Here is a 71,124-nt window from a genome sequence, read left to right as displayed (position 1 = left end):
CTACTGACAGTGACCAACATGAGACACTTGGACTAATTCAATCATACATTACAACAGGTGGCAGGTGAAAAATAAAACACTTATATTCTCATGGTGCTATTAGTGGGATTTGTAACAACCTGTAACAAGTACCGTAGAACAAATCTCCAGCTTCAATATGCTGCCTCCTATTAGCAAAGAGTAACATTTTATTACTCACACTAGAAAGTCACAGCTGGAAATTTATAGCATAAAAATTGGCAGCAACATTGGAAACAGCTAAACTTTGAATCAACCAAGTTACGTTGGATGGTTACGTCTGATGATCTCACAGGGCACACAAAAAAGCCAGAGTACAGTGTGCAAGACCCACAAGGCCAGTCCGGCCCAGTTTTGGATGTACACGGTTAAATAGAAATTGTATCGGGAAAAAAAATTATGACCAAAACTCATTATGTTTTACGCATTCAAACTTTCCCCAAGTTGATTGACACATTTTGATAATAAGCAATGATGCGATTCAATGAAACAAAACAAATGGTTGTCTAAACGGCTCACCTGGCTCAGAGTCAGAATTCCCAGTCGGAGACTGGCAGAAACTTGAGGGCATGAATACATTGTTCTTGGGAACTGCAAAGTAGCAGATAGGGGTTGCAGCTCAGCATACAAATCAATGTTTACGCCAGAAAAAAAAAAGAGGCAAAGACAGTCTAAGTGATCTGCTTAGTTCTTACCAGAATGTGGGGGTGGAAATGAGGAGGTCCTTTCTCTTTTCACAGGGGGGCAATAACTTCCCTCTTCTTTATCTGAATCTGAAAAGTTTCAGACTTAATTATTAATAATCATAAAAAAATAAAAAATAAAAAAAAGACAACCACACGAGGGTAAAAGAAACTGAGTTCAGACGTTGGATTTACCCTCTCCATCTTCTGCACTGGAGCCTTCGGCAGATCGCTGCAAGAAAGCAAAAGAAGTCTGAGATACAAGTAGGAGCCAATTAAACAAACTATACAATTAAAATAATTCTCCACACAATAAATGTTGAAACTAATTTAAATACAATATCGAAAATCTGGTTCCATCTTTGATATAGCCAAATAAAAAAAATTGAGAAAATTAAGAATTGAAAAACAACTGAGCTTACCTTCTGTGCCTTATCTTTTTGAAAAACAAACACAGGTGGCGCAATGGCAGGCTTGTCTGTTAAGAGAAGATGTAGGATAGTGATCTCATCACAAAATCAACCACAGCATTCAGGCAAAGCAAAAACACAAGGCCTACCTCAGCCACATCATCATAACATCTCAATTGGTATGAATATATGAAACCAACAATATATTATCAGTTTCTAATATAAACAACCCTCCGTCATCTATGAAACAATCACATTTTAGCAGATCCAAAACTCTGAATAATCATAATAAAACCTGTTCTAAAGAGCCAGTTCTTACTTGTACTAATTTAGATGCACAAGTAGGGCTGGGCGATATATCGAATATACTCGATATATCGCAGCTTGTAGTCTGTGCGGTGTTGAAAATGACCATACCGTTAAACTCGCGGACTTTTTTTTTTTTTTTTTTTTGATTTTTTTTTTTTTTAAATATCTTAGTGGCATTATGCACAAAAGGTGCACTTAAATTTAGTGTTGTTTTGAAATGTCATCTTAATGACAACATGCACAAAAGGGCACTATTTGTTTTAAAATATTGTAGTGGCATTATGTACAAAAAGTGCACTTTAATTTTGTGTTTTGAAATGCCATGTGAGTTGCATCCTGCACTAATGTCTTGTTTTGAAATGTCTCTGACAATTTTGCACAGAACGTGCACTTTCTGTTGACAATTTTATGTTTGAGCCACTCACTGTTTAATAAATACAGTTATGTCAACTTTGACTTAGTTGTGATATCCCCTTTTATGCCAAGTTTAAAATTGGCATATATTAATGCAGTATGATCAAGAATGTTTTAATGTAGACATATAGAATCATCATACTGGTGTGATTTTGTGCATCAAAGTGTTAATTCAAGGGTAATGCAAAATATCGAGATATATATCGTGTATCGTGACATGGCCTAAAAATATCGCGGTATTTATAAAAGGCCATATCGCCCAGCCCTATGCACAAGTAAAAAAAAGGCCAAGAGTAATAAAAAACTAAACAAGTGTTAACTAAAAGGCATTTGGCAAAATGTGACCAGAGCCGCCGCCCTCCTGTCCTCGCCGCCGAATGCTCGGTGCTCGACCCTCCTTGCCGTGTCAGTGGCGCTCCCCCCCTACTCCCTGAACTCGCCACCGTCGTCGACCCCCTTCGCTGGCGGTCGGGTCTCGGCAGCTTCTTTTTAGTTCTTTAGAAGTTTTCAACTTCTTGCTTGGCGGCGCCATGATCGGTGCTGTGTCCAAATAGACCGTTCTCGCTCATTTCATATTCACTGTTATCTTAACACTCGGAAGAGTTTAAGTGGTGGCTAAGTTGAAAGACCGTTCGAATATTCTGAGGAAAGGTGGTGTGGCCGTATGATTTTTACTTCACCAAGCGGAAGTGCGTCTCGTACTTGCTGCTTTGATATTCACTGTTATCTTAACGCTCGGAAGAGTTTAAGTGGTGGCTAAGATGAAAGACCGTTCAAATTTTCTGAGGAAAGGAGGCGTGGCCGTATGATTTTTACGTCACCTCGCGGAAGTGCGTCTCGTTCTAGCTGCTTTCATATTCCCTGTTATTTAAGTGGTGGCTAAGATGAAAGACCGTTCGAATTTTCTGAGGAAAGGAGGCGTGGCCGTAGGATTTTTACGTCACCTAGCGGAAGTGCGTCTGATTGTCACATTTGTTTTGACAGTTGCACTTCCTCTAGGCATACGTGTGAAGTATCCCGTCTTGGCCGGGAAACTCCAGTATTTTACCCATCTTTCCCACCATCTTCCAGTATTAGCATTTCTCTGTAAATATCCCGTATTTTAATATAATAATAATTAAAAGATGCCTTACTAAACTGAACGCGTCACTGGTCTCGCAAGAACTGCCACCTGAAATGGCCTGAGTGGCAGTTCTCGCGAGACTAATAACTGAGATTTTAACGTCTACCACGGGGGAAGGAACAACAAGTCATCATGAAACATCAGCCAATCACAAGCGTCACAAATATAAACTGCTTTCAAAAAGTGTTGGGATACTGGAGCTTAGTTGGGTGGGTGGGACAGCTCGTAGTGGGCGCCAGAAAATTTATAAAAAAAACTTACTTTCAAATCCAAAACTTGACAGGTATGCCTCTAGGTGACGTAATAACCTGACAGCAGCGAAGGTTAGTGACGTTTGCTGTGGTGAAAACCACAAATTTCCAAAAATGGACTAAAAGCACATTTATAACACTTTCCACTGATATAATCTCAAAAAATACAGGTTTGAAAGTAAATCAAAGAAAAAGAAGCTAAGAGGAACAAAAGTGAAACTAAAAGAAAGACACATTGAGAATGGTTGCTCACACTCACCTTTCACTCAGAAATATGAATTATGTTGAATAAAACATAATGTGGCTAAAAATGACTCATCGATTTTCTACTTTGTATGATTGAGAGAGATCCTTAATCATAGTATTTGTTGATTTTGTTTTTACTTTTGATTTTAAATGTTTTATTGATTTTTAAGCTGTTGAATGTGTTTTCTGTTTCACTTTTTGATCATGTAAAGCAGATTTAACTGCCTTGTGTATGAAATGTGCTACAAAAATACATTTGCCATGCTTTCTGCTCACTGAATTAAATTAGCCAAGCGACAACATAATTTGATAAGCATTTGCCAATCTAAAGTGTTGATCACTTGTTGCTTTTAGGAGAGTAAAGATCACTCCCTTACAATTCATTTATATAGCATTAATTGCCAATCTTCACTTAATTTAAAGCCTTTAATTAAATAAACATCCTAATCATGACGATTTATTTTATTGATAAACACTTACTGGCCACATTATTAGTTACTCCAAGTTCAAACCAACTTTACAGTTATTCATAGACCTGCTTAACATTCTGAACCATTGATGATTTGAAGTTTAGTTGCATTGCAAAAAGTTGCCATCACACTATGGATGCATTGTAGTTTTAAAAAAAAGACTAGAAATGGTCTGTGATCTTCAAACAACACATGATTCAGTCAAAAGACACACACACGATGTTTCCGTCAAATTCCCACCCAACAGTGTGAATGTTGAAGTACAAATCCCATTTCATTAAACCACGCAGTGTTTTTCAAACCTTTGATTGTTCCTATCTGAAAGTGGGATGCCTGCCATAGTGATGTTAGCCACCAAAACTCGTGCAGCAAGGTAAACTACACTGTAAGGTCAGATGTTATTTTTCCCCCATTCAAGTTATTTTTGTCTACCGTGTCAAACCAGTCCAACCAATTCTCTCTGACATATGGGATTTATGGTGAACAAAATACTGCAGACTGTATGGCCCTAAAAAAAATCCACGTTAACAGAATCACGGACGGAATCCACCAATAAAAACAAAATCTATCCACCAATAAAAACAAAAAGGGTAAGATAATAAGGAAGGCTAGCAGTAACGTAAAAAGGTAGGAATTAGGAAATGTTTAAGTTTTCAACATGCAACACTTTATTTTTCCTAATTTATGCAATTCTTTCATTTTCATTACATTTAATAGTAAAAGACCATCTTTCTATTTTACTAGCTTCCTACCCAAAACTTTTAACTGATCGTACAACATGTAACATTTGTAAAAGGCAACAATTATGTCATATTTTACAAAAATCCACCTTGCGTTTATATATTATATATATATCATACCGCAACCTATACACTGAATCTGCAGCACTTGAAAACATTGATCACAATGTTTGTGATCAACATTTAAAGATGGCAATACAATAGTAAAAACGTTATCATGTGCAGCAGTATTTAACTCTACTAAGTACTAACTACATCTCATATGTATTTCTTTTTGTGAGTTTCAATCCTGGAAAATAAATCAGATTTTAGATGGAGCTCATTAGTAACTAGAGCTCCTGAGGGCACCTCACATGGTCCAAGCGGGCTACCTGGTGAACACCACCATGTTGGTGACCCCTGATCTAGATGTATATCATATATCACCATTTTGCAAAAAAATATGGGTCCATATTGCCATAGGCCTAGTATTAATCTACTGGTATTACCATTAGGATGCTATAAATTCATGTCCAAATGTCTACTTCTACTATTTGTCAGCTATTTATTTCTCAACAAGTGAGTAGAAACTTGACAAAAACAGTGGGAAAAAAAAAGTTTATTTTGAATTTTTCATTCTTGATTTTAGCCTAAGGTTATTTGTGATTGTGTCATTAAAATAAAACGCTGCCTTCAATATTATTTCACCTTTTATATTACTAAAAGGAATGTGTCAAGCAGAGGAAAGAAAATAGTGACATCACCTGGGGCTGCTTACAGTATCTAAGAAGTGTAATCCTATCACATTAGCAGAAAAGGGTAGTCCACACAACAGACTGGCTTGGGCCTATTACATGGAGCAGGTATATAGCATCGTTGCAGGCTTCGTTATTATGGAAATGCATGGGATTACAATAATCGACAGCACTGACAAGTCCCCATGGCTAACATAGAGCACGCTAGGAAACGGGAGAATGTTGTTTGGCCTATATATATATGACACCGGTGTGTGCTGCTTGCAGCAACGGAAGCTTTGCCAATGTGTGCAATAATATAACCACACCGACACTTCTATTGGTTATAGTAGAAGCCCAGAGTGTTCTCTGGTTTGAGTGCATCAACCAACACTTGGACGAGCTGACCCTGTCCAGCACATAGTCAGACCCGCCGGTTGTTTTCCCATCATCACCCAGGCGCTTACACTTAGCCCGCTATTCCACAAGAAATGTTTATTAGCTGTCAAGCGGCGCATGACGACTTTTAATCATGTTTACACGAAGGCTAACGTCACACAGAGGAGAAAACACAAGAATGGGATAGCATACACTTTAGCATTTGTCGGTAGCGTTCTCCTCCGCGCCTAAATGGTCAACACCGCTAAAAGGACCCCGGCGCTGCTTAATTACACACAAACTGAGATATTATGAATATAAATCGACCTTAACATTTACTATGTCACCGGTCCTGTGTGTAATACTCCATGACATGTGATAATTAAAGCATAAATGCTGTGATAACGTGGCTTCGACACCCCCTACTGTATTTTAGCTCACTGCGGATGACAGAACACTCAGCCTAATAATAGCTCTATGCTAACAGGGGGTAAGCCGGTTGTTGGCCAGCGGCTAGTCGAGGGCGTTCCGAAGTATTCCAGGCATTATCCTCATCCCGGCGATAGCACTGTTAGCTTGTTTGCTAACGCTGGACACTTGTAAACCCGTTAGACTCTTAGTACACCAGAGAATGCCACTAACCCAGTAGCGAGTAACTTCATTTGCCGTTAGCGGATACGCAGGCAGAAGGCAGCTGCTGATAAAACACGTCAAAGCGGTGGCATTGTTTTTCCCACACTGCCACTTACTCACCTTCGTTTGCCAAGTCCGCCATTTTACTTCGACGCTCACACACCCACAACCCACCGCGCAGGAAGAGTCCCAGCCGGAGTTTGTTTGGTTCACATATTACAACATATTATCTCATACTTTATCCCACTGCGCTCATATAAACCACCAAACAATATCATATATATGTATAGTTTATCATTAACAATTGTAGTTTAGGCAAAAAGTGAATGAGGTGACAAAATACGTATGTTTCTGTCACCAGAGATAAACAGAAAGTCTATCTATTCAAATCAATTCAAAACATCTTTATTGGCATTGAAAACTATTTTGCGTTGCAAAAGCAAGTGTGACATTGAACAATGTACACACAAAAATAATAAATATACATTAAAAAAAAATAAAAATAGCTACAAGTGTGTTGTGCAAAACAATAAACCAGAACACAAATTGAGTTTTACTGATATTAAAATGTACGATTACGCTATAAATGTTATAAAAGGGGAAAATGTTTTGTACAGGGTTTTATATGCATTGGGCTATACAAGTACATATACATGTACACAAACACTTACATACATACATGAATGGACAGACTATTAATACATACATATATCTAGTGATACTATAGGGTCTAGGAGTTTGACGATATATCGCAATATTTTTTTCGCACAATCGACTATCGATATGCTCACGCTAAGTATAAATTTTTATTTTATTTTGTTGTTTTTAAAACAAATTCTGCTTTTTCACATAAATGTGCAGGTAGGTCGTCACAGAAATGTTGTCATTTTTTTGTTGAAGAAACCAATATATTGTTTACTGGAATATTGCACTATAATGGTGTCACTGGTAAGAAAGACCCTATTTTTTGTTTACATAAAGCACTATTGGAGATACTTTTTCGTTTACATTGGTATGTTGACACTTATTTATAGAAATGTTGCACTAAAATAGTGTCACTGTTCATAGAATTCTTTTTCAATTTATTGTCTTTCAGAGATATAAAATAAAAATTTTATTTTTACTTAATCTTTTTTTTTTTCATAGATTATCGTAGATTGATTTCTAACCAATATATCGATAATCACAGTTTTGTCATATTGTGAGATAATTGTTATCGTGAGCTTTGTATCGCGTATTGTATCGTGAGGTACCCGGAGGTTACCACACCTAATAGGGTCTGTCTATCTATCTATCTATCTATCTATCTATCTATCTATCTATCTATCTATGACTATTACGCTCAGTGTAATATTAAAACCAATAAATATATCTGATTTATATGATCAAAAACCCTTCCCAGGGCTATAATAAAGTTCTACTACTATTTTATAGTTTTTTTTTGTTACTGGAAGTTGTTAAATAAAGGGATAGGAGTCTGTAACTATTTATTTATTTATGATTTAAAGGAGTTTTGATTAAGACATTGTGTTTTGTGGCTTTCAAACCTCTCTTCATGTGCTTTATGTGCATTTCTCACCTGGAAGACACATGACGCAATAAGCAGGTGAGACTTTGGGAAAGATTAAGTTGTGCATATTAGGTCTTGCATCCACATGGATACTATTTATACTTTATTTCCTTACGTCATAGTATTAGACACACATCATTTTCAGATGTTGCCTTGCAGCAGCTGCTCTGTGTGGCACCTAAATGTTGGCCTGTTATTTCTTTTTTTTTGGTTTTTTGTTTGTGCATTTGGTTAAGATTTCATGCTTTTAATCCTTCATTGATTGGATGAGTTAAAACAAGAAAGAGAAACTGTCACTTAAGTCTTGCTGTGACATGAAGTAGCTTTGTCTGAACAAACTGAATAAAACCAAGTATGACAAACACACTGAATGCATTTTCTAATTCAACAAACATTTGCAAAAGGATTTCTCAGTGATTTAGATTGTTTACACCAGCTTTTAAATCATCGGTTCCTTTTATGGGCAGCAGAGTAACATTACTGTAAATCAAACATGAAAGTCTTCTGGTCTGATCGTGCACTGTTGATTGGTTCCTTGAGCTGTAAACAACAAAACCACAAGCCTGATTCAACCCAGCAGAGCCACTTGTTTTGGGGGATTTAGGGGTGTGAGTCAGATGTAAACACAAATTTTAATTCTTTTTGTTCCTTTTCTAATGGCCTAATGTGTGGAAATACTGTGGGAAAGTAGACATAATGCTCTGATCCTATGCAGGTGACATTACAGGCCACCAGAGGGCAAACTATGTCTGTATACACCAGCAGATCCTTCTCTGATCGTGTGTTTGAGGTACAGCAACAATCCTATTTTACCTCACTGCTTGAATCTGATACAGAATAATGTATTCTTGTTTATTCAAAGACAGAAATAATGTTTTTAATTACTTAAAAATCAAAACAATTGACATATTGCAATATGCAATTTTTTTGCATTCACATTCAAGTAATTCAAGCTATTTTTAGTAAACACAAATTAGATGTAGGTATATATGTATAAAAAGTATAGAAAAAAAATTATTTTAAGATATTGATACTTTAATGAGAGATCCCTCCGAATAAAGCAAATATTACAATATAATAGAAAAAATATAATTTAAACACAAATTACCAACTTTATTAATGAAACAAATGTCAAGATATTATATTCAGGGACTAAAGATGGAAATTAGGTCTCGCTATATTCTTGCACATTTACATGTTTGATTTTATTATTGTGTACTGTACCTTTTATTTTTTTTTAAAAAAAAAGGAAATAAATCCAATAAAAATAATATTTACCTATTATTATTTTAAATCAAATTATACACGTTTTTGGTTTATTTAAAAGTCAATTTGAATAAACATATTCCCTCTGCTTTATCCTGTACAGGATTATTCTATATCTTGAATTCAGTTAAGTTAAAAAAAAACAAAAAACTACTGCACCAAACTCTGCAGGAAAAAAACAAGCAAATAACAATTGCATGCACATAATCTGCTATTCAGACGTTAATATAAAAAAAAAAAACATTTGTTTTGCAGAATACACACATGTATTAAACTAAATCATACCCCTGAACATTAAAAAGAGCACATCATCAAAGCTGTTGTTTTCTCACTGCTTGAAGTTTAAAAGCGTGCTGGGTAAGACACTTTCACAAGGGTTTGTTATGAACAATGTCAACCCAAAGTTATCTCAAAGAATCACATTTCCCTTCAGGCTCGACCCAAACAAGCCTCGGCATGTGTTGTTGTCCGCCACAGAAAGCCTTCATCTGTCAACCTGTCTTGTGCTTCAAAATACTTTCACTTCTTTACTTTAAAAGCACAAAAGTGCATTTATGCTGTATGTTTGGGTAAATACAGGCCGCTTTATTGTTTATTCAATATATTGGTGGACATAGAAAGTAATTTTAGATGCGAATACACTCTCTAATCATAAAAGGGGATTCAGGTTTTTGTTTCTTGCCACTATATTTGGACTGGAATGCTTTGTATGTGCTATGTTTTCAAACATGACCCATTTACTTGATTTATTGGGACATGCCATGATGACTGTGTTGGTTTTGGTGCAATATGATGAATACGTTTAAAATCCAAGTTATTTTAAATGCAACCACTCAAAGTGTGAATGGGCTTTCCCCAGTTAACCTGGTTTCTTCCAACAATCCTAAAACATCAATGTCACGTCTCTAAATTTACTGCAGGAGTAAATGTGTGTGTGTGTGTGTGTGTGTGCCAGTGATATAGGGATCGGCTCCAGCAACGTCCAAAAAAATGAAGAAGATGAATTGATTAATGAATAGATGGAAAAGAACTTCCAATATGTTCACTCCAGCCCCCCTTGGTTAAATGAATAAAACTTTCCATGCCTTTAAGTTGCATTCAAACACGTTTTATGCAGATATTTGGCAGGACGCTTTCACACGTGGTCTGGTTGTAACTAAAGCTGATGTGATTTGTTAGACGCTTCCACGTTGTCACCCAAACAATGGCGCACATCAAACAAGAAGCCATTGGTAACAACAATCTCTACAAAATTGAATTTGGTGGAATTTCCTTGAAGCATGAATTATATGCAACAGGCGTCTCTTTTATTGGTGTTGGAGAAGAGATTTCATGGTGGGCTTTGATTTGTTCATTTATTTCTAAATGGTTGCAACATTTCATGTGGTGTAATAAACGTCACATTAAGCGCCATATGCACATTTAATAGTGCACTTTACATTATTGCAGTGGAAATTAAATCACATGATGGACAACCACTGTTAAGCTTCTTTTAGTTTAAGAGTTCAGTGTGAGTGCAAAGCAGCCATGCAAGGAAATTTGAAAACAGATTCTTATTAAATGAGCAAATCAGGTGATTTTCACACGTAACCAGAGTTTAAGGCCATGTTTACACGACAACGTTTTGCTTCTTTTTCCGTTTTTGTTTCCAAAAACTTCCACATTCACACAACAACATTTTCAAAATGATCTCCATTTACATTAGACTGTGGGAAACAGCAAAGACGAGTATACATGCCAGGCCAATAGATGGCGACGGGATTTTGCAATGAACCAAAAATAAGTGCCTGAGCGCATACACCTCCTCCAAACACAAGTAGGAGCTCTAACTCTTAAGTCAAGGAAATTGAAAGAAATTTCAAAAACTTCCATTTTGCAGCTCGTTTCCAAAATGTTACATTTTCAAGCACCAAAATGCCAATGCTGTGTGAATGGACAGCCTAAACAAAACTTATACATTTTCACTTGAAAACATTGTTGTGTAAACAGGACCTTGGTCAGACATTAGAGAGAGTTATATGATCATGACCCTAAAGCTTTGAATCTAATTAAGGAACTTGAATTAGCCAATAAATTACTGCAACTCAACGTTAAAGTAGCATAAAGATGAACGGTGATACATCACTTTTATTGTCATATATACACAGGCACATAGTCAAAACTAGTTCTTTGCATTTAAGCCATCCCTATGGAGGGACTTGCTCAACCTCCCACACAGTGATGGCTCACAGTGGATTTGACACAAATTAAGCATTGCATTAGTTCAGGCAGGTGCGGCAGTCAAGCTAGTCCAGCCCCTTCATCCGTCAGTAGCTGTTAACAACTGACAGCATCAATCCCCTAATCAGTTGATCATCCAGGTGATCATGTTCTATGCTTCCCATTGGTTAGAGTTGGTCTCAACGCTGTATTTAAACCACGGCAACATGCCTACTTCTGCACGCTTTGTTTGCAAAAGCCTCGCAATCCCCCCCCCCCACCCCAGCTCCTCCTCTTCTGTCTAATAAAGCACTGTCTTTTGTTGCCATCTAAACATCTGTGGTTCTGTTCCAGGGGAGCCTGCTGACCGCTCTCTCTGCTTATGCCTCTTCATGTAGCTCATAGAAAAGCGAATGGGAGCTCCCTTCGCTTCGGGCTTTCCACGCAGCTGCTGGAAATGGCAGGGGTCCTAGAACAGAGCCTTACCGCCAAATCTAAAATGCATGCTAAATAAAGCTAATTGATTAAAGTGTGAACTGAACTGTGGAAATACGATGGCCAGGAATCTAACCCAGGTTAACTGCTTGGAAGGCAGCTATGCTCACCACTATTCCAACATTGCTACCAATAACATTTAGTAGCCTGAAGTGATGTGCAACACTTTAGATGATCGGTCTAAAGTTGAATAATAAAACTTTGTCACTAATTTATGTCAGAATTGTCTTATGTCATTTACATTCAGTTTTAGCCTCAAACACAAACAATACCCCTTCTATATGTGGGCATCACTATTTTAGCGATTTCAGACAATCAGCGTTCGCATATTATGTTTTCGACCCATGTATTTTCTGTCCCATATATCTATGATGAAGCAGCATTTCAATCTGACTTTTTAGCACTAAACTATGTGTGGTGCAGTTCCTTGGATATAACACTTGATATTTCACATTTCTGTCTTTTCTACCTTGTACATATATGTCTTTATTACTTTTTAAATTGATATAATTATTGTTATTATACTTTTATTTGTTTGGTTTTGTTCTTTGTTTCAAGTTTGTTTGTTTTTCTTTGTGGCATCCAGTGTGGACAGCAAAGTAGGAATTTACCAAATGACAAGGAATCTAATTCTGAAAATACTGGTCTGCACAGGATTTGGATGCCACTGTTGACCATCTTACTACAGATCCACTGATACCTTCCAGCTGAACAAGGAAGACACCTTAGAACAGGTAAGTCTTTACAAAAATCCGAACAATCTATGCTTTTAACCAAATAAAACCAGTTGGAGTCACTTCCTAGCATAATTGCTACGAAACAGTTTGTCAAACATGTCGACCTCCACAGCCAACTCGTTTAAAGTGTTTTTTTTTTTTTTTTATTGCAAATGCAGCTTAAATATATAATCCTTTTTTTGGTTGAGTTGTCTTACTTTCTTAGGTGTTTTGATTGACCACAAGCAGGGCTGGAAACCATACGCAATATATGCAATATGTGTTAAAAAATTTAAAACAGTGAATAATTAACAAAATAAACAATTTACTACCAAAAAAAAAAGCTCGACATACACTTTACTGCTCAATGATCCTGCCATACCTATCTTATTGCACTGAATTGTATTGAATGGACATGTTGCCCCTTCTCAAACAAAATGGATACTTGCAGTATATTATTTGTGTTGTTTGTTTTTCTCTGTATAGTGATTAGAACATATGTATTCAATGTTTTGCTTTTAATGTTTTGATGTTGCTTCTGTCGTGGAGTTTGAGACAAAAAATGAAGAATTAAAATACTTAATGTTTTCTAATTCATATTTACTTGTTAACTTGTGATTCTGTTCCTGATTTGAAGGAAACATACATCAGATTATTGTCATGTCAGCGCAACAACATTGTAAAAAAAAAAAAAAGAACAGAATATTTTTTACTGTATTTAAATTAATTTGAGATAAATACCAAATAGATAATGGTTGTTTACCAAGGTGATGAATAGTTACAAAGCAGCTGATCAGAACTCAATGCCGTTGTTTATTCAGACGTAGCTCAGTGAATGAATAATGATAGTAGTTATTGTTTCTTTGGGTCTTTATTTTTTCCTTGTCTTCTCTCCTTTAACTGCACATAGTGGATCATCTCCGGCATCACAACACAATACATTTTAAAGTGAATAGGCAGCAGTGGCCTCAGTAACCAGCCATCTGTCTAACGGAGCATCTTTGAGACAAAGTGGAACAAGACATCAAATTTATGTTTTCTTTTCTGAACGTAGTACGAGAAAGATGCACCTTTTAAAGTGTATATGACCATAAATAAAATGTTCAGTAAAAGGTCCTTCTGTTTCCTTGCGTTAGCTTTCGATTCATCATTTGGCTTCGCTGCCGTTCAGCGGCAGGCAGTTGCAACACGTCTCATTGTGTGAGACAGTTTTGTCACGATGATTGCTTCCACTTTCTTTTTCCATTTGCCAAAGTAACGCTGCACAGACACACTGATAAATGACTTTGGTGAAGATGTCATATTTCATAAGCCTTCCAAATGACAGCAGCGGTAAAGAGATGAAACAACACATCAACTGAAAGAGCCAGATGAAGACAACACATCATTGGCTGCTGGACTCAGTTCAAGTTGGCAGTGGACCATCAGCTTCTGACAAATATTTAATGCCATGAATCCATCATGGCAGTTTGAATGTTTTATCACTACCTGAAATCGTAAACACTACAGCCATTTTTTAATCTCTTAAGCAGCAAGTTACTAATGTTTTTTGCCAATCATTATTTTGTTGATTTGTACAAAATTCCGTCCCAGCAAGTGTAGAAGAAGGTAACAATCACAGCAAGGTCAGAACTAAACAATTAAAGTACTGCAATAAAAAAAAAAAAATAATCTACTTTAGCCGACAGCCTAGGTTCCCAAAGTGGGGTGTGCTAATTGTCATAGGGGGTGTGTGAAAAAGAATTAAAAACAGCGTGACCACATATCAAACTAGAATATAAATAGACCAGCAGTCAGGAGCCTCAAATTACATATTGTCATCAAATATGGCGAGAGCTACATTGCTTTGCGCTAGACAAACGTGCTTATGATGACCTTTGTCACCACATACATATGTGAAAGTGAATTTTCAGCTTTGACAAAAGCATGAAAGCAAAATACCAAACAAGACTTTGCGTGAAGAAGGATTTAAGAGTCAGACTCTCTCAAATTTAGCCAAACATCTTCTCAACCTCACCCTTCTCATTAAAGTTGTAGCAAGTCGAATTTCACAGTTTCCGGGTGATGAATATGTTTGCTAGATTTATTTTTCTCACTGAAAATGCCAGGAGGCTAATTAATTTAATAAAGCAAGCAATAATTCTGAATAAGTTTGCTTATTGTGTGCTTACAGATTATTTTATCTTTTATGACATACAGCTGCTGTTGCAGGAAGACTAGTCTGGCACTGAGGAACTTCTCCGTTTTCTATGTCAAAAACACTTGAGCAACTGTGCTTCTGTAGTGGCTGGGTTTAACTGTGAAAACATGTATTCAAGCATGCAAAAGGCCAACACTCAAATCTAGGTAAAAGTCAATACACCTCATTAGCATTCCTCATCAGAAAAGTTAAAATTCAGATACAAATTTCACTGTGGGGCTACATTTTTTTATGACATCACATTTTTATGTTTTTTGGTGTACAGGAGTAGGGGGTACATGGGTTTAGGTTGAATGTCTGAATGGTGTACAGGACTGTGAAAAGTTTGGGAACCACTTGTTTACAGCATTTGTGGAAAAGGAGGACAAATCTGCTGAAGTCAGAAGTTATAATATTAAAAATGCATTGGATTTATTATAGCGCTTTATCATAGACACTCAAAGCACTTTACACTTAGTGGTGGTAAGCTACTAATGTAGCCACAGCTGCCCTTGGGCAGACTGACAGTACACCATCAGCCCCTCCAACCACCACCAACACTCATTCACACACTACATTCATACTAGGCAATGTGGGTGAAGTGTCTTGCCCAAGGACACAATGACAGATACCACTGGAGGAATTGTACTCCCACTGTGGCACCTGGAATTCTCAGTAGTCTCCCATCCAACTACTAACCAGGCCCAGACCTGCTTAGCTAACGAGATCGGATAATGACAGGCTGGTATGGCCGCTGTATTTGCACAGTTATGTGTTTTAAGGTCAAGTCTGCAGCAGGCAAACAAAACATAAAAAGCAGGTAAGTGACATGCTTAGTGGGATTAAGCAACACTATCAGTGGTCTGCTCATACAAGTCATAAGTATCTGACACAGAGCAGTGTGCTGGGCTTAAGGAGTCAATAGGCTTCCAGACACACAGGAACGTTTGTATTCATAGCTTCTCCACTGTCAGAACATGATATGATTTAAGGGCAAATGTGATGGGGATTCAGTCATCACAACTGATGGGCATTTCATTTTTTTTTTTCCTGCTGAGCCATCACAATACAGACAAATTAATTACCCATTTTTACTTTAGGCTAAATGTGAAGTGTGATAATAGAGAGATCTAATTTAATTTAGCCGTCTGAATGATTTATTGTCCACTATGGTAACGTGTCCTAATGTGACTGTACCATTAAAACAAGGTATACAAATAATTAAACCAGAATACATTTCAACCACTGATGATAGACTTGTGCATTTCTTTTGTTTTTGCCACTCGAGAGGTCAGAGCTTGGTTTCTGTTGTGTAAGATTATCCCGAGTTCTCATGGCAGTACAATCTGTGCTCGTTGGGTTGCCAAACCAAACACTTTCACTTTGCTAAAGCACATTCTCTTCCTGAAAAAAAAAAAAAGTAAGAAGAACTTTTATTTGATGAATCCTTAATGCTACATGAAAAAACATGGGCTTGCTATCAATTATAATACTGGATTTGGGTTTGGACACCTGAACAAACTCAATTGTTTGGTTGTTTGTATGGGTGAATAACAATAATAATAAAGTAACCTACCAAAGAACATCACGCAAAAAAAGAAACAGGACGAGATGGCTTGTCCTCGTTCCGAACCACCATGAAAAGTAATCTGAAAACTGCGGGGGGCACAAAAACACTCAACAACAACCTAATGCTATATAAACACAACCACAAGTACACAGTAAGTCAGCTGTGTGGGCACGGTCCGTCGTAAATTCCGCCCCATGACACAAACACTGGCTATAAATTTCCTGGGTTTCTGATCGCCTTCTCCTCTCCATGTTTGCATTTTTTGAGCTGCGTAGAGGTTGATTTGCGTCACCTGGCTTTGACCCGTCTGGCTGCCTCTCATTGGTCAGAGGGTCTCAGCTCACAGTCACAGGCTGGTGCAGGGATTCTGTGCAGTGCAACGGATCCGGGCGGTGGACAGTTTACATTATAAGCAAGAGAAAAACAGATATTTTCCTTATGCTCTCACTGCCCCTGGGCCCTTTAGAGGTCACGGGCCCCTGGGCAATTGCCCAGTTGCTCATATGGTGAATCCGGGCTTGATGCTACTAAATGTACTTCAGTAAAAAAGTAAAAAGTAAAACAAATGTCCCTTCAATTATAAGACAAGGATTTTAAACCAGCAAATTCCATATCTTTTCTTTTTAAGAACTTATAGAATACTGGTACAATCTGTTACCTTTTAAACACCTGGAGAATTTAGCCCTATATCTTCAAATATGTAGATAAAATGTGTCAAAAAAAAAAAAAAAAAAAAATGCAAATGCTCAATAACACCCAGAAAAGCTTTGAGTTTAACATTTATTTTGAAAAACTTGGAAATGTTAACTATAAAACTAAAGGGATCTGCCTAACAGAAAAAAGATCAAACTACCAATTTTTTTTTTTTTTTCCATTTAGCCTCAAAAGCATCACGTTTTTTGGTTTCTGGAATGGAGAGTAGTGGCGTGTTTAGTTTGAATGACCAGGTCTTAAAAGTAACGAGCTCGTTTTTAAGATGTAAGGAGTAGAAAGTTGAGATATGTTTTAAAAAGTAAGGAGTAAAAGTAAAAAGTTGCCAAAAAAATAAAAAAAAATACTTAAGTAAAGTACAGATACCAGAAAAAATGACTTAAGTATCTTGTCACCTCTGCTATCTGTATCCTTTGACATGGAGCATCAGTTTTTGGAGGATGTAAAATGTCAAATGCCCTTATTTAATGACAAAGTAATTGATTGCTTGATCCACAGGAAATAAACGTTGTCAATGAAAATCACATTTTGAATTAAAAAAAAAATTATTGTCTGTGCTAATGCAATGCAAAAGACTCAGTTCATGCTGCATTTGTTTCTTAAGTACAGCCACTTGTGATTTTTTTTCTGTTTTCCTTTTTAATACTGATCAGTTTTGATAATACTTATTTTTGCGTGACAGGATTTTATCGCCGGACCTTTTGGAGGAAGTTTGATATGAACTTGCTTCATACCTTCAGTCAACAGCATTCATAAAGGACTTTGGAGTTCACATATGTACTTTAACTGCCAGAGTGACTGACTTATAACAACTTCAGAGAACACAGAAGTAATCAAATCTGAGAGAGAAAAAAAAGTTGTATTCAAACTACTCCAACAATCAACGTAAACTTGAATAGGTAAGTTAGATTTATAGGGCTACACGCACGGAGGCTTCCTCTGCTCAGGCCGATAGATATATCATTTTAGAGCTTCTAAAGGAAGTTGTAATGTTGCAATGTCGAGTAAAAAAGAAAGATAAGAAAAAAGAAACGAAAGAGGATCTGAGGTACAAAGGTGAGTTGCGTTTGAGGAAATACGATACCACCCACTAAATGCCTCTGAGTGCTTTATAAAAGCAGCTCGCCTGCACAGGTAGATAGACGGTGGATAAGACATTAACGACAGCGCTGAATATAAAGGTGAGAGAAATTGTAGTTTGTTTGAAGATTTTGCCTTTTCGGTTTTTTTCTTAATATGCGTTCGAACCTAATTTGTCAATGAAGGATATTGAATACAACACAAAGCGACCTCGGTATAATCTAAGATTTAAACAGGTTGGTGAAAGGGTTTTTTAAAAAATGCATATACACCGAAATAAATGAAACATCTTGGGACTCACAAGTTAATTTTGAATTTTAAATAATTTAAGTTTTAAAATACAAACTTGTTCTTAAATGCTCTTCATGCAATCAAACCCCTATGTTTATGTAAATAAGGAGTTGGAAAGAAATACTGCATTTAATTAAGATTATGCACATGCAAAGACTAGCAAGTAGCTCAAAATATGTGGGTGAGAGAAAGAGAAATGTTGTTTTTAATTGAAAGTTTTAATCTTAAGCTGCATGCAAATTGTGATGAATGAATGGGTCTGATACCAAATTGAATCCATAATTTCAGTTTTCCATTTTCAGAGTAATCATGTCCTCCAACACATTCATCATCCTGCTGATCCTTTCGGGCATTTGTCTGGTACTGACACAAGGTAAAAGAGCACTTAGGGCCACATTTACTGTGTGTAAAACAAAGAGCACACAGACACAGTGTGGGACAAAGATGACTGGTTTATTGACTGATCACTTATGTGTGTTTAATGTAACCCCACCCTGTGCTCCTTACTTCCTTCATCATTACACATTCCCTGCTTGCCTCATTTGCTATGACTGATGGGTGAAAATAAATGGACTTTGACTATGTGTGTAGCGTGTTGCCTACTGACACAGATTTTCTCCTCCTCTCTCAGTCTCCTATGACAACTGCTGTTTGAAATATGTGAAAAGGTTAAAGCCGAGCACCCTGAGACATGCAGTGAGCTACAGACTGCAGGAGATCGATGGAGGCTGCAACATCCCTGCTGTAATGTAAGGTTGCATGAACGGAACTGAAAAAAAAAAAACACACATTTAGTATTGCTCTCTTTTAATTGCATTGTTTATCCTTCAGCTTAATTATGAAGAGGGGACGCAAGTTCTGCACAAATCCCAATGAGAAGTGGGTGAATGAACTGATGAAGAAGATGGACAGAAAGGCCATCAGAAATGAGAAAAAAGAGGCCAGGAAGGTATATTCATACATTGTGCTTTGAAATCATTAATTTATTATGAAATAAATGTCTAATAGTATTTTTTGTTCTTCACAGAGCGTTCCTCAACCTCAGCAAAAAAAGGGCTGACGGCACCTAACTCCTCATATTCAACCATATTCACCTTTCTGTTCTCTGCTATTCGATCAAGTATTATATTGTAATGTGTGCACAGACAATGATTTTGCCTTCCTTCTGCAAAATACAAAAATCAAACAACGAATGTAGATTTTAAGTTTAGCACACTGACCACGATGAAGTGGAAAGGAAAAGGCCTGTGCCAACCATCATGCCTTTTGTACCAATATTTGTATCATTAAGCATCTAAAAGCCAGTTATTTCATGTTTATATTGAATAGTTATTCTTTTTTTTTTTTTTACAGTTTCATTTTCTATCTTTTCATACAATATGCATGACTTAAATCTGATTTTGTGAAAAAGCAATAAAGAAAAAAAAAACTCTTATTGGCTTTTAAAATGTTTTCTTTTTTTTTTTATTTCTCATGTATGTGGAAATTACTGTGTGCGCTTTTAAACAAACTGCTATTAGCTTTAGTTGCTTAATTTCACTAATCATACAGTTTCTCATACATTTGTACAACAGTAAAGAGGATTTCTCAAAACAATTTGTACAAATAGCGAAACCTCAAGGTCTGTCGCTAATAATATAAAAAAAAAAAAAAACATTCATCTCTCAAATGTAAATATGTTTGTCCTTGTGTCATTTGTGTACAGATAAGACAGTGAAAATGCTTAGTCATGTTGTCAATACAACAGTGAATTCTAGTCTGGAGAGATGTGTTGGATGTAAATTGTAAGTCACACCTGCGTTTATGTGGGAGATTGTAAGAGAATGGAGAAGGTTCACGTTCACACTTTTACGGTTTCTACTTGTTGGAGATTTAAGGATTAACTGGAGCCACACACACCACACAGGGAAAAAAAAGAGTTCTGGTATTTATTTTCTTTGACATGAGTTTGGTAAGAACTTGTTGGGTGCTGTTGATGAGTGCAGAAACAAATTACAATCTTATTCAAACAAATTGAAATCTTAATGCATGTTATAAGTTAAATGTAGATGATTCAAATAATGTTTAGTGAAGTCAAATGAACCAGATCAAAACATCTTTACAAACAACTTATTCAAGAATCAATCAATCAAAAAAAAAAAAAAAAATAGAATCCTCACTAAATAAACTTTACTTACAATGAAGCATTTCAGAAGACACATGGCACACACCACCAAACAATTCCAGCTGCAGGGAAAGAGGAATTCCCACTCTTTCAGGGCTGTATTTATAGTGGAATAATGATTGGTTGACCCAAGGAAGAAGGAAAAGCACTGGCTGCTCACTGCAGTCGCTCCACCATGTGGAGCGGAGGGGAAATGAAGTTTGTAGTTTTTAAATTGTACTGTAATTTGAAAAAAAAGGACCTCTCATCACTTCCACCACGCAGCCTTACTCCTCTTCTTCTCTCTGTCTGATAATCCTGTCTATTTCCTTGTCTTTTTATTGTCAGATATGGTCACGTGTTGTGTGTTGGTTGATCCAACACTTCACATATTTCCATTTGTTCGATTATTTCAATTATTGAAATGTATAGAAATATGCTTGACAGAATAATTGTGACAACATGTTCAACCATTTTGCATGTAAAGATGTATATGATAAACTAATGTCTAAATGTTGTGGGGGTGAGACTATTCAACAGAGACCCTCGGAATACATTTTCATCAATATGACATAAGCCAGTGGTTCCCAAACTGGAGGGTGCACCCCCTAGGAGGGGCGTGATGTCACGACGAGGAGGCTAGAGTGGCCTTGCTGAAATATGAGCATGAAGAATAGACATTTTTTTCTTCGTTGCACTTTATTAAGAAAGAGCTTTATTACTATTAATATGTGAAGCACTGACGTAAGCGACTGATATTGTATGAAACAGCAGAGAATTGTACACAATCATTTAAATGGCTTTTGTGCACAAACGACACGATGATGTGAACGTTGAACATCTGAGAAATGTACCAAAGCGACTGTTGAAAAAGTGTGATGACGGACTTCAAATGGAATTCTCCTCAATTTTTGTTGAACAGCAGATGACACTAGATCACTATGTGTCTAATAGAGGATTTCTCATTAATCATGTGATCTATTTGTTAAGTAAGGAGTGCCTGTTTCTAGAAGCATAGACAGGCACAGGTAAGACTTTGTGAGTAGAATCAGTGTGATTTACAGCCGTGTCTGATTTGACAGAGCGGCGGCTCTTTTCGTTGATCTACGTGTCTAACCCTTACATTTCCACAGGCACTTTATGTGAAGTGCTGAGGCTTGCAGCTGATAAAATCTCACAGCAACTCATACTGTTTATTTGTAAGATTGGTGACTTCCAGACTTCAGTGATGCCGAAATCATTGTAAGCAAAATGTATCTTAAATGAGGAATGCCTGCAGAAAGGTTGGGGGTTAAACAAACAATCAAGAGTTTAGAACAGGTTTTAGGCATGAAATATTGCTGTGTAAGAGTTTCAATGCAGCAATTTTGCTTAAAGGTATTAGTGATGGATAAACTGACAAATACATGGTAATTATCAAGCATTGAGATTAATGACGTACAGTACATCTGCTATTGCAGGCAGTGGAAGTGCATATTTAGGAGCTGTCCTTCTCAACTAATTTGGCATTTATTTATTTATTTATTTTCAAACTCATTTTTTTTTAATTCATTCTATTCAATTGTAGAATACTGTAGATATGATGTTGAAGGTTAAAATGTATGTAACCAATCTGTTAATAATAAATGGGTCAGTTTTTCTCATCCCTACTGTTGCTGACTATTGTTCTCTGTTTGAGTGACATCACTTGATCAAGCCTTTTCTAACATTCCACACTACAAAGTAGGTAATTCTTATTTAAAAAAAAAAAGAAAAAAAAAAGCATGTTTGATTCATGCTGAAATCAGATCAATATCAGTATCAGCCAATATGCAAGGCTGCAATATCGGTATCATATCATAAATGGAAAAGTTGTATCGGGACATCCCTATTATTTATTGTATTGCACTTCCTTCATACTTTTAATTTTTATCTATGGACCATTCGTGTGTCTGAAATAATTAAACTCTTGAAATTATTTAGGACAGAATAGATTGTGCTTGGCTTGTATAAAAAGGAAAACACCTTTTCTCGAAAAAAAAGGACATTAATCTTTTTTTTCACATTTTTTCCAAAGAAAATTACCCACCTCTGATTCTGGATCCACCAGTTTTAGAGTACAGTTTTTTTTTATTATAAGATATTCAATGTGATTTACAACCAAAGAAACAGTTTTCCATATTTTTAATAATAAAGCAAAGATAGGCAGTAATAATGACAGTATCAGTTGCCAGAGTAAACAGAAAAAACTGAATTAATCCCAAATGTCACATGGATTTTGAATGAAAGAACTGCTACAGATGAACTTGACAGCATGCTCCCTCTGCCCGCTTCATCACCCCAAGGTATATGGGAATGGATAATACATCATAGTTTCTATGAATATTTAAAGCAGTTGTGAAACACGGTGTATAACAAAGTCAGTTGAGAATGACATGTTGTTGTGTGACAAGAACTCTCGCAATTCATAGTAATGTCAAGACTTGTCACGACCGGTATATCATTCTGCTTTAAGCAGTGATTGAAATATACACCAAACATCAACATATACTAAATATTCATATAAATAAATTACACCCTAGGTTCCCAAAGTGGGGTACGCAAATTGTCAAAGGGGGTACGTAAAAAAAAAAATTGAAACAGCGTGACAACATTGGAATCTAGAATATAAATAGAGCAGCGGCCAGGAGCCTCCATGCATTGCCACAAATTACACATTTGCCTCTGTAAGACTAACCTCCAAAAAGACCTACATTGCTTTGCGCTAGCCAAACATGCTTAATGCCCTTTGCCACCACATCCTTTTATAAAAGTGGATTTTCAGCTTTGAAAAACAATGAAAACAAAATATAAAACAAGACTTTTTAAGACTCGGACTTTCTCAAACTCAGCCAAACATTGCAGAGTTCTGTGCATTTCAACGTCAGCCTTGTGGTTAAAGTTGTAGTGAGTTGTATTTCACAGTTTCAGGGTGATGAATATGTTGTATTACTACAATATGTTCAATCAACAAATTCTTTTTTGAAACAGATTTGTTTGTCACTGGAAATGCCATTAGGCTAATTATATATAAAATATATATAGTGATAATTCTGAAGAGCATGTTTTCTTGTGTGCTTACAGATTATTATTATTATTATTATTATTATTATTTTTACTCAACAGGATAGGGAAAATTCAGAGACAAAATTCACTGTAGGGATGCATTGTATCTGATGTTACATTATTATGTTTTTAAGCGTGCAGGTGGTACATGGCTTCAGGTTAAAGGGGTACGGGACTATGAAAAGTTAGGGAACCACTGCATTACACCATTTTCTCCCACATTCATTCTAGATTATTTTATTTTTATTTTTACAATTTATTTACTGCAGTTTTCCAAGGTTCTAAAAAAAGGAAATAATTATATTTATATATTTTATTTGCCTTAAAGAGCAAGAAATGGGCTAACTTGTTTGTGAACTAAATCACATGATGATGCAGACCGCTGTGTGGCGTGTGTTCAGCAGTCCGTCAGAGCGTGTCCTCCATCCAGGCCCGTTCTGGGTTTCCTCCCCATTGCTGTTGTTGCTGTGTATGTAAGCAACAGCCTCCACAGAGCTTCTCTTTTGGATTCTATGTAGCAGAATCCTGTAGGCACCAGTAACTGGGCTTCTAATGTCCAAGTTCTTGTTGAGAAGATGGACCTCTGTGATTCCAAGATCCTCCAGTACGGACTTAACAGTTACATCATCTGAGTTAAGGAGGTAGCTGGGTTCAGCCAGATGAGAGGGTACAGACTTACAGGTTGGGTAGGCCTTTGGGTAAGATATGCCTCTCATCCAGTCGCTAGCCCTGATTTGTGACAAGGTGAGACGATCCACTGGAACTGGCCTCAGAAGGCCCCGAATGATCTCCTGGCATGATTGAGATACATATGTGGGGATTGCATAGGAGCCTTGCAGGATGCAACACTTCAGCCTGCTTGTGTTAGCGGCGTTAAACGGCATTGTGGCAGTGACCATAAAATAAAGCAGGACACCCAATGCCCAAATGTCTGCATACTGCCCAACGAAGCCCTTATCCCTGAACAGCTCAGGGGCTGCATAAGGTGGAGAACCACAGAACGTGTGAAGAACATCACTCGGGCAGCTTGATGAACTAAAACCAAAGTCACCCACTTTGATGCAGTAGGTGTTGTAGTAGAAGATGTTCTCAGCCTTCAGGTCCCTGTGGACGATGTTGTTGTCATGCTGGAACAAGACGAGAATTGATGTGAAGAGTTCAGAACAATTATGAATAGTGCATGGTAATTTGTTGAATAAAAATTAATCACTTTTTTCCACTTGATAGAGATTAGGGATCACTCAGAGAACGCAAACATCTGGATCAGTAATTGAGGAACCAACCTGACATAACTGAGTCAAATTTCATGAAGATTGGTCAATGCAAACCAAGATATGAACTTTCAAAATTCTGCCAATAATGAGAATTAGTGGTTTTTCATATATTTTTTTAAACTAAGCCCAGAATCAAATTTGTTTCAAAATTAAATGGAATCTTCCACGGTGTAATGTCAACTTTAGTTGACACGTTGTCCAAATCCATCAAGTAGTTTTGACATCATTATCCTGTGCTAACAAACAAACAAATGATTCATTGGTGAAAATATTGGCTCCTTGGTGGAAGTAATAAATCACGTTCCTGCTCAAACATGGGCTGTGTTCGAAATCACATACTAACGTACTACTCATACTAAGTTTGATTTCATAATGAGTATGTAGTGCGTTCACATTAGACAGAATGAAAAGACTGAGTACGTGAGAAATACCCGGATGTATACTGTATCGGTTTGATGCATTGTGAGCGGAATGTAAAATCGTCCTGGGACCGGCTTCAAGCTAAAAGTCAAACATCCCCTTTTCAAAACAAAAGCACCTCTCCTTGTCTTCCATTAGGTTTTAACGCTTTTGTAAATAGGACTCTTGTTTTGAAGGCAACCAGAAGTTTTGTCAGCAGCACAATGGCAGGTCTCCGAAAACCTCTGAAACGTAGGCAAGAAATGTGTTTTCCGCGAGTTTTATGGATCAAATGACCACATGTTGATATTCTGCTCGGTCACTTTCTCGCTTAGGTTTATTTTCAGAACTTTCAAAGGTGGCAAATTAAGACATTTAGCCTCAGTGTGCTTTCGGGTTTTGTCATTATAAGTTTGAAATGCATTTTGGGAAACTTGGAAGTATACTTTAGTGGGAACGGTCATCATTGGTCATCATCCTAATCATACTTGAGTCTTATAGTATATAGTAGACAGTATATAGTGGTAGTACGGAGTCGGAGTGCGCCATTTCCAACACATCAATGGTCTAAAAAAAAATACATCAACAATTCTAAACTTTGGTGAAAATTAATTTTGCAATAAATAGTAGAGTTCAGTGACTAACATCACTGCATATACTGGGACCAAATAATTAAAAAAAAAGAAGAGCAGAACAAAAAGTCAGAAGTGACCATCAGAAATAATCCCTGCTGCAGATATGACAAATCATCATATACTGTATGTTAAAATATAATCTGTTAACACATTTTACCAAGTTTTTTTTTTTTTACATGGAGACAAAAAAAAATGTTGCCTATTAATGAAAGTAATCATGAGCAAATGACCTTGTTTTATTTTGCACGTGCATTAACACGCAGTAGATCAACATCCCCCATTGTTTGACATGTTGTTTGCACATATTTGTACACATGCATGGCAGACAGTTATTATATTAGTTATTATCTGCTGCAGACAGACAGATGGAGCGTGAACTCACCATGTATCGAACAGCAGACAGAACCTGTGCAAACACAAGCCTGCTCTCCAGCGCTGACAGTCGCCCTCTGGTGGTGACACGGGTGAACAGCTCTCCTCCACTCGCATATTCCATCACCAGGTAAATCCTCTTGAAGGTTTCCACCACTTCATACAAGCGCACTATGTTTGGGTGGGCCAGCTTCTCCATGCAGGAGGCCTCAGAAAGGCTTTGGGATTTCCTGCCATCATGGGTCTTGTCTAGGATTTTAACAGCCACTCTTTCTGTCAGGGAAAAACAAACATTAAAAAAAAACATGACCATTTTTTAATTAACTTGATGATTATCATTTTATATTTTGCTGTTTAATACATTCAAGTATTAGATAATGAGCATCCCTGTCTCCTAAAATGAAAACAGTGGCGGCGAAAAGCACATGGATGGATTAGCAGGGCCTGATAATGGGATTAGTCATGTCTTCTGACTTATGGAATGACCCAGACTGGACACATGTTGCATGGTGCAAAATGCTGACTAGGCTGTCTCCTGTAGACTGATGACTGTACATTCAACTTACTGACTGAGAGTATGGCAAGCCCTTTTAACATTTAATAAGATATCTGAAATTCAATTGTTACATGTAAAAATGTAATTGCAGATATCTGCAATTACATTTTGACATGTGGCAATTCTAATTCATCTGCAATTCAATTTGAATGGAAGTCAATGGCACATTGTTACATGTAAAAATGTAATTGCAGATATCTGTAATTCAGTTGAAATATATTTGTTACGTGTGAAAATGGCTTTACAGATATCTTGAATTAACATTTCAACATGTCAAAATTAATTTCCACTAGTGAAAACTAAATTGCTACATGTCCGCCAGACTTATTAAATGTTAAAAGGGCTTGCCATACTGAGAGCGTTGTGTGAGCATGCAACACTTCCTGTACAGTATGTGCAAAGGAAACCACAGCACAGTGAGCCATTTTTAGTGATTTCTACTTTTGCACAAGGCATTGAAGCATTTTCTGTCCATTTATTCTGAAACAGGTTTTGGCAGAAATACTAGTGTCTCATAATAGCAGATGGTAGCATTAGTGGATTCATCCCTGGTTTTCTACATGCAAGTTGCCTGTTCTCCTGTAACATGAATACAATTTTTCCAGCTGCTACTACTTTCTTCCCACATTCTAAAAACACTCATGTCAGACTCTTGGGAGACTGTTAATTGAAAGTATAGGAGCTTATGTGTTTAAGACTGTCTGGTAGACATGTGATGGGAGTGCATGCCCTGAGTTCAGCTCTGAGTAAGCTTTAGCATGCTCCAGCACAAACCTGTTCAAACCACAAGTGTGTGTGTGTGGATGGAGGTGATACTGTTGTCTTATTGTCTAATGCAGGGATGTCAAACTCATTTTAGTTCAGGGGCTAAATACAGACCAGCTTGATCTCAAGTAGGCTTCATATTATAGGCGTGAGCATGTGAAGTTTCAATATTTTTGTGCCCTAGTTTGCTCTTCCAGGTATAATTGATATGTAAAGTATGTAAGGCACGACAATATCCAAGCAAAAAGACAAAAACCAAGATTTTTACTTTTGTGACCCCATTTTTATTTAATTTGGGGAAAAAAAATGTGTAATAATTTTAGGAAAATTGCAAGAATTTGTAAAAAAAAAAAAAATTAAAAAAAAAATTGGGAGTTCTTTCAACATATTGAGAAAATGACTGTCATCATGTGATATAAGCATGGAAAAACTGTGTGAGCCCTGGCAAATTTTTGTTTTGATTTTTGATTTTTATTTGTGAATTTGAATGGTAATTTGCTTTCTCCAGTGTGGCAAATTTGATGCCCCGTAGAGCCGGATTTGGCCCCTGGGCCTCGAGTTTGACACGTGGTCAAATGTGTAAATTTGGGTTATGCTAGACATTTGATAAAAAGTTAAATGAAAACTTAGTTCACTTTTCTAATAAGCGTTTGGGGTTTTGTAATAGATTCTTGAACTACACTAGCATGTGACTCACCTAAATTAGCAAAATTCCATCAAATGTTTAATCTAAGAAACTACAATGGGAACCTTTAAAAACACTCATTCAGAAAAAGTATTAGGCAAAATGAACAGATAACTTTACCATTGGGTCATTCTATGCCACTTCACCAAATTTCAGTTGCATAAAGAAAAAAATGTTTTATATCCCAAGAAAAATGAATTTTATATAAATTAAAACAGAGATCAGATTTTATTATTATTATTATTATTATTATTATTATTATTACATTCCCCCATGCAGTTATGGGCCAATGAAAATAGTATTAAAAAAGTGTTTGTTCAGATTTCAATAGACTATTACCCAAGAACCAATGCATAAATCTGATTAATCATTAGTGATGTGAACAGCCTATGTACATAACTCAAAGCTGATCAAATTACAGGGAGCTGAGGCAAATGCTAAGTTGTTTATTGAGAGGCCAAACATGTTCCAGTCTGAAACCCAGACAAACTTTTTAGCAAATTTGAGGGGCTGGCATGTCCACCAGATATGATGTATAGCAGATATGTTTGTATATTCTGAAAGAGTAGGTGGAGGTTTATTACTATGCCAAATTTCAGTTTCCCATGTGAAGTAGTTTTTGAGATATTGGACGCTGAAAATGGAAGAAAAACAAGGATGCAAGAAAATCGACATACCCCCTAACTAAATTGAACATATCTTAAAAAGAATTAATCCAATCACACCAATAATTTACAGTGTGACTTTTTTTAGAGCGAAGTGTGTGGGCCATTTGTTGAAATGACATAGAATTACCCCATTGCAAAAAAAATCGAAGCTCTGGAAACAGTGTTAACGGAGATAGAAGATCCAGTAACTATACCTTTGGTCAAGTCATGTATCCCCAGCCTGACCTGGGCAAAGTTGCCCTTGCCGATCTGTCCTCTGAGCTCATAAAGCCCCACCCGTCGCCCAAGTGTCAGCTCGGTCATCACCTTCTCTGAGTGAGTCAGATCATACATGGCCTTCTGGAAAACAGAGCATGGCACCGCCTCATCAGCTCCTCGGACCTCATCCTTCGTCCCAGTTTTTATGCCCGTATTCACACCGAAGGCCAGAGAATTTTCATCTTGATGTGCGGATGTCCTCAAATGAGCCCCTGCAACATTAAAGTGTGGATCAAACATTCAGTCATCACTGTTTTGCATGATTTTCACAATCAAGAGAGGTGCACCCAGATATTATTTGTAAAATACAAGTTCTGTGCACTCACATGTTTTTCTTTTTACGATCCTCTTATTCTTCTCTGTGTTGATGCCGTTGTTTCTGTTCTTCAAATACATCATTCCTGGTCCTTGTTTTCCTGCTGTTTCAGAGGAATTATAAAATAAATAGGTCTAAAGTGAAAAGATAAAGACACAAATGCCAAGAAATCCACAGGTATCATTAAATATATACTTACTTTTCTTGTCCAGATGCTGGAGTCCAACGCTCACCTCCTCTGTGGGCAAAGATTTCAGCCTCAGTGTTTAATCCAGAACTCTCATTTAATCCATCACTGCTGGACTCCTCCCATGCAGACTCAGACAGACTACAGATTTAGCTGCTGAGGCTTCTTTGACACCCAGACATGAAGGCACCTGAAAGAGGTCTTCTGAGATTAGATTGGTTTTACAACACCTACTGTATCATTACCATGGAGCTTTACTGGGTCAAGGGTAAATCACAGGTGGCTGCGGTCATAAAATTGGGCAGACATAGATGGTTACAAGTCAAGTTCTTCTATTGCCAGGCGATGCATTTATTAAAGAAAATTATATCTATTGTCAAAAGGGAGGAAATTTCACTTTCTTGTTCAAAACCAAACGACTTTGGAAAGGGAAATAGTTACAAAATGCATTTTATCCTTGAATTAAACGCTTAAAAAAAAAAAAAAGAATTATCCATAATTGGGTGTAAAAGTGTAACCAACAACTTTCTGAATTGGCAGTGTATGATAAAAAATGAATCTCCTTCAAAATAAAATCACAAAATTATTTTATTTTTACACCTTGGTAAATTCCACTGTCTCTCCCACTTTGGGGTCCCGACCTGCAAGTTGAGAAGCCCTGTTGTGGCCTTCGTGATGTGTAAGCACTTTGTTCATGTGGCGAGTGACTCCATATAATCCGATGATAAACCACTCGGCACGTGCAACGCTGAAATCCTCTCAGTGGGAAAGATGAGGTGTGCAGGAGATAATTACATTCAGTGCCTTTATCAAGTCTATTTAGAACCAACACTGCTGCAACATTATATGCTGGATGGTAAAGACTAGAGAGAGACTTTAATAGTATCACAAAATACTAGCGTTGTACTACAGATCACACTATCCGAGACCAGAATACACCAAGACCAAGACCATAAAAATCTATTTTAAAAACCATGACAAGATTGAACAGTTAAAGAGCATTATCTATCTCATGTTGACAGACAAAAACAACTCTCAGCAACTCTTTTAAAACATAACAAGCAAAACTCAAATCTTGACAAATTTGTTCAACTCAGTAGTTGCAAAAAATAAATCCTTCCTTCTCGTATGTGTTTAAAAGTCCAGAATTATTTAAAAAAAAATCTAAAATCAGGTGTTTATCTGTCAGGCAAATGAGGCCTAAGGTAAGTGTTGAGGCGTATTTCTCACTAGATATAAAACGACCTGATGTCTGACTTTTTGTTGGTGTCTGAAACTTAAGACAGTGAGGTAACGCTAAACGTTTTCATTTAATTTACATCAATTAATAGAATCCCTCACTTTATTATCACATTAATAAAGTTGAACAATGGCAGATCAGTGCTGATCTCAACTGGTCTTGACAGAAAATCCAGAGTCCGGTCTTGTCTCGACCTTCAAAATATGGTCTTGCGACCGAGACCGGTATTGAGTACTACAACACTACTAGATGCTGCATGATAGGGCTGAACCAATTTTAAGTGGGAAATTATTCAGCCTGTTGCTTCAAAGACTGAGATCACAATTGAAACAAGTACTTGAAAGAAAAGTATGTGGTTTTAAAGAGACAAATGTTGGCCTTTTTAGATAATGTAAGATTTCACAATTAACCTTTTTAAATAACTGCATTAATCGACATTATTCTACCTTAAAATCCTGTGCAATAACAAATCATCAGTAGAGTGAAACCAGCATGTCTGACAAACATATATGAAAGAGTTGAAATGGTTATAAAGCGCTGAAAAGTCTGGGTAGTCGACTCCATCGAGGTGTCACTGAGGCAGCTCCTGGGACGATGACCCGGGATCACATCAACACATCAAAGAAGGTCTCAACACGTTGCAGTAAAACTTTATAACAAAGTGACACAGTTTAAAAGTTGTGTTTTTATTTAGAAGTTTAACCCCGTCCTTCACCAAAAGCTACCTAAAGACATGCAGTTCCATTACTGATAAATGCGATTCATTTCAAAATTACAAATAAAACGTCTACTTGTGACACTTCTGAAGCAAAGATTTGAAAGTCAGTCATGAGGACTTTTACCATTTGGTACGATGCTGAGCAAACCCCGAGGTGTGACCTTTCGGCCCCCATGGTGATCCTGTTTATGTGTTTAGGCCAGGTCTTGTTTTAACCCAGAGGTGCTAAACACCTTCCCACTGAGATAAAAGATGATTGATGCCTTTGAGTGAGCGACGCTTTAATGGCTAAAGACTATTTAAAGCCTTCATTAGTGCGAGCTCAGGCCCGGCCGGCACAACTGAAGCCACAGGGTTCTCTGGTAGGAGAAACAAAAGGAACGACCAGCTCGGCTTTGAAGTCTGTCCGCGTCTGAAAGGTTTTAAACATGGAAATTTGATTAGGCCACACTTTTTGGATGCCACACCACTCTGAGGACGTGTTTTTGGTGACATTTACTTGGAGGTTGAACCTATATAAGTACGTGAGGCAAGGCGGATCAGCAGGACACAAGGAAAGTGGCAGCTGAGCAAAAGGCTAAGATGGATGTTCTCCAGCCTTTCCTTCTTTTCCTCTACTTAACCTGTAAGTTCTGATGCCTTTTTCTGTTCCACTAAAGTAAGACAATCACTCATTTAGTCATGTGTAATTTGGAAACTTTTGCAGAAAACCTGTTCACAGGAATTTTTGTATTTGACAGTTCTAAATGTTTGGAAAAATGTTCTGTTCATAATTCTGTCCTTGTGACTGACAGTAAAATATCACTAACAGCCAGGCCTGTAGAAATAATGGTGCACTTTGATGTTTTTTGGGTAATTTCTAAAGTGTTGCAGCAGTGATTTAAGTTATTTTTTTTTTTTTTGCTGTTTCTGGTTTTTCCCAGTGACAGGAGTGCTGGGAAAACACATTGATCACAGAAATCTGTTTGCACAGAGGGCATGCTGCAAGAGACAGAGCCACTTTGTATACATTGGGCAAGGTAAGGCGACACACTGATGTTTTTTAGTTCAAAATTAAATTATTCAGAATTAAAGTGCTCTGCTTTGTGTGTACATTTAAATAGTAATTCCGAATTGAAGTTTCAATGGAAAACAGGTTTATTCTGCTTTATTCATTTCATACACACATCAGTGAAACGTGGATGAAAAAGTGTCTTAGCTCACGTTTAGCTTCAGTGTCTGATATCAAACTATTCTACTTTAGTCAAATGAAGTCTGTTAATGTGACCAAACAGTTGACACGTGTTTTGTTTTTTTGTTTCTTAAAGATATATCTGGGAGTCCTGTTAGCATAGATGTTGGAAAGTGTCGGTCACAATGTGGAAGGACGTCAACAAAGCCATCGCATGAAACAAGTCCGCAGGAATACTCCAGACACTCATCCATGTTGGAATTTCTCAGAAGTAAAAAACTAGGTGTAAGTAAACAAGTCTTGCCACAAGGGGGTGCTATAACTGTCTCACTATCTTGTTATCCATTCATGAACTCTTAGTCTTTTTATAGTTTGAAAGTTGCAGTCTGGTTAAATGTTTTTCAGCAAAAACCAATTTCTCTGCAAAACTTTATCCTAAAAATTGTCTTTTTTTCTCAACATGAAACCATTTTCTTCTAAAAAGATCAGGGCGTACAGACCCGCGTCCCCAGAGAGCCCTGAGCCGCTGGAGCAGATGCCCTCCTGTGGCACGGCCGAGGTGTGCCAGCCCACTGGGATGCGACTGGACCGGGTGCTTCTGTATGAGGGACCCCGAGAGGTTGAGATCATCCAGGAGTGCCACTGCGAGATCAAGTTAACACAGTGCATCCGTGTCCCTGCGCTCAAGACATATTACTCTGAAACACCCTACGAGTCGGTCCTAGATGTGGGGGGATGCTCCTGGTCCAAGGGATCTCCAGGTTTGTTTGTGACAAACACCAGAATCTAAAAGAAAGAGAACTCACACTGCTACAAAAAAAAATCACTGCATATAACTTGTTTGTTTTCTTCATCAACCCCTTGTATATAGACGGCTTCTCGTGTCTGCCCACCAAGTTTGACTCAGCTTTGGTGCATACCCCCAACAAAGTGGATCTCATTCAAACCGTGGTGGCCTGTGATCTGAAGGAAAGCTGCTACAGAGCTTCTCATATGGACTATTACTATGAAATAGTCCACCATGCAGACGGAGTCAAGGAGGAGCAGCTCAAAGTAAGCCTCCCTGTCTTCTTTCATGTAGATGTATTTTATCACTGCTGCACTTACAATCAACATTCCCTTTCACATCATCAACCTCGTCAACCGGGTTTCACACTCTCGTGTAGATGAGCTGGAAGGAAATGGGGCTACACTACAGTATAGGTGCCAGCCAGCCACAGAGACTGGTGTTAATGGAAATACACTCCCTGGCTAGCACCACATATTCTTAGAAAAAGACATGAGGAAGGTTGTTTTTAACCCTCCTATTATGCTCAAATATTACTATGTCATTACAATCTGACCCCAGGGATATTTGCTTCCAGTAAACGATTTTCAGAAATTTGCGGACCAAGTTTTTGTGTTTTTGTTGAGTACATACATTGACAATGAAACCTTGACCTGTTCTGTAGTGCCACCATCAGGCCAAACCTTTCATTTAGAAATGATTTGTCTTTTCATTCAAATCTAGAAAAGCTTGGGGTCAAATAGACCCCAGAGGATCACCAATGATATGCATTCAGCACAATATCATCATGATCATTTTATACCTAATCAATTGTACCCATGAAATGATGAAAAGCCATGAAATATGAAGCAAAAAATAAGAATGATAAATGATACAATAAACATTGGACAGGGTCAAATTGACTCCAAGGATAATAATAGGAGGGTTAAATGCAGCAGCTTTACATTCGACATGAACAATTCAATTCAACTTTATTTATATAGCGTAATAATTACAACAATTAGTTCATAGTAAGAAAGAAAGAACCCAACAAGGGAAAGGGTTTTGACTTGGGGGGATTAAACAGCACAATTTCCCAATTCAATTTGATTCCAATTATTAAAGTCTCAATTTAATTCCAATCTTATTGACGATTTTTGATCAATGCTGATTAATGATCTTCCATTTAATATCAATCAGCTGCTGAACTGTTTGTCTTATCTTTTAATCACGGCACCCTTAAAATTGTATAGTATAATTAAAATATCCATAATAAGAGGGCTCGCCTTGTATTACAATTTAAGAAAAAATTAAAGATCCGTTCATTTAAGAATGGATTCATAATTTTCAATAAATTGCTGTGAGTCTATTATTGGTTTGTTTCAAAGAGATCTCACAAAAACTCCTTGTGAAACTCCTATGAAGTGATTAAATCAGTGGTTCCTAAGCAACCTCTAATACTTTTGTTTTTGATCATGTTTGTTATACTGTTGCAAATACAAAGTGATTAGTAAGTTGTGCCAGCTCATATATATATATATACACTTTGTTCTATACTTTAACTTTGTCAAATATAAATCTTATACTGTTACAAATAGAGAGTGATCAGTAAGTTGTGCCAGCTCATATATATATATATATATATATGACGTTGGATTGTTCACCCACTAATAGGGAACGTGAGCTGGGTTTAGACCGTCGTGTTGTTGCAATAGTAATCCTATATATATATATATATATATATATATATATATATATATATATATATATATATATATATATATATACTGCAATAATATAGAATAAAGTTGTTTTTTAGTTTTTGTCTTGTTTTAATGTGAAAAAGAGTAATAATGAAACATTTCTAAAATGTGTTTTTAGTCATAATTTTTTTTTTTCATTTTGATTAATTACTAGACATCTCAAGCGACCCCATTTAAACTCCAGACCACCCCACATGGGCTCCCAACCCCAAGGTTGAAAAACCCTGGATTAAATCATTGGATTAAAGACTAAAATGTTGTGTAACTTGGAAGCCTACCACGCAATTTATTAGTTAACTCTTTAAAACTAATTTCATGACCAACAAAGTTTACTTTGGATCAATCACAACACTATAACCACATTTTTTTATTGCGTTAACTTTAACCCCAGATCACTTTAATCCAATAGTTAGTTGGAAACGTTTATTTGGTGTATATGGTTGTGTCTGTAGTGTCTTCACACCAAAGGTGAGAGAGGAGAGGACACACAAATGGCCCCTGCAGGTGTCAAAAGAAAGCACTGCAACAGCAGCAGCTGCTCTGAACTCCACCAGGGTAAATGTTTGTGAGCAGCAGAGTTCTGATCACTCTTTCTCTGTCTTGCTAATTTTCCCCTTCAGGAAATAGATGTGGGCAGATGTTTGGGGGGCTGCACCACAGGAAACCGCTGTCTTCTCAGGTGGGTACGAACACACACACACACACACACACACACACACACACACACACACACACACACACACACACACACACACACACACACACACACACACACACACACACACACACACACACACACACTCCTTCCCATGACAATTATCTGTCACTTTCACACCTTCTGCTCACAGCACATTGGCTTTTGACACCAAATGCTCTCTGTGTATTGTCACCATTATTTATAAAACTAGTGCAGACTGAAGACTTTGCAGTAAAAAAAAAAAAAAAGCTCTTTAATCTTTACCTGATTTAAAAAAAATTTTTAAAAAAACAAAACATCAAATCTTGTAGGTTAGGTAGCGAGGACCAAAACAATGCAAGATAAGCACATTTTTTAATGTAATTTCATCTATATCAGGAGTCACCAACATGGGGCCCGCGGGCATCAGGTAGCCCGCACGGACAGTGTGAGGTGCCCTCAGGAGCTCTAGTCACCAATGGGCTCCATCTAAAATCTGATTTACTTGCCAGGTTTCAAACTCACACAGATGAATAAAAATGACAGATGTAGTCAGAACTTTAGTTGGGTTAAATACTGCTGGACTTGATAAGTATTTGTATCAAATTAACCATCTTTAAATGTTTATTTTTTTACTTAAAAAAAAAAAAAAAAAAATGTGTTCAATTGTTGCAAATATCTTGTTAAAGATGCTGTTAAATTGGTAACAATGTTGTTTCAAATAAACAAAAAAGAGGATTTTTATAAGATCTTACAAACTTGTTGAATTGTTACATGTTTTACAATTGATTAAAATATTGTTAGTGGCTATTAAAATAGGAACATGATGGTCCCTTATGAAACGTATTGAAACAATTGCATACATTTAGAAAAAGAAAGTGTTGCGTGTTACACTTAGATATTTCTTGGTGTCCCTTCATTATCTTGTCCTCTGATTAAAATCAACTCTTAAAATCTCAGTAAATCAAAGTGGTCGCCCTTCGGATTACTCAGCACTTTTGATGTAGCTCGCAGTTTCGGAAAGGTTGGTGACCCCTGATCTAAAGTATGTCAATATTGGTAAAAAGCTGCTTGATAAGTCATGTTATGCATGCACATGGTACTTTAGCTGCTGCATACAGTCGTTTTATGCACAAAGATGTGATGTGCAATGACAATATAGATGCATTTTATCCATTACTCATTGATTTTTCCCTATACATCTTTTTTTGTTTTGTGGAATTGTGGGCAATCTGCCTTTAAAACATCCATAAATTCCATGTTAAAACTACAAAAATGAGCCGTACGTATCATGAGAAAAGCTGACCATTATGCTCAAACAAATCCACTTATTCTAGGATTTGTTAAACTATAAAATAATGCTTCTTGACTCAGTACAATGGTTATTTTCAATTCAGGAGAGTGTATAATCTTAGAGGTGTTTGTAAATGCACGGTACAAAAAGCTGAAATGATTGAATTATGCTCATTTAGATTTAAAAACACGTAACACTTTTTCTTGGTTTTCAAGAAAGTAGTTTGTAAATCTTTGTGTGAGACTGAATATTTGTTGTTTCTAGACTTTTAAAAGCAGTTTGCATCAGTCTGTACCTTTTCATTAATTACTCAAAAAATGCCTATTGATTCTGTTCGACATCATGTTTATAGTATGAAAAATATTTGATGTCGTGCTGTGAATAACTAAAACTAACTAAATAGAATATTATTAATATTTACTAGTATTCAAGTAAGTAGTAGTTGTTGTTATTCTAACATAATAAATGTGTATCTGTTTTCATAACTACAGTAAATAAAAATAACCTTTTTGATCATTCGTTTTCCAGAAAATGCATCCATATATCCAAAGGGAATTTTGTCCTTTCACCACCTTTAAAATAGTGCATGCATAAAACCCTGTTGTTTTTTTTTTTAATTTTTTATTAAAATGATTAAAAAAACGTCCTCTTTGATGTTATTTTAACAGCAAATCCATGACAAAATCTCAATGGATACAATCCCAAATTCAACACTTAAAAACCCTTCCCCTCCCCATAAGTCAAATTTTAAATAAGTTTTTGTTATAAAATATTTATCAATTATTTATATTATACCCATGAGACTGAGATTGAGTCCATTTTTCTATTAAGGGGTTGGGATTTTGCCCTGCATGTGACCCATAACACCAGTATTTAATATTAACTGCCTGATGTCTTTTAAAGTATAATTACTCACTATATGTCAGATCACTTTTGTCAATAGACATGTTATAACACAAACGTCTCACGGCTAACACACAGACACGTTAAAACACAATAAAAATGTTTTGTAACCATTAGGGATGTCCCGATACAACTTTTTCACTTCCGATACGATGCCGATATTGCAGCCTTGAGTATTAGCCAACACCGATATCGATCCTATACAATATTAGCACGAATCATACATAATTTTATTACTTATCTTGTTGTGTGGAATGTTAGAAAAGGCTTGATTATTAAAAAAAAACAATGGATTACATATAATTAACCTTTTAGAATAAGAATAATCTATGATTGAATAAAATTAATGAATTAATTAAATAGAGGATATTGAAAAAATAAATCCAAAAAAACAATATATATCAGAGATTTTAGATGCAGTCCGATAAAATCCGATATTGGACATGTATTCGATATCAACATCGGATCGGGACACCCCTAGAAACTATATGATTGCACAGTAAAATTCTATTTTGAAGATCCACCAGGTGCACATAGGATGACTTTGTGTTCCTCTTCCAGGAGTCCAGCAGATCCAAAGGTCTGCCACTTGTGGATGGAGCATCAGTCCAGCACTTGTGTTCCTCAGGACTATGACAGTCACCGCTTCCTCAGCCAGCACGAGCAGATTCGCACCGTGCACACAATCACTTCCTGCGTTTGCAGAAACTCTGCCCTGTTGCCCTGAGAACAAGAACCAGGACTGTAACACGCTGTGAACTGGGACCCACTTTCTACTCCTCAGTGAAATTGTATTTAATGTAATATATGTTAAACTGCTACATTTGTAAATAAATTTAAAAAAAAAAACAAACAACAAACGACGAGGAGACGACTGAAATATCACAGACATACACACATTCACTAACAAACTTCAATGTGTTTTCTCTTTCCGACACAAATCTTAAGAAGAAGCTGCACAGAAAAATGAACCATTGTCACAATCTTATTATGTGAGGGAAGTGAGTTTAATAAAGCCAGAGATGAATGAAAACCTTGAGCATGGCCGATAAACAGCAGATGCACAAGTGGCTGATTGCTGCCTGATTTGTTGCCAATGTGTGAATTAGGACTTAACCGTAAGTGCTTTGCCATCAAAAGGAAAGAAGTTTGCCAACAGGTTGTCATGTGGATGCAGTGGCTTTGATCTGTTCAACAGTGAATGTGACACAAAAGTGGTTAAAGATCAAAGCTGATCAAACAGGCCTGATGTGCAAAGGTTTTTTTTCCCCTATCGAAAATATCTACATACACACACACATATATATATACATATATATATATATACTGTATATACTGTTGTGTTATTTGTAATCTGAAAAAAATGAAATCTGACATTTTTCTGCTTCTGATTAAGATATATTGTAGTAGTTTTAGGGTCCTCGGCCAGTGTTATATAATTATTATTAGAAATCTAGTATTAGTAATATCAAAAATGATTAAAGCAGAATAAAATACAAAAACAATAATAACAAAAATAAAAGTAGGCTTAACTGCATACAAGTATAACTAAGAATATTAAATTGTATTGTTTAACAATTTAACTTACAATAAAATACGGAGCCCCAGACATTACATGGTAATAAATAAATAAATAAATAAAAAATTGTGGCAACAAAATAGCTCTGATATGCACACGAAACACTAATTTGGGGCCTCAAAATACTACTTAAAATAAGTGTAACATGCACATGAAAGTCATACCTCTGCAGGTAAAGCAACCTCGTTCTCAATAGCGTTTATGCTCCTTTAGACAATAATGGTTCCATGCAATGCCAGGTTTTTCAGAATGTCTTTATAGCTCATTCTAAAATTAAATCATAAAATAAAAATAAATCACACTGCATTAGAAAAGGTTTACTCGATTGGCTTAGCAAGTTGTCCAGGAATAATATTTCTCTTATTAATTACTATTTCATGTGCATGTTAGACTTATTTTGTATGCACGAATTAGCATTTTGTGAACATGAATTGGTGTTTTTTTTTTTTTTTTTTTTTTTTTTTAACCATGTCATGTCTGGGGCTCTGTAATAAATACATTTTATATTTGTGATAAAATTAGAAAACATATAGATTTTTATAAAGACAAATACTTTAGCAATATTAAACAATTGCAGCAAAGGAAATCATGTATTCTTTCTATTAGACACTTTAATGGAACTTTAAATATATATTTATATACATTTTCATACATTTACACCCCTGCTACTACATTTGCATTTTGTCCTTTTTGTTGTTCCATTTTCTCATAATTTCTTTTCTTTTTTCTTTTTTTAAATACACAATATTATCTTGATATGAATCAGAATCAGTCCTATTTGATGTGAGTTTAAATAGATTTATAATACATTAATAACTCAGATAAGATGACTTTCTGAAACACAAGTTCTGAAAATACAAAAAAAATAAATAAATAAATTAACTCGGTGTAAAATGTAAATAAATAGAAATTAAGATTTGGTTACTTTTTTTAAATTTTCAAACTAAACCTAAATGCAGCTGTGTAAATCTCCCAAAGCGTAAATGGCAACACTTTCTTTGTGTCGCCAAACTGTGTTTCCTCTCGACAAACTGAGTGCATTTATCTTTAATTAATTGTTTCATTCTAAAGCTGTGAATCTCCCACTGGGAATGCAGATTATTACTAGGAACGCATGCAGATTCCCAGTCCTATTCCACATAAAGCCACAAACACGATGAAGATTCACTCTTTTTTTTTTTTTTTAACGAACTAATGTCTTTTCTTCAGATGTGTCATTACCAGATGTGTGGACAAAGGCCTTGCATGATGTCTAACAATGAAGTTCACACCTTGTTAACATCACCATTAGTCTTCCTTTGACTTTAGGTGATTGTTGATTTACATTTGCAACCAAACACAAGCTTTACTGCTGTTTGCTCCGGGTCTGGGCTCCAGGGGGGATATTTAATATAAAGAGTCCACCTTCCAGGTCTCCACTCACTCACTCACTCACTCCTTCCCTCCGCACTTCGTCCATCTTCCTCCTCGGGTTGTTTTTCATCAGTTATGTCGCTGTTCCTGCTCAGCCTGGCGGTGTTATTGTGCTGCTCCAGCGCACGGCCTTCTTCACACAACCGCACAGAGAACCAGATACCGGGCGAGGGCCGACCTGGTCAAGTGCGATCCGCCGCCATCAAGCGGCTCCTGGAGGTGTTCGGAATGGAGGATCCCCCCTCCATACACGGACACATGCAGCCGCCCCAGTACATGCTGGACCTGTACCACACCGTGGCTGATGTCAACGGAGTGACCAAGGAGCCAGATCTGCTGGAAGGGAACACGGTGCGAAGCTTCTTCGACAAACGTAAGGAAACGTACAGAGATAATTCATGTTTGGCGCCACAGAAACAGCAGCGTCGTCATATGTGTGCTCTTATTTTGAAAACAACAACTTCCGGTGCCACCATAATGAAATTTAAAAACGGGCGGTTTTTTTTGTTTCTGTCTGAAATATACCTTGAATTTCAATTTCAGTTTTTCAATTTAAAAACGAAAATCAAATAGCCACTTGTTTTTTCTGTTTTGGGATTTACTTTTCTGGACGGAAAATTCAATGACCAAAACATACTATTTCATTCAAGATATTTAAACAAATGTATTTTTCCGCCACATTAAAAAAAAAAAAAAAAATGAATGAAAAGAAGTAAAACTTCTCCGTAAAAAATAATTTCATTTAAAAAAAAATAAATAAAAAAAAAAGGAAATTGCAAAGCAGTCATTGATTGACACAACCAGGCTTGGGGTCAATTACATTTATAAATTACAATTACGCCTTCAATTATCCACGTTCAATTACAACTCAATTACCATTATGTTGACCGGCATTTTATCCAATTATATTTAAAATAAAAATGTTTCCCCTGAAAGTCAATTACAATTATGTTCTCAATTACTAAAGTTAAGTAACAATTAATGCCGTTTACTGAGCCTTTAATGAAACTCATTAAACATAACCTTCCTCTTGTGTTAGCTTTCTTTTAGCATCTCTTATAATAACAGGTCAGTTTTGACCCATGTCCTAAATCATCTGTAAAATACACTACAAATATTATCTATCATGTCATTTCTTCCCCATCATGTGGTTACCTTCTTAGGCTTCCTTATCCATGAAAATATTGGTTGTAATGTTTTTGGTGTGGGTGTCTGAGCCTTTTTTGTGTCAGTATACCCCTTGATTTTTAAATGATATGATATGAAATGATCTTCAAGAGAACTAACAGTAAAACTTGATATGAAACATATTTTAATAGTTGTTAACTTCATATGTGTTAGCCATAGAACATAGTTCCCCAGTTCTGCGTTTAATTTAATTGTAATTTTTACATGTTGTTTTTATAGAATGTTAAAACCAATTACAATTAGAATGTCAATTTTGATCACAACAGCAACATCATTTTTTATTCATGACTACAATTAGAATTATGCCATAATTGTAATTAATTACCAATTACAATATTACATTTATAGGTGACCCCATTCCTGGATACGACTCATTTGAAACCACAATACAGTTACTCTTCTGTTTCTTATTCTTTAATTTTCAACTTTAAAGTCCAAGTAGAACATGACATGATGTGCTGATGATGATGACTCATGATGACTTTTGTTTTTGCAGTGCGCAGTGATCGAGTGGAGTTCAGGTTCAATCTTTCAACAGTTTCCAGAAGTGAGAAGATCCTCATCGCAGAGCTTCATCTGTTCAAGCTTCGCCCCCAGTCGTCTCTCATCCTCAACAGACACCACTTCTGCCAGGTGAAGCACTGTTACCATGTTCACTATGAAAACACCATCTTATCTTTATCTCATCCTATAACATATATAATCAGATTAATTTGATTTTCTAGTATAGTATCTTTATATCATATATAGGGTGATTTTTTTTTAATTTTTTTTTTAAATAAATTTGTTATTTGATTTTATATTTTGTGTGTGTTGTTTAACTTACTTTTTATGTTACATCTAACTTATGTTGTCTGATCTTATCTGAGTTTAGATTATAATATCTGATCTTATATCATATATAGGCTAATTATTTGTGGGAAAAAATCATTAAGATAATTTTATGTTTTTTGTGTGTGTTTTTGAACTTTAAGCCATCTTGTTTTTTATTTTACATTTAACGTACGATGTTTGATCTTATATTGTCTGATTGTATATTATCTGATCTTAAATTGGATTTAAAAAAAGTCTTATATAAAGAAGGAGAAATGTGTAAAAATAGAATATTTTATATATATATATATATATATATACAGTATGTACGACACGTGGAAGAAAAAAGAAATGAAGCCAAGAAGGCCTAAACCTAATGATTTTATTATCCAATATTGGAATCGTAAAGTGATATGTAATTACAGAACTCTCTCCTGGTCAGACTGACCTAAGCAGGCCAGATACCATCGTACACTGAGAGCATTCAACAAGGTCTCTGCCTGAGGAGGCTCCTCTGTGTTATGACTACCGCTATCAGCAACATACACAACCCTTAGAGGACAGGACAGAACAGCAGCAGATCCACTGAGGCACACACGCTAAAAGCTTGTGAATCAGAGACTAGTCGGTTCCCCCAAAACCCTTTGACCACAAAAACATCTGCATCTGACCAGTAACCCTAAAGCTTGACTCATTCATCCAAACCACCACATAAAGGAGTTCTGGAACAGCTCTGTATGATAGGAAATATTGTACAAATGAGAATCAAAGAACAGCAAAAACTAACAATTTTTTTTTTTTTTTTTTTTTTTTTTTTTTTCAAACAGGTCAGCGTCTACCAGCTGCTTGACGGCGGTAAAACCAACAGCACCCCGGTGCACAAGCTGCTGTCTTCCCGTCTGGTCCCAGTCCACTCCAGTGGCTGGGAAGTGTTCAAAATTACCAAAGCAGTGAGTAATATTTTCTCTTTGGAAGCTTTTATTATCTCACTGGATAATGTATGTGTGTGTGTGTGTGTGAAGAGTTTTAACCATGCTCCAACATCCTGTTGCAGGTCAGCTCCTGGATGGTGGATGAAGGCAATAATATAGGCCTTCAGGTGGTCATACAGACCCTGGGTGGGATCGCCATGGATAAGAAACTGGTTCGCTTTGCTTCAGGACGCAACCACCATCACACTAAACAGCCCATGATGGTCGTGTTCACTGATGATGGTCGACGTCCTGCAAGTCAGAAGAGCTCAGGTAAGAGAATCATCAAACACGGGACATTATGTTAAATCGTCTTTTGTGCCAAAAGATGGTAGTCACATGAGGTTTACCAACTGAGAATAGAGCTGCGTCTCAGCTATGGGAAGGATGTACATTTTGGGACGCATTTGAATCAGGGGGTGTTTTGGCCTTTTTAACCGAGTAGACACCCTCATCAAAGGTGGTCAGCTACAGGGTGATCATGTGGTGTAGTTGTTGTAATGCTCAGGTATTCATAAGTGTACAAATAGTGATAATAATCTATAGACCTGGGGCCTGTACTTCAACCTTTCAGTACAAGAACCCTTTATATATAAGATTAACATACTTTAATAATCTATTTCCTGTTACAAATGGTTATTTGTTTTCTAAAAAAAAAAATCAGTGTATTCACAAAATATTTAGGGGGAAAAGTATATCAAGGATATAGACTACTACTAATTAACATGACTGACATAACTGATCTTTATGGTAAGAAGATGGGGATATTTGTGAGACCGTTTTGTTTTTCTAATTTTCCTTTAGTTTTTTTTCTGTTTATTTAATTTATTTAAACAACTTGAAATAAGTCAATAATAAAATAAATTATAGATAGTGCTGAAAAAACTGAACAACAACACAGATAATCATATACCTTGTTTGAAAAGGTGCAAGATTAAGTTATTAACTAGTTATTATCTAGTTCTGCCATTCCATTGTTGTTTTTTTAAATTTCTTAATTTAATCTGCCTGTGCTGACATTATTATTTGTAGATGGTTATTTACTACAGGATGGTTGTTTCGTGAGAATACATTTTAACACACAGTGGAACATCTGATGTATACTTTTGTTCAGAATTACATTTTGTAAGTCAAGTATGGCTCTAAATTACAAGTGTCAAACTCAAGGCGTGGGGGCCAAATCCGGCCCTTCAGAGCATCTGATTGACATAGATCAGAATCAGAATGCTTTATTTGCCAGGTAGAGTTCAGAACAATACAAGGAATTTGACTTGGTAGTTGCAGCGAAAGAATACACATCAACACACCGGAGCAACCATTTGCGGCGCCCACATACGTATTTAGGTGCAAAAGGGATAAACAACAGGAGGAGAGGTGAGGGGAAAAACTGCCAGTTTGAGACTGGTTTCCCTAGACAGAGAAGGCAGTGTAAAACCAGGAAAAAAAACGCCTCCGCAAACATAAATTCAAGCAGGGCACAGTCAAAGAACACGAGACAAGGCACGTGGGTAGGGTTGGGTAGGAGGTGGGCTGGGGGAGTGGGTCGGGTGGGAAGAAGAACATGATTCCATCCATTTGGGGACATGGGCGTGCTGCCGATGGGTGCTGCAACCACCCCTCCATGTAGCACGGATGGGAGGGGGGGTGGGAAGATGGCCGACGAAGGCATTTGAAATTCAAGACCTGTAGCTGCGCAACTGACAACAGCCAGATAACGTGTAAAGTACCAAATAATTCAGTTGTTGAAAGAACTCAAAATGTTTCCAAAATGCTGCAATTTTCCCTCAAATTATTCCACAAAATCTCCCCAAATTAAATAAAACTTGGTCAAAAAATCAAATGACATTTAGGTATCTGCCACTTATTGCTGAGGTAGTTGATGCCTTCCATTCTTTATGTCTAATTTATAACTGGAAGTGAAAACTCGTGCACATTAACGTTGAAATTATTTGTTTTCACGCCTTAAACCTGCGGCCCACTTGTGATCAAACTGGTTCGCATTTGGCCCTTCAGCTAAAATGAGTTTGACACCACTGGTCTAAATGACCCGTCCTTATCAAAAGCTGCTTTAATGTTTTCAGTCGAGACCTTTTAAAGCAAAAACATTTTTTTGTTGTCTTTTATCAGAGATGAACCACACCGTGAGCAGCCTACCTCAGCTTCCCTCATCATCCACTCAGCTCTCCCGCAGCGCTCGCTCCCTGGACTCCTCTGAGGAGGGGGTTGTGTCCACACACTGCCAGCTTCATCCCCTGCACGTAGACTTCGAGGAGATCGGCTGGTCGGGCTGGATCGTGTCTCCCAAAGGCTACAATGCATACCACTGCAAAGGCCAGTGCCCGTTTCCACTCGGCCAGAACACCATAGCAACAAACCACGCCACGGTCCAGTCCATCATCAACGCCCTGAAGCTGGTTGAAGGTATCGAGATGCCTTGCTGCGTGCCCGATGAGCTTTTTTCCATCAGCTTGCTCTTCTTTGACGAAGATGAGAATGTGGTGTTGAAGCAGTATAACGACATGGTGGCTGGAAGCTGTGGCTGCCACTGATGGAGATACTGAATGAGTGTCAGAAGGGACTCATTATGATAACAGCAGCCATTTGACTTGACCAATGTGCCATTTTATGTTATTTATGTAAATATTTAAATGATAATATATGTAGAGCTTTGAACTGATGTCCCATGGAAGATGTAAATATGTATATTTTAATTTCAAAAAACAGTAAATATTTTTATTGTTATTAAAATAAAACATGACGTGATTAATTCATGAAGAGTTTTTAATGTTTTATTTTAAGTGGATTTCTGAGGAAAGTTAAAATCGTCATTTAGGGTAATTTTGTATGTTAATAACAAGCTTAAAGTTTTAGGCCAAAATGATTTACCTAAAGATTTGATGTGTGAAACTTAAAAAACTACATGAAAATAAATGGAAAAATATTTATTAGTTAAAAATTCTGTATACATAATATATAGTTCTTTAAGATGTATGTAGATATATTAAATTATACCAGTACAGTGCCCGTCGGAAGTATGTATTTATGTGGGAGCTTAAGTAGATGTACAAAGAGGTGTACAAACTCTATATTCTGTAGTGTTGTAAAGGGGTTTATTTGCGGGTGCAAAGTAAAATAGCGTGTGCAATTTCCCTGGTTTAATTCTATGGGACATGCACATGATAAATTGCTAAATAAAGTTTGTACCAATGCAACGGTTTAGGTAGAATCTAATAAAAGACATAAATTCGTACAAATAAAACTATTTATTTAGCTTTTAACATTTCTTAGTGCAGGGGTGATTATCTTCTATAGAGAGATTTACAGTATATACCATTGTCTATAGTTCACCGCTAGAGGACACTGTTGTCTATCTGTGTGATTTCCTGAGGTGAAGAAGAAGTGTTGCCAAAATGTATGGTTTCCCGCACTTTAGGAAGTTTAAAACTATAATTATATATTAATAAGCCGTTAAACAAAACAAAAGCTTTATATCTGTCATGTATACACTCTAAAAAAGCCCTAAACAGCCCTAAACAGGCTTTTAAAGAGAAATATCTGCGTTTTACATCAGTTTTTGGGTCCCCTGCATAGCCATTCTTTTCAATACTTCTCCCGCGTTTAAACCAAAACTCATATGTATATTTTTTTTTTAAAAAAAGAAATGTTTTTCCCTTGTTCTATTGACAGAATACACATTTTCCTTTCATTGAAAGTGGGATTTCTTTCACAACTACTGTCACAAATGTTTGTGAACCTCACAACTTTGTTTTCTTCCAAAAAACAAACTATGGTCTCATTAAAGTAGCGCAAATTTGTCGAAAGAATGTATAAAAGCCTTTTTTTAAACAGTGTCTTGAAATGGAGATTTAAATCTATAAATCAGAAAAGATGACAAAGAAATGAGATTAATTAAAGCATATGAAAATAGCATTATTTAATGAGCATTCTCAATTATTTGGAGAGGAGTGATAATCATTCTGTTGTACATTTGTAAAAAAAAAAAAAAAAAAATACAATGCAGTTATTATATTCTAAAAGTGAGTTGTACTTTATTGCTAGTTTAACTTTATTATTGATGATTATTATTATTATTATAAACCTAAAGTCTCTCAATAAACATGAACGTATTTATACTATTATGCTTTGTGCTGCTGTGCAGTGTTGTAATCTGAAATGTTATTTCGCTGGGCAACATAATACACTGAATTATTATTTAATTATATTGAATTATTGAATTATTTAGAGCATCCAATAATTATTTTGGACCGTGGGAGGAAACTAGAGCAAACGACAGGGATGGTTGTCAAAATTTGATCAGCCTCATTTAGTCATGTGTGTGTTCAAAAAGACCATAGAAAATATTATTTTCATATGGACACATTTCAGGAAAACTCACATATAATATAAGCTCCCCAAAAAGCACAATTTTTCAATCAAAAGTTCAGGAAAAGTGGTAAGAAAAGTAAGACATGACTTCCAACTGAACTTGGAAACATACTTTAATATTTTACCCACGTGCTAATCGAGTCATTAACTCAAAAACCTTATTTGCCCATCACCAAACCTCCAAAGAGTGAAACTTGAGCAGAGGACGAGGCGTTGTTCATAGAGTGGCACTAAATAGGAGGGTTGATACCACTTGGCATCCTGTTGGACGACAGCTCTTATTCTTTGTCCGAGGGGCTGCCATTCACAACGAGGAAAACGATGAAATGCTTCCATTATAAAGGGGACCAAAGGGTTCGATGGCAGCCCGACACCTGATCTCCTCTTTGGCCCTGGCCTCCTTTTGTCAGAGTAATTCATATCTGGTATAGCTATGTAAAAATACTGCTTGTTGCTGCGGCAGCGATGGATGTGAAGCGTGGGGTTTGTGCACTCAGACATGGGGAATAAACAGACCATCTTTACAGCAGAGCAGCTGGATGCCTATCAGGTGGGTTCCCTTTGTTTTGTCATTAATACATCATCTCTTTTCATACTCATACAAAAGTATTCAGACACTTGTGTTGTACATATTAATGACAGTTGAAAAAAAAAGTTTTTTTATATATTATTGCATTGATAAATTTTTGTAAAAAAAAAACAAAAAAAACATCATTTGAAACTTTGCAGCAGCGTGCCAAATTATAAACTGACGAATATCTGTCAATAATTTCAAATTTTTATATATATATTTATATATTATCGCTCAGCTCCTTATGACCTAGAGTTTTTAGTTCATTTGGTGAACCCCATGTGTTTATAGAATAGAATATGATTGGAATATGTTTCAACTCAGGAAAATTCCCAAAATTCCTTATAAGAAATGTAACTGCACATCTTGTGTCGCACCTTTTCACAAACGACTCTCGTGAGATCAAATTAAATGAACAAGGCTGGGTTGACCCTGGTCAGTTTGTCAGTCCGTCATTGGGTGAAAACACAGAATCAATCAATCACAGGAAAGGAAACACACACACACACACACACACACACACATAAAAATTTGAGAACCTATTTCAGTCTATCATTAATGCTGTTGGGGGTTTTCCAAGAAAGCTGGAGAAAAGTTCCACAAATTCAGGCCGAATAAAATGCAAACTCTGCATGGATTGAGTGGGATGCACGAAAAGAATGGAGACCACAATGACACACCAGGGGCCACAAAAAAGTGGATCAGAACAAGTGGTTCTGTGATTCAAGGGCCACATTTTCAACATTATTGTCAGTATTTAATAATAACAAATCTGAGTAATAAGCAGGATAGAGAAAAGGCTTTGTGTGTTTTTGCTTTTGTTTTATGTGTTTTTGTTGTTGTTTTGTGCGTTTTCGTTGTCATTTTTGTGGATTTTTTTTCATAATTAGTGTTTTTTCTTGTTTATGTACTGTATAGTCCTTTTGTATATTAATATTGTTGTTTTGTACATTGCTCTGTTATTTTTATGCATATTTGTGGTCTTTTTGTGTGTTTTTGTTGCCCTTTTGCTTTTGCTATAGGCTATATTCGGTTGACATTGGCATTGGTTTTTCCAATGATATGTGCTGTTGTTTGAGATATTTTCAAAATAAATATGGCAATTTTTCCATAACTGAAGTTGAATTAGTTTTCTTATTTTGCACAGTTGATGTTTTAGGTGGAATACATCAAGTATGACTATATCATATTAAAATATATACATGTATCATAAGAAAAGTAGGGTTAACATGTCAATAATAATAATAATAATAATTATTATTATTATATGGATATATATAATTTGACCTACAATTGGTTGGGGGAGGGGGTCTATGTACAATATATCAGTTAATAACAGAAATTGGAAATTAAGTGGACATTATCGGCATATTGGTAAAATGCTAATATTGAACATCTCTACCTTTTGTGCTTTTTTCTGTAATTTTTGGTGTTTATGAGGTCATGATGTGCCACACATAATTAAACTGAGGGTCACATGTGTTTTTAATCTATACATTTTTTTTTTATTTTGGTAATTTTTTGGGACAATGCTTCAAATTTCTTGTTCTGTTTTTCAACTTTGTGAAGCAGCGACACAAACAACCACACCACCCCACAAACGAAAATGAAAATAATCAAATTGAAATTAAACATTTGAGAAAAAAAACGCATGAAATACCAACAGATAACATTTTTAATTAAAAGAAAACAAAAAAACAAACAAGGTATAGTAAATTAATTTAAAACATAAAAACAGTGATATATTTTAGGTGCTGCAAAACTAGCATCAGACGTATTAGCTGCATGTGCAATACACTGATTCGGCCAAATACATCATTCAAAATATATATTTCATATAATGTTTATCTTCAAAATAGTTATTGGTTCCTAAAATCCTTAAGTCCAGTCAATTTTAAAATGCAGTACTACGTTCTTTATGATATTCATGTGTATTTCCAATTTTGCTGTGTTTGCAGGACTGCACATATTTTACAAGAAAAGAAATTCTCAGGTGAGCGTCTCCACTTTAAGCATGAATATGTGCATTTTATTTTTCAGTGTGTAAATATCCTGGTATACAGTATGTGCACCGATGTAACACACCCTACAGTTAAATTTTGTGATGTTGCGCTCAATAGCATGGTGTAACTCTAAACTACAGAGCTTTCCTTATGTGGGGCCACAGAGAACAGACATAACATTTAAATGATAACTTTAGAGTACAGTGTGTGATTGCTGAATGATCGTATTTCAAAAAAGATGAACATTAAATATTTCAAACCTTCCACAGACTGTTCTACCGCTATCGGGATTTGGCACCGCAGCTTGTTCCTCTTGACTACACCAACCACCCAGATGTGAAGTTACCATATGAGCTGATTGGCAGCATGCCAGAGCTGAAGGTAGACCCACTGGTCCGCACACACCCCGCAAATTCGCTCTCTCTCCCAGTGTTGCCAATCCATAATTAATGACCAGCTAATCGACAGAATTCTCTGAAAGGTTATATGTAACTCAATCCCTTTCAACTTTAGGAATGCTGGTGAGTCCTAGAGGGCACACACTGTTGGGAATGAGACGACCACGTGCCTCTTTTAGAAAACCACTGGAAAGTAAACAAAGTGTGGTAGCAGGGCGGTACGTCACAGGGAAAGAGAAAGTGAAGCAGGCCAGGTTATGGTTTCCCTCAGACTCATTTATTATTCCAAAGAGTTTTGTGCCATAAGAGCCTGTAGCCTTCAGGGAGTCCCATGGTGGATAAAGACCAATTAGCTCAGCTTCACAGCAGCATTATCCGGTTACTTTTTCATGATGTCAAAGACCTGGGCCTCAATTTCATAGACTTAACAAGGTGCAGGAATCCTTCATCTGAGATTTTAGTCAATGTCGACTATAGAGCATCATAGTTTATCAACATCTATGTTCTAGCCCGAAGGTGCTCTATTGGATGGAGATCGTGTTGAACATGGCAGTTTCTCATGGTTTCAGTAGGGGGCGGGACAATAGAGTTACCGTAGTTACATTACGATAGACAATAATGGGCTCACGATAACGATACAATGTTTTCAAAAGAGAAAAATTGCTCTTTAATGAATAACTATGCTTTAACTCAGGACATATTTACAAACTTACTCTGAGTATAGAAAAAACAACAACCCAATAACATAAGAAATAATTTTTATTCCTATTTCAAGTGAAAAAAGTGCCACTCTGCAAATAGAGGGGATGAAATTGTATCTTTCACTCATGGCCCTTGCGATTTCGCAATGTCACTCTCACCATCAATGATAGATCTTGTGACATTTGCGATTGTCGAACAATATCTCGTCCCACTTTTAGGCTTCAGCTTTGTAAAATGGGCAATTGTACACAGTGGTCAATAAAGGACTCAGATCCTCAGTAAAAACTTTTAGGTTCAAAGTACCTTAAAACACCTTTCGTCCCCTTATTGATGCATCTTAACAATGTTCACATCCATAAAGATTGAGGTATTAGATTATTTCATTTATTTTGCCTATCCAAGTGCATATGAGACTGTGTTATAAAGATCTCTCCTTGATAATTGTTTTTTCTTCTCCTAAAAGAAGTGTTCATATGACCTTTAGCACGACCACAATGTCCTAATGCCCTTTAATGCAGATCTACGACTAAGGTGCATCAATGTTAAGCAGGAGGTGAATAAATAATTACTTCTTCAATAAATCTATTGCTGCTGGTTCAGTAAAAGCACAATGGAAGAATATAAATGTAGAATATGCATTTATGTTATCATGTGATGCGATACCCAAACAGGGACAATGTTTCCCCCTTTTTTTGTAATTCTATTCGGAGGAGAATGACTCAGCATGTCCTTCACGCCGATAAAGCTTCAGTGTCTCTTTTCAGGACAACCCCTTTCGCCAAAGAATCGCTGAAGTCTTCTCTGAAGATGGAGAGGGAAACATGACCCTGGACGACTTCTTGGACATGTTCTCAGTCCTCAGCGAGATGGCTCCGAGGGACCTGAAGGCGTACTATGCTTTCAAGATTTACGGTAGATTACTCTTGGAAGGATTGTGCCTTTTAATCAGAGAAAGTACGAGCAAGGACATGAGTCAAAGAAACATTTCGTGTGAATCCCACAAGGGAGGAAGAAGTGGCAGAAGACTAATGACTCCAACAAATGTTTCATCAGAAAAAAAAATACATGACACAACATAAGAAAGAGATGATTTAGATTTCCGGATGGTTACAAGAAAAATTGTAATATTGGTGCTACAAAAATTAGAAAAATTGTCAAAAGCGCGAAGGCAAAATCATCCAATTCAGCCCAAAGAAAGACAGAAATTATAGGTGTGATCAATATGTCAAACTCTATAATATACAGTGCATTCGGAAAGTATTCAACCCCCTTGACTCTTTCTACATTTTGTAACGTTAAAGCCTCATTCCAAAATTTATCACATTCTTAATTTTTCTCATCAATCTACTCGCAATACCCCATAATGACAAAGTGAAAAAAGTTTTTTTTAGGATTTTTTGCCATTTCATTAAAAATATAACATGAAAATATCACATATACTTTACATAAGTATTCACACCCTTTGCTATAACACTTAATACTGATCTCAGATGCAACCTGTTTCCACTGATTGTTGTTGAGATGTTTCTACAACTTGACCGGAGCACACCTGTGGTAAATTCTACTGATTTAACTTGATTTGGAAAGGGGCACACCTGTCTATTTAAGGTCCCACAGCTGACAGTGATTGTCAGAGAAGAAACCAAGCCATGAGGTCCAAGGAACTGTCTGTAGACCTTCGAAACAGAATTATATTGAGGCACAGATCTGGGGAAGGAAAAAAAATTGGAGCAGCATTGAAGGTCCCGAAGAGAACGGTGGCCTCCATCATTCAGAAATGGGAAAAGTTCAAAACCACCAGGACTCTTCCCAGAGCTGGCCGCCCATCCAAACTGAGCCTTGCCTCAGTAAAAGGCACATGACGGCCTGCTTGGAATTTGCCAAAAGGCATGTAAATGACCCTCTGAACATAACAAAACAGGGATTCTATAGTCTGATGAAACAAAAATAGAACTATTTGGCCTGAATGCTAATCGTCACGTTTGGAGGAAACCGGGCACTGCTCATCATCTGACAAATACCACAGTGAAGCATGGTGGTGGCAGCATTATGCTGTGGGGATGCTTTTTGGCAGCAGGGAGAGAGAGACTAGTCAGGATACAGGGAAAGATGAATGCAGCAATGTACAGAGACATCCTGGATGAAAACCTGCTCCAGAGTGCTCTGGACCTCAGACTGGGGCGTAGGTTCAAGTTCCAACAGGATAACAACCCGAAACACACAACAAATATAACTAAAGAGTGGCTTTGGGACAAGTCTGTGAATGTTCTTGAGTGGGCCAGCCAGAGCCGAGACTTGAACCCAGTTGAACATCTGTGGAAAGACGCTCTCCATCTAATCTGACAGAACATGAGAGGATCTGCAGAGGAGCGGGAAAAAATCCCCATATGAAGGTGTGCCAAGCTTGTAGCATCCTACCCAATTAGACTTGACGCTGTAATTGCTGCCGTATTTGCCTCAACAAAGTATTAAATAAAGAGTGTGAAAACTTATGTATGTAAGTCGTGGCCGCTTCTCGATGACAACGCCACCTAGTATTTTATGAGAGGCTAGGAACTCTTAGAATAATTTAAACAAGACAAGCAGTGTAATCAACCAAAGATACAGTTTAACAGGTATAATAATTAATTTATTGCAAAGATCTAAAATAACACCGTGGGTGGTGATGCCAGCAAAAAAAAAGGTTTAAAACATTAAAAGTTCATCCCAACGGGTGAGGAAGAGGGATGGTTGGCGGAGCTGGATTGTAGTCCCGTTCCTCTTCTTCCTCTATGGCGGAGCCTACACTGGGACAAAAGGCCAGAGACAGTGAGGTGTCCCCTTTCACAAAATCGTTTATAAGCCAGTGCAGTCAATCCCGCACGAGTACTAAAACGGTACTTACACACGGGGGCAGAGATACTCTGCCCGCCTGCTGTGATCGGCGTCGTACTCTGGCTTCACAGCCTCGCTGCCGCTGCTTCGGAGGCTGCGCCACTGCCGTCGCTTCGGGGGCTGTTGCTGCCGCTGCTCCGGGGGCTGTTGCTGCCGCTGCCGCTGTTGCTTCGGAGGCTGCGCCGCTGCCGTCGCTTCGGGGGCTGTTGCTGCCGCTTCGGAGGCTGCGCTGCTGCCGTTGCTCCGGAGGCTGCTGCCGCTACTCCTGCCGTGTTCCTTCTCCTTCTCTCTCAAAACCAGCCGGTGCCTTCCCGTTACCCGCTCCTCTCCGTTCCGTAGACCGCTGTCTAGCCGTTGCCTCCCCGTTACCCGCTCCTCTCCGTTCCGTAGACCGCTCCCCGTCAATTGTCCGCCCCCAGCTTTTATGCTCATTGGATCAAAGCTGATTGAAAAACAGTCTGCCACAGGTGTGAGGGTCCAAGTGATTAAAACAGGAAATAACAAGCGCAGCAATGCACAACAGTAAGAACACTTCAAAATAAAAGCGTACACACAAAAAAGCAAATTAGTTGTGCAAAATACTGGCTGCCCAATTATCATCCTGTGACATGTAAATGTGATATTTGTGTTTTATTTTTACTGAAATGGCAAAAAAATCCTAAAAATCTTTTTTCATTTTGTCATTATGGGGTATTGTGAGTAGATTGATGAGAAAAATTAAGAACTTGATCCATTTTGGAATGAGGCTTTAACCTTACAAAATGTATAAAAACTGAAGGGGGTTGAATACTTTCCAAATGCAATGTCGTTCCTGAATGCTATGCAGCCTAGTTGATAGGGTTTTTAAAGAAGTAACTAAACACTGAGGTTTTGACTGGCATGCATTTTGATTATGGGCGGAGTTCCTGAAGCAGTTAAGACACACCCACAAAAACTTCGAAGAACAATCTATGCTCACTAAGTAGCTACTCAAAACGCACTATACCTCTCTATTCACATTCTCAATCCGACCTACTCATCTTTAGTAGGAGGGGCGGGGCCAACAGTCGTGGTTTATGATGGAAGAAGCCACCTGAACACCATTGGTCTCCATCTCAGCCAATAGAAAAATTAATTTGTAATAGCCAGGTTTCAATCCATAGAAGGCAGTCACTGAGACTTTTACAACAAAATATGATCAATTTAAATACTGTGCCTAAAAAGTTGGACATAAATCAATCAATTCATACACAAATACATTGTTTTCTACAGAAAAAAAAGGTTTTGGGGTTTAGTTTCTCTATACATGAAATGATCATTGCCAAAATATTCATTAGGCGTTTCCTAATCAGGCTCATTCTAAGCTCTTCATGGTCTGTGGACTAAAAGGGGTGGACACCTCACAGTATCAGGTTAGTCTCAGAGCAGTCATTTCACCACTCTGCACTAAGACACTACTGTGGCATCAAACCCTGAACTCTCAATCCAATGCACTACAACCACATTAAGCTTGACTGATTTATTTATTTTTTGCCTATGATCCGACAAGACTTCAACAGCGATGACTTCATTTGCAAGTCGGACCTGGAGAAGACGCTGAACAAGCTGACCCGTAACGAGCTGACGGACGACGAGGTGAGGATGGTGTGTGAGAAGGTGATCGACGAGGCCGACCTGGACAACGACGGACGCCTCTCATTGGAGGATTTCCAGCACATGATTGTTAGAGCCCCTGAATTCCTCAGGTAACTTTTTTCTATTACTGTATTTGTGTTAGTAGAAGGAAACCCAATAACATAACGTATATATTAATATGGTTTTAGAATAACTTATTTTGATTTCTCTCCACAGCACCTTCCATATAAGGATATAAGGACTAATGCACCTGATGTAATGCCCATAAAAATGACAGTATTTATCAGTGTTCTTTTGTAAATCACAGAGTGATGAACCCATTAAGGTTATACAGTGCCTATCATAAGTATTTACCGTCTTGGATGATTTACCCTTTTATTGCTTTGATAAATAAACCAAAGCTTAAAAAAAAATGGCTTTTTTTCCTACAAAATTGTATTGGAAATAACTGTTTAATGTCAAAACAGAAACAGGCTTCTACAAAGTAATGTGAAATAAATAAAAATACATGAAGAAAAATGATTGTTTGCATAATTATTCACCCCCTAGAAGTCAGTATTTAGTAGATGCACATTTTGCTGTATGTAGCTTTACACATGACAATAAAGTATAATATATATTCTATATTAAACCGCAGTTTGTTTTAGCTGTGAGGTAGTATGAGAGGGAGGAGCTCACTTTCTTATATAGAGCCAGGATTTTCAGGAGGAAGAGTGTCCGCCACGTGACGTCATATGACGAGAAAAATCCAACTCGCTCATTTGGAGCTGACTTTTTACAAAATGTGGAAAAACAAGGGAGGGGTGAAACAGAACTTTTTCAACTTTGACCCTCTGAATGAGGCTAAAGGGATGTATATCACTGTTGCAAAAACCATTATAAAGTGAAATTTTCATAATACTGCTTCTTTAAGTCTTGCACATCTGCACACTGCAATTTTTCCTCAATTCTTCTTTACAATGTTGTTCAAGCTCCGTCAGGTTGTGTGGGTATCGGGCATGAACAGCCCTTATAAAGTCCAGCCACAAATTCTTGATCGAGGTCTTGGCTTTGACTCTGTGTCTTGTTGTAAAATAAATCGTCTCCCAAGATGTCTGTTACAAAACAAAAAAAGAGAAATAACAAAACTTCTGTGAATGCAACCATGTCAGAAATAAACTGAATAAATAAAAAATAAAAATGTTCTCTTGCAGACTGAAAAGGATTTCCCCCCAGGATTTCAACATATTTTGCAGCATTCATTTTTCCCTCTACATTTAGGAGCCTTTCAGGAGCCAAGAAACATCCCCGCAGCATGATGCTGCCACCACTATGCTTCACAGTGGGGATGGTATGTTTTTGGTGATGTGCAGTATATGGTTTTTGCCAAACATCACTTCTTGTCTAATGGCCAAAAAGCTAAATTTTGGACTCATCAGAGCAGAGAACCTTCTTTCATTTGGCCATGGAGTCCTCCACATGCCCTTTAGTGAACTCTAGTCAAGACCTAATATGGGCTTTCTTCAACTTTGGCTTCCTCATTGCCACTCTCCCATAAAGCTGTCCCCTCTCAGCAGTCATAGGTGTCTTGGTGGCTTCTTTCAATAGTCTCCTACTTGCATGGTCACTCACTTTATCAGGACAACCTGATCTTGGCTGTTTTACACATGTGCCCTATTTCTTCACTTCTTGATAAATGTTTTCATTGAACTTCATGGGATGTTCAGTGCCCTAGATATGTGTTTGTATCCATCCCCAACTTGTACCATTCAATAACCCTTTCCCTGAGTTGCTTGGGGCGTATACTTCTGTTTTCATGGTGTAATGTTGGCCAGTCACTGGACCTGCTAGACACAGGTGTTTTATACCTCAATCACTTTAGACACACCCACACCCAGGTGATCCTCATTTCAATAATTGTGAGACCTGGCAGCAATTAGATTGACATCCATTTACCATTAAATCTAAAGGGGGTGAATAACTCTGCAAACAATTATTTTTCTTTAAATATTTTAGTTTAATTGACATTACTTTGTAGAGGTCTGTTTGTTTTCACATTAAACAGTTATTTCCAAGAGTGTTGAGTGTGAAAAAAGCAATTTTTATTTTAATTTGATTTATTTATTAATGCAGTAAAAGGGTAAATCATCCAAGGGGGTGAATACAACTGATAAACACTGTAAATATCATCTGATTTGTGTTTTACATCACACAGAGGTTCTGTAATAGTGGACAACAAAAGTTACAAATGTTTCCACTTCCTCACAGCCATTAAAAACACAAAGCAACAGAGATTCATTGTTTTATTTTATTAATTCAAAAGTACACATATCTACAAAGTGTAGATACATTTGTATGGATTTAGAAAGTACAGTACAACTTAAGTAATTATCTCTTTCAAAGGTGATATATACAATGTTTTCTTTCTCACGCTTTCCCAAATGTTGGTCACATTATAAACGATGTGGCTGCAAACAGAGTTGTTCGGTATATTCTGAGATGACAGGAATCTCAAGGAAAAAGATATGTCCGAGCCTTCAATAGGTTTCATAAAAACAATGCTCTTTATTGGTCAGTTTATGGTTTAAAGCTGCAGACGAAAGCACTGGAACTCATCCTCCATTCATGTAGAAAGTTCTCTTAACAGAGCATGAAGTTTAATGGCTCAGTAAATGAAACAGAAGCAAAAAAAAAAAAAAAAGTAAAATAAACCTGTATTTAAAATATACAAGTCCACCACAGTGTGAAAATGATTTTATATGCACAGGTCCAAGACTCACAATGCATAGCTTACTTATAACAAGTTATGGGGGTGGGGGTGCTAGTATTTAAGACAACATATTGGAAATTCCAGAATTAAAAACAATGCAGGCAGGCGGATGCATAATGTACTGTGCATGAAGGAATGTGAGTTTAACACGAGGGTCCCACTGGGATTCAACGTGAATAAGAGCGTGTGCAATCACATCACAGTTTGGAAAATGAGTTTTGTCTTGTCTGAATAAAAAAATAATATTAAAAAAATACTGAAAACACATTGATTTGTCATCCATGTGGCATCTAATGCCCTCTAGTGGTCAAACTGAGGAGTCACTGGTAAAGACGTGTTTCTGGTGAAATGGTGAAAAAGGACAACTGGACTTTCCTTGAAGCTTTTCATTTCATCCAAAAGGCTTTGATATTTCTGAAGAAGCCTCATGGATCAGCAGTGACACATATGAATGTAAATTAATTAATTTGACCTTAATGGATTATGAGAGTTTCATGTATAAACAAAGGATATAGAAAGCTGCATATGAGGCCTTCAACAGCTTTCATGTAAACAAAAAACATCACTTTAACCCCATAATGCCTTATTTAACAGAGTGGATACAAGTATATAATTATTATAAATCCAAATGTCTAAAATATGATAAATAAAAATATAATATATAACTAGACCTATTTTGCCCAAGAAAATGTATTTGTGTTGGTTTTTACTTTTTTCAAAAAAAAGAAAAGTTGTCTTGAAACATCACAAGTTCATTTTATGTTTTTTAATTATTTGATGTAATTACCTTTTTTTCTTTATTTATTTTTTTTTTTTTAAGGTCGACACAACCACCAGAATTTTTTGATACTTTTTTTTAGTGATTCAAGCTTCACAGGATTACAATACAACGTGGTAGAGCAAGAGCAAAAATAGTGGAAACTATCCTCATTGCACCTGCTGTACACTAGAAGAAAAAAAAATAAAAGCATTAGGCCATATCTATGCTGCCATTACAAACATTTTGTAGAGGTTTAGAACGTCAAAAACATTTGTCCAAATTGTACAACTTTATTGTTGTATTGCTAAACTACCACTTGGCACAGACTACACACTGAACACAGTTTATTGGTAAAGTGCAAGGAGAGAAAGGTCTGACTTGGGGGGAAACCAGAGACGTCATTTAGCTCGTCAGCATGTCAGATTTAAAACATCTCACGCAACGACAAGGAGATAGACCAAATAAACTGCCTTCTTCTTTTGGGTATTAACAATTACTCAAAATATCCATTTAAATCACACAGAGTGCAATCTCTCGAAATATTGCACAAAGAAAAGTACAACATGAGAGTATGAGCATGGATGCAGAAGCTGAGTCAAACGTACTTTTGCAGATAAGTCAGCTTTAAATTGATTGGTTGGAGGCAGTGCAGAGAAATGATGGTTTGGTCCACCATGTGCTGTGTTTGTAACGACACTAAAGATCAAGCCTCTCGGCCTCTGGTTGATTTACTTAATAAGATAAAAATTATTGCCTGTATAAAAATGTGTGTGCAGAACAACGATGTGCTGCATTAACAGAAAAATCAGCTTTTTACGGACCATCTGGATAATGGTTGGCCAGCAGCCAGGGACTCTGAGCCATGAAGACAGCAGAATGCCTTAAAAAAGTGGAAGCGATGCAGACCTGGAAGCTTTGATAGAAGGAAGGAGGAGGTCCTTCGTCTGCTGACATCACAGCTTATGTGGACTGAGAGGCCGTGGGTGGCGGAGGAGGGGTGATGGAGGAAGAGTGGAAAGCAATCACAGTCCATGGATGTCCAGCCAGTGTTGCAAGGCCTCAGACCTCAGAGAAGGCTGCAGCGGAAGAAGCTGCTCTTTTTCTGAGGCTCAGATATCTTCACGCCGTGACTGCTTCCCTGTGGAGCGTTACCCTCCTGCAGCAAAACCACAGCACACACAACAAAAAAAGGTCATTTTTCCACTGTGTTGGTCAAACTCATAAGTATATTATTAGATGGATTAACCTACCCACTACAGATGAGGAAAAAGATAAATATAAACCACAACTTAAAGCTGATATCTGGAGTTTCTGGGAGAGGACGTGTCGATGTCTTGTCCTCCAACAGCTGCATTTCCTCCCCTGCCTCTGCAATCTACCAGTAGCCACGCGTCAACATTTGTGCACGCGCTTCGCAGAACACGCGGTCGCATCAGGACGCATTGATATAGGTCTATAGGTCATCGAGGCGATGGACATTTCTGAGGTAAGAGCAAGGGGTGTCCCGATCTGATTTTGATATCGGGCCGATATTGGCCTGAAAACACATATCAGATTCAAATTTCCGGATTTACCGATATTTTGTAATGACTTTATTTGTTTAATTCATTTTATTTAATTGTAGAATACTGTAGATATTATGTTGAAGGTTAAAATTTATGTAATCAATTGTTTATTAATAAATGGGTCAGTTTTTCTCATACCTACTGTTGCTGACTATTGTTCTCTGTTTGAGTAACATCACTTGATCAAGCCATTTCTAAAATTCCACACTACAAAATAAGTAATTATTAATTTTTTAATAAATAAAAAAAATAATTGTTAAACGTATGATTCATGCTGATATTGGATTAATATCGGTATCGGCCAATACGCAAGGCTGCAATACCGGTATCATATCGGAAATAAAAAAGTTGTATCGGGACATCCCTAGTAAGAGCTTCGGAGCGCTCCTCCATGACGCTATGCTGCTAAAGTGTTTGCTGTTGTGACACGCGTCCTCGTTTCCGTGCAGTTTACGCACACGCATGCCCTTTAACAGAGCCCGCTCCAGGAAGTCGAAGCCTATTGGCTGGGCGAACTCGGCGCTCGTTTCCATTTATACGGGTTTAATCGGAGTCTATAGGATGAAGGCGGGTCTTATATACATTGATGTACTGTATATGAATGACCACCTACAGTTAAGTAATTTTTCAAATATAAAAAAATGATACATAAACAGATTTTTCAGAAACTCCGGATATCAGCTTTAATATTAACAGTGAAATTACTACCAACTGAACTGAAATTCAATCCAAATGTGTTGTATAATTGAGATAATACCAAATATAAACAGGATACATATGGCCTGTAATAATGCACAGTTGAGAGCAATAATAAAATAATAACAAATAAATATAATAAAAATAAAATAACTTGCCATCTAATGAGATGAGGTTTTTTTCTTACCAATTTTGTGTCCATTTTTGATTTGATGTCTCTTGCAAGTGTCAAAAACGCCTGTGAAAGAACACAAGAAATCATTTAGTTATAGTCACAAGGTCAGCAGTGAATTTAAAAATAATGGAAAAATGTCAAAAAATACATTATGAAATGTGAATTTAAATCCCAATGTAGTTAAAAAAAAAAAGGTCATATATATCAAAAGAAAAAAGTTAACACTTTAACTGAAAAGTTTTATACATAAAGCTGACATTATGGTGTCATTATTATGACATAAGACCTGTCATCAACAGGAATAAGGTGTCATGAAGGCTGTCATTAGAGTGATTGGGTGAATGAGCTGATATGTAAAGCGCTTTGAGACTGCTTCAGTGTGGGGATAAAGCGCTATATAAATCAAGTCCATTTACCATTAAGTTTTGTTCACTAAATTATGACACCTTTGGAGCTATGTTGGCATTTTTAGGGTTAGGTGGCGGAATCTAGTGGGGTTAGGTCAGGTTAGGGGTTAGTAGGGCTGTGCAATTAATCAAAATTAGATTAAGCTTTTGATTATTACACCCAACAATTAAAAAAATAACATAACCGAGAAAAAATGACTATAATTATATATATTTGTTTTACTTTACAAATATTTTATTTGCTGAATAACATAAAAACATATGTACTGTAAATGCTTGGTAAAAAAGCAAGGCAAGTCAAATTCTCTTGTATTGGGTTTGATGATGAGGACCTAGAGCAAAGACATCACATGCAGGAACTGATTTGTTTTGTGCAAAAGTGAACATACCTGATTTTAGGGTTTGAAGGATTTTATTAATGTTGAATAAATATATTTTACATTGTTTTGTAGAAAAAAGAAATCACTTTTTGGTTGACAAATAATTGTTTGAATAATCGTGAATTCAATTATGGCTAAAATAATCATGATTATTATGTTTTCTATATTCGAGCAGCCCTGGGGTTAGGGTAACAAATGACACTTAATGGCAGACTTCAGCCTTCATGACACTTTAATCATGCTAATGACAGGTTTTATGTCATAACAATGACAGCGTAATGTCAGCCTTTATGTATAAAACTTCAAGTAATGAGTTATCGAAGAAGAACAACCTCTTATAAACCTCTCATAAACAGAAAAAAAACCACTTCCATTACTCAGTTTATGGGACTCCACATCCCACAATGCAATGCATGAATCTTTTCTGACAATGTCAATAAGAGAGTGTTTATAGTGGAAATCAAAACAAACTTTCAAGCGGCAAATTCAACCATTTATATTGTTTTTTCGAGCAAATGATCCTGTATTTATTGATGTACGAGGCCTACACTACTGTATATATTGATCTAATAAAATACTTTTGATTCCAGGAGCTCGCAGACATCCATAACACATTTCAGAGCACAATAACAATGGCACATTAACAAACATTAAGTTTGAATGCCATATGGTAACACACATAAGAGCCAGTGTCGTAACCCTGTCTACTTACACTTTCCACGTTGATGTTGGATTTTGCGCTCGTCTCCATGAACTTGATTCCATACTCCAGTGCAAGCTGGCATAACACAAAATAAAGTAGATACATATTAAAGTAACATTAAACTACCTTTCATCACCACCGCTCTAGCTCTTTACCTTCTCTCCCCTCTCTTTGGACACCTGTCGCTTATCATTGATGTCACATTTGTTTCCAAGGACCATCTTCTCCACATCAGAGGAGGCATGCTGAAAATGGACAAGGTTTATTTCACCAGTGTTTCAAAGACGTACACACACGCAGAGATTTTAAGGTGGAACCACACCTCCTCTATATTCCTTATCCAATTTTTGATATTTTCAAAAGACTTCTCGTTAGTGATGTCGTACACAAGCATGATGCCCTGTCGGACGAGAGCACACTGTTTGAAATCAAGTCATGTAAAGACAACAACACACTGTCAAAAATAAACACTGAAAGCCCAGGGCTCACCATGGCTCCTCTGTAGTAGGCTGTTGTGATTGTTCGGAAGCGCTCTTGACCAGCTGTATCCCTGGAAAGGACATCACCAGTTTAAAGGACATTTAAACTCCACAAGCTGACTGTAAACGGCTGAACAATTACCCAAAAGTCAGAAAAATGCAGATAAATTACCTTGAAATTGAATACCTAAGTGTAGTGATGGTTTATTAGACCAACCTTCACATCCCAGGCCAAGCTGGACCCTCTAACATGCTACATCCAGGCCCATGAACCACATGTTTGATACGATTGTTGAAATTCAGACTATCTTGCCATATATTTCTAAATGGGTACGAAGGTCATTTGCAGATTTGTCAAGCTTAAATTAATACCACAGAAGGGTACACGTACCCCCAATTGAGAACCACTACATTACAGTACATACCACAGTACATTACCTGTGTATATCAATGTTCTTTTTTCATGTATCAGCTATAAGCAGATACATCAGCCTGGGGTACATGAGTACGTTGCACGATCTACTTAGAAACAGTTTGATATCAAATTTTAAATAATAGAAGAGAAAAAAAACCCTTCACAGTCCTTTTTACGGTCAATTTCAAACAAGTTATGTGTGAAAAAGAACATTTTTCAACACCCAACAATAGATTTTGGTTTGATCCTCTTAATTAAAATCAGACATACTTTATTTATCCAAGAGGGAAATTATTTTTTCTTTTTTTACAGATGCTCCAGAAATATTTCAAATGAACTGAAGAAACACTAAAACCGTACATAATTAAATAAAAGACTAGGGATGTCCCAATACAACTTTTTCACTTCCGATACAATATCGATTTTGCAGCCTTGGGTTTTGGCCGATACTGATATGGAACAGATACGATATCAGCACAAATCATACATACTTTTATTACAATAATTTCCGGGCTATAAAGCGCACTGTTTTATTGGTCGCATAACAATAATTTAGCAATTTTCTAAAAAAAAAAAAATCCACAGAAATGCCGCAGACTAACATAGGCCGCATCCTATTGGCTGATGAGGGTGCCCGTCAGACAACTCGGCCAATCAGAACGGGCAGGTAGGCGGGCTGCTGTACTCCTATTAGGTTTCACGGAAGTGTTCGTGTTTCAACTGAAAAGTTTCCTTTACTACATGAAGTCTCCTCCTCACTGCCCCACGTCTACATATCAGTCCATTTACAGCTTTTTATGGTCACTTTTTACTGGAACCAGACTGATACACCACTTCATCTGCTCTTCTTACCGTGAACTACCACGGAGCGATCACAGCGAGTCGGACTCTGAGTCAGAATATGGACGCGATCGCTTCTGAACAAATCCAATGTGGTGATTTGGTAACTTCATGCTGTTATGTTACTATTATAAACTGGCTGATTTTTACTGTAGACGGAGCAGAGATCAAATACAGCCTGGATACAGGCTGTATTTGATCTCTGCTCCGTCTGTCTGTCCTCCTTACGGAAGCACCGAACAAACCTAACGTGGTAATTTAACAACTTTATGCTGTTCATCATTCTATTACAAACTGCATCCACACTGCTGCTGCTGCAGCGGGCGCTCTCTTTCTCTCTCTGACAACATTTCTCTGCGTCGTTGCTATGATGAGGCTGTGTGCATCATGACAAAATGAGTGATCAGAATAAATCAGTGCGAGCAAGATCGATTTAATGTTCACGATTGAATTGTTCCGCCTGGTCTAATGTGACAGAGGTGATAGCCGCGTCACTGTTTAAGCCGCAGGGTTCAAAGCATGAGAAAAGAGTATCATAGTATAGTGAGCCATCTACACTGTAAAACCTAGAAGCTGTTGGGATAAAGAGAGGAGTTGTACAGTTTGATCTCCATAGGCAGGAATGATTTCCTGTTAAGTTGGATTTTTTTTTTTTTTAAAAAAACACCAAAAATCCTAAATCCCTTGTTTTAGACACAGGGCAAAGTTCAGGAGAACAGGCCAAACACATGTAGAATGATCAGGCATTAACTTAAAGGAATGGAGACAACTGTCAACCAAACATCTCAGTTCTAAATAATGGACAATTCATTGAATAGTTTACCACAAAATACATCGTTAATGTGAGTTCAAACTTTTAAGTTTTAAACAAACCATCTATCATATTTTAAGTGTGTGTGTGTGAGGCAGTACAACAGGTTCAGGCTACTATTGAGAAAAAAACGCCCTTACTATGACAAACCTACAACAATGTAAGAAACGTAACTTACCATATCTGTAACTTTATCTTCTTACCGTCGAGCTCTATTGTCCTAATCTTAAAATCAATGCCTGCAGACAGAGAAAAGAACCATTAATGCCCCAGATGACATTAGCTTCTTCCTGTCCTCTCACATCCTGTAAAACAAACGCAGCAAACCTAGAAAAAACAGTTTAAATGTGTATTAATACACCAGTACCTTTAAAAAATAGAAATACATGTAATAACAGCTGTCATTTGAGACATAACCATCATTAAATAGTAGATTTAAGGGCGTTTCCGGTGCTTAATCCAGAACATAGATGGTAACATTTTGCTAATGGCTAACGTTAACGGAAATAAAACACACCCCGATTAGATCATTAACACTGTCAACATGATTGTTCTTTACACAGGAAACATAATTACGGTGTTTATCTGTGCTAAACTCTGACGTATGTTGTATTCAAGAAAAACTTTCATGTATAAGTGAATATTTTAGAAAACTTATCAAATACAGGTGGAGTTTGGTTAGTGATCCAGCACATAGACGGAGGTCGAGGTGTAGCCCATTGACGTGCTGTAAACACACAGGATGACATCGAACACCACACAAAAACTCACCTATAGTAGAGATAAAGGTGGAATTAAAGGCGTCCTCTGAAAACCTGAACAGGACACAGGTCTTCCCGACACCGGAGTCACCGATTAACAGTAATTTAAACAAATAGTCGTATGTTTTCGCCATACTTGATATTATTGCGGAAATCCCGCCCGGCAGCGTGAATCTGGAGAAATGTAGCCCCCTGCTGGATTGGAATAATACAGCAGCTTCCGCTCTCAGAGCTTTTTTTTTTTTTTTTTTTTTTCAAAGAAATGTAGAGTCCACACAATTAAAGACGACGTCTCATTTATAATGAAAGCGTATCGTTTAAAGAAAAAAAACAAAAAACGAACAAACATCGACGGTAACATTTCTGATTATTTTTCTAAAATAATTAATCAAAGTAAAAGTGTGGCCCCGCCCCCTTTTAACAGGCAAACACCAGTGATTGTGTTTGGAAATGAAAAAGAGAATCTAATAAACCAAATGTCTGCTGTTTTGTTTTGGAATACTGGAAAAAAGTCCTTTAAAAAAAAAAAACTGTCAAGTCCTTTTATTATAACATAACGTGTTTGAAGTGAATCAGCCACAGTTCATTCGCGCCTGTTGTAGTTTTGTTTTACTGTTTCTGCGCACTGGTTTCTTCTTCTATGGTCTCCATATGCTCTGTCCTGTTGATCTCTCTTCTTCTGGGCTCCTCCCCATCTATGGGTGGCGCCCCCTGTGGCTGTATTTGTCGCTTCTTCTTCTTCTTCTTCTTCTTCCTCTTCTTCCTCTTCTTCTTCTTCTTCCTCTTCTTCTTCTTCTTCTTCTTCTTCTTCTTCTTCTTCTTCTTCTTCTTCTTCTTCCTCTTCTGCTTCTTCTTCTTCTTCTTCTTCTTTCTTCCTTCTTCCTCCTCCTCCTCCTCCTCGGGGTTTCTTGAGGTTGAATCATCGATGTCCCGCGAGTCTTTGAGGGAGGCAATAATCTCTGACGTGGTCTCCATGAATCGTCCGACCTTTAAACTTGATGCCATTGAAGTTGTCCATAGCGATGATGGTGCTCCTCTGGTCCTCGTAGCCCATGAAGCAGAAAACCTAGACATTCCCATCTTCTTGTCTAGACTTTCCCATCTTCTTGTCCTTCACCAAGTTGATATGGCAATGTCAAAGATGCATACAGAGCTTATTAGAAACCTCCACTCAGTACTGCAGACCATAATGTTGTCTACCTAGTCCCAGTATACCGCACTAAACTACAGAGAGAGGGTGTAGTCAAGAGACAGGTCCAACAGTGGGACAGTGCAGGAGACACTTCAGAGCTGTTTTGACACTGTGGGTGGTGTTTACAGAGGGCAACACTTGAGAGGAGGCCACTGATGTAGTAACATCATATATCACCTTCTGCGCAGAGATACTGGTCCCTGTAAAAACAGGTAAAGTGTTTTCAAACAATAAGCCCTGGATAACCAAATCACTCAAAACAACCCTGAATGAAAATAAAATAGTATTCAACTCAGGAAACAAACAGGAAGGTAAACTCATCCAAAATAGGCCGAATAAATATATAAAAACAGGCAAAAGAGCGTATAAAAACGGAGTGGAGAGGCTTCTTAAAAACGGAAAGGCTAGGGATGCTTGGCGGGGCGTGAAAACCCTGGCTGGGCTCCCCTCCAACTCCACCTCATCTGGGCTCTCTGCAGAGGTGTCTGTCCACATGGCAGAGGATTTGATCAACTTTTACTGCAGGTTTGATCAGTGTGATTACACCAAGGAGAGGGAGGAGCTCAGTGCAGAGCTCATCTCCATGCTTCAGCCCACTGAGGACCTGCAGCTGCTGCCTGCAGATGTGGAGCACACACTGGAGTGGATTAAGCCCAACAAGGCACCCGGACCGAACGACATCAGTAGGCGAGTGCTGAAAGCCTGTTGCAGTCAGCTCGCCGGAGTCTTCTGCTCTCTGTTCAACCGCTCTCTGGCTAAGCACTCCATTCCCTCAATCAAGAAGTCCCCCATCATCTGCCCTGTGGTGAAGAAGAGCAACCCTAGTATCAACAACAACTACCGGCCTGTGGCTCTAACATCACTGGTCATGAAAGCTTTGATAGGCTCATCCTGGCCCTGCAGCAGGTTGATGTAGGGCTGCACTCTGACCCACAATAGTTTGCTTACCAGTCGCACAGAGGGGTGGAAGATGCACTACTCACCCTGCTGCATGGTGCCATCACCCACCCGGAAAAGCCCAACTCCCATGTCAGCCTGGTCTTTGTAGACTTCTCTAGTGCATTTAACACCGTGCAACCACACCTCATGGGAAGCAAACTGCTCCAGATGAATGCCAACTCCCATCTCATTCTCATCTCATGCAGTTCAAAGGCAATGCTTCTAAATACTAAGGAAATGTATGTAAAAATTTTAACCTCGAAGAAAGTAAATAAATAAAATAATTTTCAGAGACAAAATTATGGTAAAAGTTGAATTCTGTTCATGCAAGAACTTTTAGCCAACTCGTGACCAGAACAATATGTCTTTAAATTGGAATAGCAGGTATAGAAATGAATGATTTTCCCCAAAAACCCAACTCCATTATCTTTTGCTTCATCATTAATGCCAATTTATCAGTGACGTGCCATGAGCACTAGGGTAGGGTAGGCAGGGCGTTCCAAATGGAGGCCACCAATGTCAACACCAATGACAATTTCATATGTTTCTGCTGGCAAGTGTTAATTCAATTCAATTCAAATAAATTCAACTTTATTTGTATAGTGCAAATTACAACAAAGTCATCTAAATGCGCTTATCAAAATATAAAATTAATAATAAGAAAGAAAAAACTCAACAAGATCCACATTAACAAGTATTTAGCCATCTAACAAAATCAACGTCGTAAAACACCATTAAAGAAACATAAACAATTATTATATATAGCCTCCATACTCTCCCAACAAGATACTGTATATCTCATGACACAGCAGGGCATTCGTTGTTTGTGTTGGAACACAGAAGCACGGAATAAATTACAACAACTCATAACAGCCTCAGTGAGGCGCATCCACAAAGCCAATCCTTCCTTTTGTACCATTCACTGTAGAAAATACAAACAATTTTCTGACCTTACCTTTGCTGAAGGTCTGGTAGCTCAGGTGTTGGTCTCCCATCTTTTAAAAGCTGTTTGTTTTTCCTCAAAAAAAGTTTCTTTAACATCTCTAGCGCTGTCATCCTGCCTGTAGTGTTATCCTGCTCACTAACTAGAGAGCGTAGCAGCAGCGGTCACGTGATATCAATTCACTAATGCACTGTGAACTTACGTATAGCATTTAGCATAGCGCGGTTACGTCCAAAGGCCGTGAAGAGAGAGACCTTTGGACGTAAATGGTTGTCATCTTAAGGAACTGACTGCGCATGTGCAAATACATAAAAACATGCTATGGGAACAGAAGCAGAGCAGCAACGTGCCTTTGAGAAGGGGTGTGGCCTCCTCCTGCCTTACAGCAGTTAGAAAATAGCGATGTTTAGCTATTTGGGATATGAAAAGCACAAAATGCTGACACTTTCAAACTTATAG

The 71,124-nt window shown here is 37.2% G+C and overlaps 7 protein-coding genes across 8 annotated transcripts in view; 4 read left to right on the top strand and 3 right to left on the bottom strand.

The window, feature by feature from the left end:
- The window catches only part of ranbp3b (RAN binding protein 3b), a 15,703-nt gene extending 9,107 nt beyond the window's left edge, over nt 1-6,596 (bottom strand). The window contains exons 1-5 of one of the 2 annotated variants that reach the window (XM_028473218.1): nt 6,509-6,596; nt 1,124-1,179; nt 897-933; nt 714-791; nt 538-609 (exon numbers count right to left, since the gene is read on the bottom strand). In XM_028473218.1, the coding sequence (XP_028329019.1) occupies nt 538-609; nt 714-791; nt 897-933; nt 1,124-1,179; nt 6,509-6,530 (265 nt within the window). In that variant the 5' untranslated portion in view covers nt 6,531-6,596. The remainder of the gene's footprint in view (nt 1-537; nt 610-713; nt 792-896; nt 934-1,123; nt 1,180-6,508) is intronic. The other variant, XM_028473219.1, reaches the window with a different exon arrangement.
- Nucleotides 6,597-18,125: 11,529 nt separating this feature from the next.
- ccl25a (chemokine (C-C motif) ligand 25a) lies at nt 18,126-19,633 on the top strand. Its single transcript, XM_028473200.1, has 5 exons — nt 18,126-18,275; nt 18,768-18,838; nt 19,097-19,214; nt 19,297-19,414; nt 19,493-19,633. The coding sequence occupies exons 2-5, from the start codon at nt 18,775-18,777 to the stop codon at nt 19,523-19,525; spliced, it is 333 nt and encodes a 110-aa protein (XP_028329001.1). The 5' UTR covers nt 18,126-18,275; nt 18,768-18,774; the 3' UTR covers nt 19,526-19,633.
- A 4,421-nt stretch (nt 19,634-24,054) lies between these two features.
- Nucleotides 24,055-29,700, bottom strand: LOC114479641 (serine/threonine-protein kinase NIM1-like). The gene is made up of 4 exons (XM_028473416.1): nt 29,631-29,700; nt 29,241-29,516; nt 26,383-26,645; nt 24,055-24,819 (listed from the first exon to the last, which is right to left on the bottom strand). The coding sequence occupies exons 1-4, from the start codon at nt 29,698-29,700 to the stop codon at nt 24,055-24,057; spliced, it is 1,374 nt and encodes a 457-aa protein (XP_028329217.1).
- A 2,200-nt stretch (nt 29,701-31,900) lies between these two features.
- Nucleotides 31,901-39,065, top strand: pnhd (pinhead). The gene is made up of 7 exons (XM_028473415.1): nt 31,901-31,919; nt 32,689-32,784; nt 33,073-33,221; nt 33,421-33,697; nt 33,808-33,989; nt 36,086-36,144; nt 38,900-39,065. Exons 1-7 carry the CDS (start codon nt 31,901-31,903, stop codon nt 39,063-39,065), a joined length of 948 nt encoding a protein of 315 aa, XP_028329216.1.
- A 2,340-nt stretch (nt 39,066-41,405) lies between these two features.
- Nucleotides 41,406-46,851, top strand: admp (anti-dorsalizing morphogenic protein). The gene is made up of 5 exons (XM_028473576.1): nt 41,406-41,703; nt 43,015-43,151; nt 44,159-44,281; nt 44,386-44,575; nt 46,430-46,851. The coding sequence occupies exons 1-5, from the start codon at nt 41,406-41,408 to the stop codon at nt 46,849-46,851; spliced, it is 1,170 nt and encodes a 389-aa protein (XP_028329377.1).
- Nucleotides 46,852-49,148: 2,297 nt separating this feature from the next.
- Nucleotides 49,149-57,223, top strand: cib3 (calcium and integrin binding family member 3). Its single transcript, XM_028473210.1, has 6 exons — nt 49,149-49,238; nt 51,218-51,252; nt 51,532-51,643; nt 53,127-53,274; nt 56,765-56,960; nt 57,067-57,223. Exons 1-6 carry the CDS (start codon nt 49,188-49,190, stop codon nt 57,086-57,088), a joined length of 564 nt encoding a protein of 187 aa, XP_028329011.1. The 5' UTR covers nt 49,149-49,187; the 3' UTR covers nt 57,089-57,223.
- A 3,115-nt stretch (nt 57,224-60,338) lies between these two features.
- Nucleotides 60,339-67,800, bottom strand: LOC114479199 (ras-related protein Rab-8A). The gene is made up of 8 exons (XM_028472753.1): nt 67,602-67,800; nt 67,009-67,069; nt 64,775-64,835; nt 64,608-64,685; nt 64,441-64,530; nt 64,295-64,360; nt 62,808-62,858; nt 60,339-61,515 (listed from the first exon to the last, which is right to left on the bottom strand). The coding sequence occupies exons 1-8, from the start codon at nt 67,723-67,725 to the stop codon at nt 61,426-61,428; spliced, it is 621 nt and encodes a 206-aa protein (XP_028328554.1). The 5' UTR covers nt 67,726-67,800; the 3' UTR covers nt 60,339-61,425.
- Nucleotides 67,801-71,124: the final 3,324 nt, after the last annotated feature.

This window comes from Gouania willdenowi, chromosome 17, assembly GCF_900634775.1.
Source record: "Gouania willdenowi chromosome 17, fGouWil2.1, whole genome shotgun sequence".
Taxonomy (NCBI): Eukaryota; Metazoa; Chordata; class Actinopteri; order Blenniiformes; family Gobiesocidae; genus Gouania; species Gouania willdenowi.
The sequence above is the reverse complement of the archived record's forward strand: the minus strand, read 5'-3'. Positions and strand labels throughout refer to the sequence as shown.

What these genes read in the sequence shown, in the direction of transcription:
- admp (XM_028473576.1), top strand. Translation starts at nt 41,406, where the DNA reads ATGTCGCTGTTCCTGCTCAGCCTGGCGGTGTTATTGTGCTGCTCCAGC. An exon ending in ACAGACACCACTTCTGCCAG is followed by an intron (nt 43,152 to 44,158) that starts GTGAAGCACTGT and finishes TTTTTCAAACAG; the next exon opens with GTCAGCGTCTACCAGCTGCT. An exon ending in TGCAAGTCAGAAGAGCTCAG is followed by an intron (nt 44,576 to 46,429) that starts GTAAGAGAATCA and finishes GTCTTTTATCAG; the next exon opens with AGATGAACCACACCGTGAGC.
- LOC114479641 (XM_028473416.1), bottom strand. Translation starts at nt 29,700, where the DNA reads ATGTATTTGAAGAACAGAAACAACGGCATCAACACAGAGAAGAATAAG. An exon ending in GATCGTAAAAAGAAAAACAT is followed by an intron (nt 29,517 to 29,630) that starts GTGAGTGCACAG and finishes TTAATGTTGCAG; the next exon opens with GGGCTCATTTGAGGACATCC. An exon ending in TGTCTGCTGTTCGATACATG is followed by an intron (nt 24,820 to 26,382) that starts GTGAGTTCACGC and finishes GTCTTGTTCCAG; the next exon opens with CATGACAACAACATCGTCCA.
- LOC114479199 (XM_028472753.1), bottom strand. Translation starts at nt 67,725, where the DNA reads ATGGCGAAAACATACGACTATTTGTTTAAATTACTGTTAATCGGTGAC. An exon ending in AAGATAAAGTTACAGATATG is followed by an intron (nt 64,836 to 67,008) that starts GTAAGTTACGTT and finishes TGTCCTTTCCAG; the next exon opens with GGATACAGCTGGTCAAGAGC. An exon ending in CCAACATCAACGTGGAAAGT is followed by an intron (nt 62,859 to 64,294) that starts GTAAGTAGACAG and finishes GTTCTTTCACAG; the next exon opens with GCGTTTTTGACACTTGCAAG.
- cib3 (XM_028473210.1), top strand. Translation starts at nt 49,188, where the DNA reads ATGGGGAATAAACAGACCATCTTTACAGCAGAGCAGCTGGATGCCTAT. An exon ending in CTATGCTTTCAAGATTTACG is followed by an intron (nt 53,275 to 56,764) that starts GTAGATTACTCT and finishes TGATCCGACAAG; the next exon opens with ACTTCAACAGCGATGACTTC. An exon ending in AGAGCCCCTGAATTCCTCAG is followed by an intron (nt 56,961 to 57,066) that starts GTAACTTTTTTC and finishes TTCTCTCCACAG; the next exon opens with CACCTTCCATATAAGGATAT.
- ccl25a (XM_028473200.1), top strand. Translation starts at nt 18,775, where the DNA reads ATGTCCTCCAACACATTCATCATCCTGCTGATCCTTTCGGGCATTTGT. An exon ending in TTGTCTGGTACTGACACAAG is followed by an intron (nt 18,839 to 19,096) that starts GTAAAAGAGCAC and finishes CTCCTCTCTCAG; the next exon opens with TCTCCTATGACAACTGCTGT. An exon ending in AGAAAAAAGAGGCCAGGAAG is followed by an intron (nt 19,415 to 19,492) that starts GTATATTCATAC and finishes TGTTCTTCACAG; the next exon opens with AGCGTTCCTCAACCTCAGCA.
- pnhd (XM_028473415.1), top strand. An exon ending in TCAAGGAGGAGCAGCTCAAA is followed by an intron (nt 33,990 to 36,085) that starts GTAAGCCTCCCT and finishes TTTCCCCTTCAG; the next exon opens with GAAATAGATGTGGGCAGATG. An exon ending in GGAAACCGCTGTCTTCTCAG is followed by an intron (nt 36,145 to 38,899) that starts GTGGGTACGAAC and finishes TTCCTCTTCCAG; the next exon opens with GAGTCCAGCAGATCCAAAGG.